At 43.2% G+C, this 65,700-nt stretch overlaps 1 protein-coding gene and 2 long non-coding RNA genes across 8 annotated transcripts in view; 2 read left to right on the top strand and 1 right to left on the bottom strand.

Annotated features, from left to right (window-relative positions):
• OLA1 (Obg like ATPase 1) overlaps positions 1-8,547 on the top strand; it is a 175,743-nt gene extending 167,196 nt beyond the window's left edge. For all 3 annotated transcript variants that reach the window (XM_040643769.1, XM_040643774.1, XM_040643778.1), the window contains 4 exons: positions 1,616-1,756; positions 2,443-2,539; positions 4,586-4,708; positions 8,043-8,547. In XM_040643769.1, coding sequence (XP_040499703.1) covers positions 1,616-1,756; positions 2,443-2,539; positions 4,586-4,708; positions 8,043-8,144 — 463 coding nt within the window. In that variant the 3' untranslated portion in view covers positions 8,145-8,547. The remainder of the gene's footprint in view (positions 1-1,615; positions 1,757-2,442; positions 2,540-4,585; positions 4,709-8,042) is intronic.
• Positions 8,548-41,042: 32,495 nt separating this feature from the next.
• Positions 41,043-49,058, top strand: LOC103659573. Of its 2 annotated transcripts, none has more exons than XR_567509.2 (4): positions 41,043-41,960; positions 43,788-43,888; positions 46,038-46,179; positions 48,822-49,058. It is a non-coding gene; the product is annotated as an uncharacterized LOC103659573 (long non-coding RNA). The 2 variants fall into 2 exon arrangements; XR_567510.2 differs by having other exon boundaries at positions 41,043-41,638.
• Positions 46,975-56,761, bottom strand: LOC103659574. 3 transcript variants are annotated; one of them, XR_005838449.1, is made up of 5 exons: positions 54,979-56,761; positions 52,104-52,251; positions 50,096-50,317; positions 48,722-48,856; positions 46,975-47,894 (listed from the first exon to the last, which is right to left on the bottom strand). It is a non-coding gene; the product is annotated as an uncharacterized LOC103659574 (long non-coding RNA). The 3 variants fall into 3 exon arrangements; XR_567512.1 differs by having other exon boundaries at positions 51,590-52,251; XR_005838450.1 differs by lacking the exon at positions 52,104-52,251.
• Between the last annotated feature and the right edge of the window lie 8,939 nt (positions 56,762-65,700).

Raw genomic sequence — 65,700 nt, forward strand, 5'->3', positions numbered from 1 at the left:
CAGTCATTAAGCGTCTGCCTTCGGCTCAGGGCGTGATCACAGGGTGCTGGGATCAAGCCCCGCATCAGGCTCCTCTGCTGGGAGCCTGCTTCTTCCTCTCCCACTCCCCCTGCTTATGTTCCCTCTCTCGCTGGCTGTCTCTATCTCTGTCGAATAAATAAATTAAATCTTTTTAAAAAAAAAAAAAAAGGAATACACCAGAGAGATTGATCTGTCAAATAAATAAATAAAATCTTTTTTAAAAGAGAAAAAAAAACCAAAACACTTTGGTATAAATGCGGGAGGCTCATAGAACTATGTAAGACTATGGTATGCAGTAATATTTTTAACATAAGTTTCTGTGAAATCTATATTCACTTCTATACTTCCAGAATCATAGGCATAGGGACGCCTGGGTGGCTCAGTGAAGTGTGTGCCTGGGTACTGGGATCAAGCCCCGCATCAGGGCTCCCTCTCCATCTGCCCCTACCCTCCCCACCTTGTTCTCGCACTCTCTCTCTTTCTCTCTCTCAAGTAGATAAATAAAATCTTAAAAAAAAAAAAAGACAAAAACAAAGAATCATAGGCATATAATCTGTGATTATCTGAGAATGAAAATTAGCTATAGTAACTACTGTTATTAGTAACACTAATAATCATAATAGTAATGCTGTTTACTGTATGCCAGGCATTACTTTTCCAGGTTCATTACAATATAATATGTACGACAATTGTCTCCATTTTTATAGGTGAGGAAACAGGTTTAGAAGGGTTTGATAACCTGCCCAGGAATAAAGAGCTAACAAAGTAGTAGTAGAATCAGAACCTGGTTAATGTATTCACTACACTTATTTCATTTATGTTCTAACTACTGCTTTGCCAAAACAACCCATAATCTGGAAGAAAAAAAAAAATCACTCAATAACATCTTTTCGGGTAACAACTTGGTGTCTATTCCCTAACTGATTGGGCTTTCCAAACCCTTTGTGATTGAAGGAATTTATTTCCTCTACAGTTCTCTTATTTGTGCTCCTGCAAAAGTAAGAACAGTGTGGAAATAATCAACTAGGTTTGTAAATGTGCATTTCTGGATGTGTTTGTTTTGATTAGCCAAAATCTCCCTCAAAGACAGGTAAGCTCTTGTTAGTCCAAAAGGGAACTGGCCTAGGCATATAAATATCTGGGTGGAACAAATGATTTATTTGGCAAAAACTCTTCAAAATTAGCTGGCACTTCTTAGGTGTGGTTCCTATACAAACAGAACATAATGTTTTTGCTTCTTAAAAATTTACTTTGTAAAGTAAGGAAAATAATAAATCATAAAATTGAGGTTTTCAAGGACATAGGTGTTAACGCTGAACAAATTTAGTGTAACTTTAAAAAGTTTTATAATATTTGTATAATGGTTCGTATAGATAATGTGCTAAAGTAAAACTAGGTTACAGTAAAATCTTATGGCGTATACCTGAAGCAATTGCTGCCTGTTAATGCCTTGACCTTGGAAAGCTATACACAAAAAGATGGCATCATAAAACCGTGCAATTCTTATGAATATGTATGTGCTACTTGATAATAATGAATGTGGTACAGTCATGCATGCACTACAAGATAATGTTGTGCCCTTTTTTGTCTACAGGTTGATAAAAATTAAAGAGTGGGTGGACAAGTATGACCCAGGTGCCTTGGTCATTCCTTTTAGTGGGGCCTTGGAACTCAAGTTGCAAGAATTGAGTGCTGAGGAGAGACAGAAGTATCTGGAAGCGAACATGACACAAAGGTTAATTAGCATTCATTTTCCCTACACTTTATTATCAACTATTTCCTTGCAGTAATTTAATTGCTTGCGCTGATAGAATAATAAATGACAGAGTAATTACCATTATAAAGAGGGAATCTTCTCCTTTCTTTACCATGAGACAGAGTGAAAAGATTTATTTTAAATTAAGTTTTTAACTGTCATCTGTCATCTCTGTACAGTGTTTTAATTATAACATAGGTATTAGTTATGTATATTTTTGAGAAGGAATGATCGCCAAAACTCTTTCGTCATGTTCAGTGGGGGAGGGGAAAGGGTGAATCAGTTGCCTTAATTTTTTCTGAGTAGCACTAATATATTGTTTAAACATTGGATTTCAATCAATTTTGCTTTCATGACCCACGTCCTGGAAATAATTAATATTGGAGGAAAATAGTCATAGAATGGGTAGATCAGATTTTTCTTTTTTTTTATAGTAAACAATTAAAAATGATATATTCAGACGAATACAATTAAAACCAATTTTAGAAGGGATTTTTTTAGAAACAGTTACATGGTTTCAGGCCTCTTCAAGTGTGTTATGAAAGATGAATGGTCATTTACTAATATCCTTAACATTTCGGCTCGAAATGAATAATTTTAGCTCTATACTGATCTCTGGCACAATCAACTTATATGTTGAGTGAATTTGTTTCATTTTATTTCAGCGCTTTGCCAAAGATCATTAAGGCTGGGTTTGCAGCACTCCAACTAGAATACTTTTTCACTGCAGGCCCAGATGAAGTACGTGCATGGACCATCAGGGTAAGATTCATACTTATTCATCAGCTATATCCAGTTCCACACTATTGAATTCAGATTGATATCACTGACTTTGAAGTTTGTCATGGTGGCGGTTAGCTAGTCATTACAGATGAGGTTTTTGTCCAGGATAACTTTAATTATTTGTGAGCTGCTGAACAGTGAAAGTGGAGCGGCATTGATTGAGGCAGGTAACAATTGATTCTGCCTATTACATAGTCTGAATTTCTTCATCCTGTAGAATCTGTCTACCCTCCTCCTGTGGTCCGAGATAAGACGCACCAGTATTGTGCTTGCTTAATCTGTGTGACTGGGTTTGTCTGCAGTGAAATTGATGTTGCTTTTCATTTTGTATTCGCTAAGTTTGTTTGGGTTGCGGGTGGTTCTTTCCTCCTTTGCTTTGCTCGGATTACATTTTCAGCAATAAAAGCAATATGACATCATTATGCTCTTCATAGATACACAGTTGGGCTCAAAGAGCTAAACTCAATGTGTAATAATTCATGCTTTTTTATTTGAATTCATAGAAGTGGTGTTTATTTTTGCAGTGTTATATATTCAATCTTTCTTCTTTAAAAATGTGATATATATTTTAAATATTGATGTATACTGATTACGACCAGAAAGAATGACTAATTTATTCCCAGAGGACAATGGAAACTGTGAACTGTAATGGCTTGCTTTTAAATGTAAATATATTGTAATATGGTAGTCACTATTGAAAAATATTTTGAAATATATGTAGTCCCAAATAACGTTACAGAATATAAAAATGTCAGAACTTTCAGAAATATTCAGTGTCTTATGGATTCTTTTATTATGCTTTTTTTAGTATATGCTCCCTGATAAATTTTAGTGCTGTTTTGATTTCTGTTTTCACTGACTATCATAATTTATCGTTACATTTATTTTGATTTAATATGGATAGAATCACGGAGGCAGTTCATCGTAACGTTAAATGTGTTGTGTGAATCTGAGATTCACTTTTATTCCTTCTACTCTTTGTAAAAAGTGTTTGATTGACTTCTAACCAAGGTCCTTTTATATAGACTTAGAAAATAATGTCAAAGCAAATCTAAGTTGGTAAACAAATTGCCACAGTTTATTTTCACTATATATTTTAGAGACTTAAAACTTCCAAACTTAAGTATATGCAGCAGGGAAGATAACATGTTCTGGGCTTGAAAGTGTGAAAGCTGGTTTATCTTAAGACTGATTGTAAGTATCCATGATTTAATGTGCTGAGATATTTAGTCAGGTAAGCATCAGTGAGTAGCCATATTAACCCAATACATCTTTTATTGTAAAAACTGTGCTTTATAGTGTCAGACTCCTTATCACTTTAACATGCTTTATTAAGCAGCCTTTAGGTCACCATTATTTCTCAAATTTCTTTCCATGGTTGTGTGTGTCTGGAATGTATGTCCTTGTAATTTAACATATGGAGTAATTATAAGACATTTTTCTTCCCATATCAACTTGAATTTTCCTTCTTGATGGTTAGAGGCAGCGTGTGTTATGTTAAATGTTTGAAAATTTTATTACTAAAATTTTATGAGAATTTCAAAATTATTTGCTGAACATAGATTATATGATTTGTTGGAAATGTCTTTAAAATGTCCCTTTATATATTGATTTTTATATGTTCTTTAGATGAGCTGAAATTTTAAGGCTTTTTATCTTTTTAAAACCTTTGATAATTCAGCTTGAAAGTTACTTGAAAATCCTTATTTTTTTTCCACTGTGAAGAATAGAAAATCGAAATGAAACCGACACCAGAACTAGCCCACTGCATCTAAATCAATACAACTGGATGACTGTTAGGAAAAACAAAGCTGTGCTTTAATATCTACTGATGTGTCTGTGCTCAAATCTGCTGCACAGACAGTGCCCCGTGTTAAAAATGTACTAATTGTATATCTGACATCTTAACCGTAGTATTAAACTAAGTTCAAGTTGAATCCAACTGCAGATCAGAGAAAAGAAACTCTACGCTTACAATCAATCATCTTAAATGCAATTAGTTTTCTCTGGTCTTTCTTCTCAAAGAAAGGGACGAAGGCTCCTCAAGCTGCAGGAAAGATTCACACAGATTTTGAAAAAGGATTCATTATGGCTGAAGTAATGAAATATGAAGATTTTAAAGAGGAAGGTTCTGAAAATGCGGTCAAGGTAAGAAATTTTTTTCTGATTTCGTGTTTATCATTTTTACTACTATGAAAATGTTCATGAGTAAAGTGAATGATAACTGTCTTTTAAAATGGGCATCAGGGTTTAGTGTTACTGTCAATGATTACAGAGCCGTAGGTGTTCACATGCTTTTAGGTGATTTTTAAAATGTGTGAATTGTCAGTATATTTGTGTTGTATGTTAATATATTTCTAAAACTGAAAATAAAAAATAGTTTTAAGTAATTACAATTTCAAAGAGTTTGTTCACTAACCGCCAATGAAAAACTATACTTATTACATTTGAATATCTGAAATAGAAGTAGTATGTATATGCTTATGATTAATTCAAGGAAAGGGATAGAAATTTAGTTAAATAAAACCTGTTCTTGCTAAAACTTCATGGTTGTACTTTTTTTTAAGATCTTTGGGAATTTGATTTGCTTTCTCAACACTAGAGGGCAGGTCCAAAATTGTGCTTTATTTTAGCTAATAAGTATAATTTGATTTGCAGCCACTAACAATGAAGCATTGCTGTACATGAGTAATAAAAGATTTTTTTAAATGTAAATGCTGCTGCAAGCTTAATTTTGTTTGGCTTTATTAGGTTTTACTTGGCAAAATCTAGTACTGTGTCATCTCTAATCGATAAATAGGTCAAGTGATTAAACTGACATTGTATGAAAGCTTCTTTGTCTTTAATTTAATTTGATATTTGAAGACTACCATAGAAAATATTGCAGACGTTAAAGAGGTCTCTCTTGTGTTTACTATTTCATAATTTGAAAGGAATGCAAAAAAGTTTATTTCAAGTTTAGTTTATTCTCATCGGTAATCATTGGAAAGATCATACTGAACAGCAGGACTTTAATAGAACTGTTGGAACCCCAGGAAGAGGAGGGAAAAATCTTGGTATAATTGGTTCAATGTAGAATGAGAGCCATTTTGTTTTCTTAAGTGGAGTGAAAGAAGTTACATTTTATAACTAAACAAAGTCATTAACTTTTTAATGGTGTCATTTGTATCGATAGGTACGCAAATATTGAGATCGAACTTTGTCAGGAATACTCATCAGACTTGAAAAATCTGATTATTTTTCAACATGCTGCATCATGTTGGCATATATATTTTTCATAGAGTAAAGATGATTAAAATAAGGATATTTTTCTATCACTAGAATTCAGGAGGGAATGCTTCTTTCCTATACTCTCATGTATAAACCTGTTTTATCAATCCTTAATCAATGTCTATGTTGTAATAAACTTGAAAGATACATAAATTGGGAATGCTTCCTTGTACTATACAGAGAAACCTTATAATATGTAATAAAATAATATTTCTTGCTTGTGAAAATGCTTTATGCTAACTGAAAGCTTCTATACTATAAATTAGAAAAAGATTGACCTCTGGCTTTTCAGCTTAGAATACCATTAAGTATTTTGTGTGTTTTTTAATCTCCAAAACTAACATTTCAGAATTTGAACTCCAAGTAAAGTAAAACATTTATGAATCGCTTTATGCTCTCTTTTTCAACAAATAGTTACTTGTATATTATCAAGTAGGTTTCAGGTTTAAGAGCAAGATTGCGTGTGTGTGTATTTCTAACACCAGTGCAGCATAACTAATTTAATGCCAGCGCTGTGAACTATATACTGAATAGCTCTGTGTGGGCTTTGTAGTCTACAGGGATATCACATTATTAGCAATCATATCTGCTTAGGCAAAGCTGGCTTCTACAGATGGCTGCTTTCAAGTGCAAATGAACTGGTTAGACGTGTCTTGTTTAATACATACTCAAGATTCACAAATGGGTATTGATTTTTTTTTTTCAACCAGTGTTTCTGATAGCAGTGGAAATGGATTAAATGGTCTCTAGAGAATTTAAAGGAACACTGTCACCTTTAATTAGTAGTAAACTTGAGTGGTAACAAAGTATATAAACTTACATTAATATGTCATGTCAATATGTATTTGATTTAAATTGTCTATATAGTTTTATAACAGTGGGCTTTAGAATCTCAAAATAAGTAGCATATGGCCTTCAATATATCACATGTCTTTACAGAAATCATGTGAATGTGGGTATGTGCTTGTATGTGTATATATGTATCTTTTAGAATGTTAAGGTATCCTGGTTTTTTTAAAAGTTAGCTCCAGTTTATTAGCATGTAATCGGTAGGTGATTTTTAATATGTAGTCTAGACATTTGAAAATGTGCTTACTAGGGCTCTGTGATCTGCTTTGTTGATTTTAACCTCAGATGTACAATCTTTGTTAGTGTTATTTCTGATTAGTGTAATTGCACTTGACTTTGAACATTCTTATCAATAGCCTCAAAGAGAAGTACTAATCTTATTGGGCAAAGGTTTCATGTTCTCAATAAATTCTAGCAGAAAGAAAATACTTTAGAGAATTTTTTCCAAAAGATCCTCGAGTTCTCATTGTTGAGCAGCTGATGGTGGGGTCATGTGGGACTGTGTCCGTTGTGTGCGGTATTAAGTGTAGACGCTAAAGAGCCTGTTGTGCTTTGGGTGAGTGTGTGTGCTGTGCCTGGCACGAACCTGGGTCTCTGGGCTGCTGCTTGTTTGTACAGAATTGCTGCGGATTGCGCTCTTGGATCTGCATACCAGCAGGTGGAATCAGTTGCTTTGCCGACTGATTTACAAGTGGGAAACGTATCTGTCTGATTTACAAGTGGGAAACGTATCTGTCTTTGCAGTTCCAACCTGTTAGAGCCTGCTTGTAGCTAGGGCTGGTAGTCAGTAGACTTCTTCGTGATGAATTCTAGCCTACACCACTGTGTGTGGTCATTGTCAAGACTAAATAAAAAACTACAAGGAAATCATTTAAAATCTGTACGTTAAGATTGATAATAGTTTTCCTTGTAGCAAACTCCTTTTGGCATCACCAGAATCACCAAATAATTTCCTTAAGAAAATAAAGTAGCTTCAAACTAGTTATATAGTCTTTTCTTCCTGCCTGGTTTGATCTGTTTTGTTACAGTGACTTGCCGGATGTTTGCAGACACATCAGAAATGTACCATAAACAGCATGTAATGAAACTTAATGATATTGGTATAATTACATTTATGTACCAACAGTTTAGTAGAGAATACATTATGATTATGTACGTATGGAAAATCTAGTTCTGCCCAAATCAGGAATATTGTGCTTCTCTCCAAGTCTAGTTTTGAACTTACATATTTTCCTATATTTCTTTTTTGTTTGTTTGTTTAATATGACCCAAGAAATAGAATGCTTTTTGCATCTGATGCTATCATTTACCTCATGCATTTCACTGTATAATAACCCATTTCCTCTCTATCTCTTCTTTACAGGCTGCTGGAAAGTACAGACAACAAGGCAGAAATTATATTGTTGAAGATGGAGATATTATCTTCTTCAAATTTAATACACCTCAGCAACCGAAGAAGAAATAAATGTTATTGTTCAGATAAATGTACAACTTCCAAAAATGGATATGATTTTTTTAAATTAACATTTCTGAAAACTGAGGGAAAAATAAAGTTGGGGGATGGGAATCTTCTAAAAACAGAATTATTTTTGTTTTAAAATTAAAATACTGTGTACCTCCAATGAAATGCAAGTTCACTGAATGTGAACAGCTTTGCTTTTCACGTGATTAAGACCCTACTCCAAATTGTAGAAGCTTTTCAGGAACCATATTACTCTCATGATACTTCATTAATCTCCATCATGTATGCCAAGCCTGACACATTTGACAGTGAGGACAATGTGGCTTGCTCCTTTTTGAATCTACAGATAATGCATGTTTTACAGTACTCCAGATGTCTACACTCAATAAAACATTTGACAAAACCAGCCTTGGTGTGTTTGGGGATGTCTGTATTGACTGACTGTGGTGTGCTGAATGCGATACGGCACCTGGTGGTTGCTGATTACAGAATTTTAAGGCGTGTGTATGACACAGTAACTGGCAGTGTGGGGCAGCTGCAATTGTATCTTAAAAGTGAGTCTTTCATGGGACTCAGAAGAATAGTATACCAGGGATTTGTCTCAAGAAAGTTAATTAATTTGTAGATGGACATTTTTTGAAAGATGATAGCAATGATGTTACAAAGAATATAACATAGATAAACTGTGACCAAAAGGAAAACAACGGTGGAAAAAAAAAATTCTGCTTCAAAAATTAAGGGATTTTTGGTGGTGGTTCTGACTATACTGAGAAGTGTATTCATTTTTAATATTTCCTTTGAAATTATGGAATTATTGTGAAAACTAACCCATTTGTGTTTGGTGGGTTATATCCTTGTTTCGATTCCATAGTGAGTGTAAAAGTCCACTACTAAAAAGATTAGACCTTGAAAACTAGAACTTTTCTTACATTTGCCATTAAAATATTTTAGACTAGTTGAAATTTTAGTATGCGTACGTTAAGCACTTTCAAAAAACATAGAAGAAAACCGAAAGAAAATAGTAACAACTTGGTTATTTGCAGACGTTTTGCCACTTCACCTTCTTCTCTTATGATGATAGTAGAGTCTCCTCATCCTCACGTTCACACTCCCGCGTGACCTCCCTTGTCCGCATCCATGGCCCTCCCGTGGTGGTCTGTGATCGCAGGACCGTTTCCGTCGAGGGCAGATTCAGTGGAATGCAGTTAGCCCCCTGTGTTACTGTGTCACGTTAAAGATAAGCAAGTGTCAAAACACACAAACACACAAACTGAACATTGAAAGTTACTTAGCGAAGCAGAAAAGGCAAGAAGTAATTTTAAAAGAGATATGGCTTTACATAGGAAAGATGTTTAAAGAGGATTGGTTAAGTAATGAATAAAATTTAGAAGCTCTCTAGTCTATGTTCCTTTTGAGAATCAAATGCTGGTCTTCTGCTAACATAAAAATTAGTACAGAAAAATAAGAATCAGTGGGAAGGTTTTTTTTTAAAGAACTAAATAAATAAAACTCAGGTACAGGTGCAGCTGACCCAAGTTTGCTGTGAAAATTCTTATTATTTTTCTGTATTGGAGGAATGTATAGATTAGTGGATTTGTTCAAGATTTCAGCAATATAGGAAGAAATCAAATGTCTTGCTTTTGAGTCTTCTCCGAAGTAAATTGCATAGACTTCTTAAAGAAGTTGAAATCTCCTTAGAAAGCCTTTAAGATTGTGCAATTTTACTTTCTGCCTAACTTCTAGTGTGATAATTGTGCATTGCACAACAGAGCCATTAATAAGAGAAAGCAGTTAGTTTTGAGGTAACTGTATTCATTAGGGGTTGAAATTAAATGCCAAAAATGTTTCATTTGATTAGAAGTTCTGCAACATTATACATGTACAAAATTATATTTTCTATAGAAGTTGAGAATTCCAAGAACTTTGACATATAGATAACTGGGCGTGTGCTTGTATCATTTCCCCTCTTTTAATATTGGTGTTAATGAGTGGATTTTTAGGATTACAAGTGAATGTTTTTTCACCTCTCTGTAGATCTTAGTCAAATTTGTGTTAGAAGAGGTTAGATTTGTGCCCAGAGCTTGAAAAAAGTGCGATAGCATGTAGTTTAGTTTTATTCTATTACCTTTATAACTTGCAGTGAGGGCATGGCTCAGATTAGGGCCAGAATCTCTCAAAAAGCACAAATACTTCTCATCATTTACATAGTTATGAGTGAAGCTTCTGTTCACTTGTAAATTGCCAACTCCATTTGGAGAGCAAGTCTTCTTCCTCATGATTAATCAACTTCCCACATCAAAATCCACATTGATGTTTATCTCCAGTTATCGCTTTGTATTATATCTCAAAAGATTCTTTGTAACAGTTATGTCCCTTCTCATTCAAAGAGTCCAAGACAGACCGGGGCCCTGACTAGCTCAGTTGGTAGAGCATGTGACTCTTGAGGTTGTGAGTTCAAGCCCCACATTGGGTGTAGAGATTACTTTAAAATAAAATCTTTCAAAAAATAAAACAAAAAAAAATGAAGAATCAGAGACAGAAAATACCTTCTTTTCCTGTCTCTTATATTTTTCTGATTCGTCTACTTACATATACTTAATGCTCTTTTTATTTTGCTGGAGACTTCAGAAAAGTTTTTTTCTTTTTCTTTTTTTTTTAATAGATTTTATTTATTGAGAGAGAGCATGAGAGCACAAGCAGGACGTAAGGGTAGAGGAAGAAGCGGTCTCCCCGCCAAGCAGGGAACCTGATGTGGGACTCGATCCCAGGACCTGGGATCCTGACCTGAGCCAAAGGCAGACACTTAACTGACTGAGCCACCCAGGTGCCAAGAAATGTTTCTAATGGCAAACTGCTTAGGCAAGAAAATTGATCTCATTTTAAACTTGTAAAAATACACTATGGTGATAGAAAAAAAGAGCTAGGTTAGACTTTTGAGTGACATTTTGGTCTCCTAATTGATTTGGGGCCCCTATAAAAACTGATAGTTTTTTGAATTGCCTTCCTCATCTATGAATATCCTGAACCACTTGTAAATCATTATCTCAATAAAAAGCCCCATGTTGCAACTAGGAAATATTAAAAATAAAAATAAATAAATAAAAAGGGAACTGACTTGACCACGCAGGCAGCACTGTACAGAGTTCTCAAACCAACTATCTCTTATGATCCTTGGCTTTGAAGGCCTCCAGACTTGATTTTCTCAGCTCAGCCTCTGCTGTGTGTAACATTTTCCAAACTTCTGAGAGTCTAATTTATAGACTAGAATGTCAAGTTCTTTCATGTACAGTAAAAGATGTTTCTGATATATAAGCAAGAAACGGTGGTAGGAGCCCATAGAAATCAGGAAGCCAGGGTTTGAATCCTGGCTGTACTGCTTCCTGGTTGTGTGACCTAGGTTAGGCAAGTTACCTTTCCTCAGCTATCAAATAGGGGTAATAGGACCTCCCTCATGGGGTGGTTGTGGGGATGAAATGAGTTTGTACAGTACGATGATGAAACTGCTTAGTGCCTAGTAAGTGCTTAGTAAATGATAGCAATTCTTTTAATTTACATTTGGAGTGCTTTCTTCCAGAGTCTGTATCCGCTCAAAGTGATACAACAAAGTTGCGTGGTAAGTGTAAAATTAGAAGAAAGAAATGTAAATGTCCTTTAAGAAATCACTTCCAGGGCTCTAATGGATGTCTCCAGTTGTGGACACTCGTGTCTGCTTGACTACTGAGTCACTTTATTAGTCCTGCCTCTGTATGGCCACACTGAAAAGATGCTCACAGATGATTGTGGTATTTCTTGTAAGGACACATAAGAATGGGAGGTAGTGGGGAGATTGGCCTGTTTAGCATCACAGATTTCCAGGCTGTAGGATGTGCAACAGCTCTTCAGAGACACAGGAGAAGATCTCAGTCACAGGAGTTGAGATTCTCAGATCCAACTCTTCCTTTTACTCTATATTTATGCTTCTCAAACCACAGCTCATTTTGATGCCATTCCAGGAAAACATTTCTGTATCTTCTTTCCTTATCACATATGATGGAGTTACTTTCACACTTGGCGAGCGGCTAAGGAGGGAAGAAACCTTCATACGGTGCCTGCGTCTGTGGCCTGCGTTTGAGGGTACAGAGCCCACGCAGCAAGGTAAGTGCCACGGGAGCGTGGGAAGGACTAATAAATAGTGACGTGTCTGAGAGTCTGACTCTCCTTCTGGTCTTTGTGGAAATTGCCTTTTTTTTTTTTTTCTGGTGAAATAAACCATCTTGGTTGCCTTTGAGCGCAAGGAATAGATCATATCTTCATTTTATCACATCTCAAGTCACGTTTTTCCTAGTACTCTGCATAAGGTTTTATAGAACACACTATGCTCCAGAGCATAACTGTGAACTCTGTTTGAAGGAGGCACTTCGCAGATTATTTTATCAACTCTGTTGATTTTACTCTGAGAAATGACATTATATGAGGGTTTGCTAGTTGACTACAAGAATGCATTCTTTTTTCTTCATAATTTTAACTGAGTATAGCTGGGCACCTGGCTGTCTTGCTACAAACTGTTTCTCAGCTTCTTGGCAGCTAGGTGTAGATGACATGACTAAAGTCCTGTCAGCAGAGGGACGCCTGGGTGGCTCAGTCGGTTCAGTGGCTGACCTTTGGTTTGGGCTCAAGTCATGATCTCGGGGTCCTGGGATGGAGCCCTACATCTGGCTCCATGCTCAGCGGAGCGTGCTTGAGGATTCCCTCTCTCTTTCCCTCTGCCCCTCTCTCCTCACAGTCTCTCTAAAATACATGAACCTTTAAAATATATACATAAAGTTAAAAACATAAAATCTTGTTAGTGGATTGTGAATGAAGGCTGATTCCAGATCTAGGACTTCCAGTGTTGGATGTGTGTTTCCCTCAGGTTCCAGAGAACCCGTCACTAATCATGCGTACAAGGACAGTAGAGCAACAGTGTGGCAGGAACTGCATCTCTGAAGGACTCTGGGGAGCAGAGCACTGAGTCACCTGGCTGCTAACCTCGGGGCAGGTAAACTGTGTTTTTTAAGCTACTGTATTCAAGCTACCATATTTCTCTTGCAGCAGCTTAGCTTTTTACCCTAGCAAATACAGACATGTTCTGTAACTTGACTCCATTATATCTTATTTGGAATGTATACGTTCTGTTCCGTATTAGGAGCACAGCTGTACTGGGTGGAAAGAGCGTCTCATCAGATCTAGGTTCAGATACCACATCCAGCACTTGGAGGTCACCCTGTGCAAGCTGATCCTTCTTCATATGTATAATGAGGATCACACTAACATATAGACTACATGGCTTGGTATGAAAGAGGCACTGATAAATGTAAATTTCTATGTAGTTCCCTTTAACATCACTTCACAGGTCCAGTCCTTAAGTATTATACACAACTATGCAGTCATGTTTTCCTGTGGTTATTTAAATGCTTATTCTGTGCAAGAAATAGTAATAGTTTAATGTTGCTAAAGAATGTTCTGAAAGAGGAAATTGTTGGATTGAGTGATAAATGTTGACATTTTGCTAATAACATGCCAGGACTTCATGTAAATCATTGAATTTTTAGACTGAAAAATGTCATTTGAGAATATCTTGCTTAACTCACCTATTCTGTAAATCAGAAGTTACTGAGGAGCAGAAAGGTTAAGTAATGCTAACAGAATGACAAGTCATAAAATAATAAACTGTTGCAAAGATTAAGTTGTAAATTAGTTATTTGGAAATTGGAATTAATCTTCTCACAGAAAATTGTTACTACATATACAGAGGAGCCACAGAATTCGATTTACCCCAGTATAACTGAAATAGCCTAGGGGATTTTGGACAGCCAAGAAAAAAGAGACAGAAAAAAGAATGGGTAAAAAGTCCAAACATATCAACTCAGCAACTGAGGCCATTGGTAATCTGACCATAACCTACTTCGGTCATTATTTTATGTATCTCCATTATTATTCTTATAACTCCAGGTTTCTTTCTCACTACTCCTTTTCTTGTAAAGACACAAATTAAATTTGCTTAACCAAAATGCACAGCTCATTACTTCCCCCTGTTTAAAACAAACAAACATTGTTCGTTATTTTGCAACCCGTATGGTATAGCATTATTTGCGTTGAATGACCCATATTGGCCTTAATGAATAGAAACCATTTTGGGGGAGTCTGGATCATATAACCTTGCAAGTTTTGGCAATCCATGATTTTCTCATTCATTCAGCCTAGGATATCCATGAGCAGGTTCTAAAAATAAACAAGTGATCGGAGATGAGTAGAGATTAGAAAACACCCGATAGATGCTTGTGATTCCCCTATTTCTTCACCCTACTCTCTCTTCTCCTAGTTATTATTACCATAAGAATCGTAAAGAAGTATTCATCCTAAAGAAATGAGGAATGTGGAAATTTGAAAGCAAACAGCTTAAAAAGTATCCTACTCATGAAAAGTGCTGTCCTTCAACCCGCTAAGGGGTCAGAAGTGCTCTATATTTTTATCTTGGGAGCAGCTTCTCAGATGTTTACACATGCAAAATCTTAAGCTGGACAGTCAAGATTTGTGTACTTTACTGTATATAACTTAGACCTCAATTCAGAAGAGAAAAATGTATCCTTCAATTATAAATGGTTGGTTGGTACAGCCCTCGGGCACAAAGCATTACTAGCAATGTTGAATTGTCACAAAGTGCTTATGTACTTTAAAGTTTTAAAGATGTTGGTTCGAGATATCAATATATAAACTGCATACAAAAAATTTGTTAATGCTTAAGATGGCCACATTTCACAATTGAACAGGCTGTATTATTTCAGAAGCTATGATAAAAGACTGGCTCCCATACATAGGAAGGTAAATTATTTTCTATGATCCGAAGAATTGAAATCCATATCAGCTGTAATAAGATTCAATTGTAATAGCAAAAACAATTGGAAACAATTTAAATATCCATCAATATAGGAAAACGGTGAAACAAATGATAATACATCCATACCAAAGAAGACCATCAGCCATTAAAAAGAAGAAAGTACATCTGTATGAACTGGCATAGAAAAATTTCTTACTCATATTGGTTTGTGGAAAAGTAAGTTGTGGAAGAGGATGCATAGCAAGGTTGCAGAGGTAACGTCGGTTAACTAGTGTGTATCCTCACAAATAGTTAATATGTTTACATATATGTACACATCTACGTAAGTTTTTACACAGACGGGATTATAATTGTTATGCAATTTTTCATTGAAATAACTGAATTAAAGATTTGAAGGCAATGTAAAAATGCATCTAGAATTACATCATATCCAAGAATTGCCATGTATTCACTTAAGCCAAGACTCAAGGAGTAAAAAGGATCCAGCTATCAAACAAGTAGGGTATGAGCATCCCAAGCAGAAGGAACAGCAAATGCAGAGGCTGTGAAGGAGGAAAGAGCCTGGTGTTTTGGAGGATCAGACAAGAAGCTGGGATGGCTAAAGTGGAATGAGTAAAAGTTCTCAGTTATGCAGGGCCTTATATGTACGATGTAGTGCTAGGATTTTATTCTAACTTAAATGGATAGCCATTAGAGGTGTTCAACAAAAAAAGGCATACGATCTGATGTTTTTATTTTTATTAAGTTTTTTTTGGTAATCTCTACACCCAACGTGCGGCTCGAATTCATGACCCCAAGATCAAGAGTTGCATACTCTTCTGACTGAGCCAGCCAGGCACCCATGATATATGCTTTTAAAGATCACGTGGCATCTCGACGCATCTGCCGTCTTACCCAATCCTCCCAGTTGTGAGAGCCACCTGTGAGGGGGTAGCAAATGTGTTGGCTGACGTGCCTAGGAGAGATGGAGCAGAGATCCTGGGAGCAGGGAAGGGAATGTCAGGCCAGAGAACAGCACCAAGCATGCGTTATGTACTTCCCAGAGCAGCACTGCCCAACCACAGAGGTATTTGAAATTTTTCCAGCAGCCACATTTTTAAAAAAGAAACAATTTGGGGCGCCTGGGTGGCTTAGTTGTTAAGCGTCTGCCTTCGGCTCAGGGCGTGATCCTGGAGTTCTGGGATCGAGCCCCACATCGGGCTCTTCTGCTGGGAGCCTGCTTCTTCCTCTCTCACTCCCCCTGCTGTGTTCCCTCTCACTCTGTCAAATAAATAAAATTAAAAAAAAAAAAAAAAGAAATTCATCTTAATAATGTACTTTATTTTTTTAATAATTTTTTATTATGTTATGTTAGTCACCATACAGTACATCCTTAGTTTTTTATGTTTTTGATGTAGTGTTCCAGGATTCATTGTTTGCGAATAATGTACTTTATTTAACCCAATATTCCAAATGTATATCACTTTAACATGTAATCAACCTAAAAATTAGTAAGACTATTTAGCTTTTTTTTATTTCATACTAAGTCTTCAAAATCTGGAGTGTATTTTATACTTATAACACATTTCAGTTCAAACTAGCCACATTTCCAGTGCTCAATAGCCACATGTGGTTTAGTGGCTACTAGCATGGACAGTACAGGTCTAGGGCTTTACCTTTTCTTTCTTTCTTTCTTTCTTTCTTTCTTTCTTTCTTTCTTTCTTTCTTTCTTTTTTAAGATTTTATTTGTGTATCTGAGAGAGTGAGAGAGAGAACACGAGCAGGAGGAGCGGCAGAAGGAGAGGGAGAAGCAGGCTCTCCCCTGAGCAGGGAGCCCGATGCCAGCATCCTGGATCATGACCTGAGCCGAAGGCAGACGCTTAACTGACTGAGCCACCCAGGTGCCCCGCTTTACCTTTTCTTCTAAGGAATTTAGCCTGAACTCATATCCCCATCTGATTTCAACAGATCTCATTTAAAAAAAACCACTTTGGGGGCGCCTGGGTGGCTCAGTCAGTTAAGTGTCTGCCTTCAGCTCAGGTCATGATCCCAGGGTCCTGGGATCAAGCCCCATGGGCTCCCAGTTCAGTGGGGAGTCTGCTTCTCCCTCTCCCTCTTCCCTTCCCTCTGCTCTTCTCTCTCTCTCTCTTGCTGTCTCTCCCTCTCACTCTATCTCAAATAAATAAATAAATAAAATCTTAAAAAAAAAACAATGTTAGCTCAGGCTGGTTGTGTTTTCATTTAAGGCTGAATATAAGATGTATATAATAAATCCTAATTTCTTTTCCTTTTTTTTGAAGAAGAAAAGGTGGGGGGCTCACTGACTAGAGGAGGATAAGGGGAAGACCAGTTATGGTAGAACCAATGAGACTCGCTCCTCACTTGGACTCAGTAGAAATGGAGAGATGCAACTTGATTTGATCTGCTTGCTGCAGGAAGAATTAAGACATAATGATGGACTGGATGGGGGAGAGAAGGGAGGATTGAAGAGTGACTCCTGGGTTTTTAGCCTGAGCAAGTGGATGTTGCCATTTACTGAAATAGAAAAGACTTGAGAGAGGAGCAGGTATAGAAAGTGTGTGGAGGTGGGAATTAAGAATCTATTTTGAATGTAGGTGACACAACTGACTTCAAGACTTACTATAAAGCTGTAGTAAAGACGACTGCGTGGTACTGGTGAAAGAATAGACAAATAGATCATGGAACAGAACAGAAAGCCCAGAAATAGACCCACATACATAGTCAACTGATCTTTGACAAAGGAACAAAGACAGTACAATGGAACAAAGGTAGTCTCTAACAAATGGTGCTGGAACAAGTGGACATCCACATACAGGGAAAAAAACAGAATCTACACACAGACCTTGCACCTTACAAAAAAATAACTCAGAATGGATTACAAACCTAAATGTAAAATACAAAACTAAATCTCCTAGAAAATAACATAGGAGAAAATCTAGATGACCTTGGGTATGGAAGTAACATTTTCAATACCAAAGACACAATCCATAAAAGAAAGGACTGATGAGCTGCACTGCATTAAAATTTAAAATGTCTGCTCTGCAGAAGACACTGTAAAGAGAAGGAGAAGACAAGCCACAGACTAGGAGAAAATATTTGCAAAAGACCTATCTGATGGGGGGCACCTGGGTGGCTCAGTCATTGAGCGTCTGCCTTTGGCTCAGGGCCTGATCCCAGGGTCCTGGGATCGAGCCCCGCATCGGGCTCCCTGCTCAATGCAGAGCCTGCTTCTTCCTCTCCCACTCCCCCTGCTTGTGTTCCCTCTCTCACTGTATCTCTGTCAAACGAATAAATAAAATCTAAAAAAAAAAAAAAAGACCTGTCTGATGAAGAATTTAACTGAAATATACAAAGAAGTCTTAGAACTCAATGAGAAAACAAAAAAGCCAATTTAAAAATGTTTTAAATGTAGGTTCAAGATGCTCTTTTTTTTTTTTAATTTTTTAAATTTATTTTTTATTTTTTAAGTAGGCTTTGTTCCCTGTGTGGAACCCAGTGTGGAGCCCAACATGGGGCCCAAACTCGCGACCCTGAGATCAAGAGTCAGACGCTCAACTGACTAAGCCACACAGGCGCTCTCAAGATGCTCTTTAAGCATATACGGGTAGATATCGAGTTGAGCACTAGCTACGTGCGTCCGAAGTTTGGGAGAAAGTTTGAGGGAGCAGGTATATAAATTTAGAATCATCACTCTGTGGGTGATTTTTAACACCTGAGAACTGAAGTAGTAGTGTGGGAAGAGAAGAGGGAAGGACCCACGAATGAGCCTGGAACAGAGGTCAAAGAAAGGAGGGGAGATCAGCAAAACAGACCCAGAGAAACAGCCAATGAGGCGGGAACAAACCAAGGAGAGTATGACAGAGCAGCCAGGCGAAGGCAGAGTTTCAAAAAGAAAGCAAATGCTGCTGAGCAGTTGAGAAAAAGAAGACAAAGATGTGCTGGTTGACGAGTTCTGTTTCACTTGAAAGCAAGTTTGGATTACTCTCTTGAGAAGTTTTGCCATAAAGGGGATAAAAGAAATGAGGTTAGAGGCTGGAGGGAGATGTTCAAGCAAAAGGGTTGGTTGGTTGGTTGGTTGGTTGGTTGGTCGGTTGGTTGGCTGGTCTTTTTAGCAATGAAGAGGAGGAGAGTTTGAGGCTAATGAAGGAAGAAGGAAAGGAAGGGACAGAAGTGCAGCCCTTGAGAGGTGGCAGGGTGAGGGGGTGCGATCTGGCACGTGGGTGGAGTGGCTGGCGTTTGGTAGATGCAGGAATCCTTCTTCCACTGGAATAGAAGAGAAGACAGGGAAGACACGGAGAGATGTGTAGCTTGTTCCACAGTGAAAAACCACAGCAGAGGGGCCGTGGAGAGGGTGGGTTTGAAGGGGAAGTAGAAGTTTTACACAGCCCTCTTCAACTTGCCCTTTTGCTTTTGTTTTTCTTTCTTTCTTTCTTTCTTTCTTTCTTTCTTTCTTTCTTTCTTTCTTTCTTTCTTTCTTTCTTTCTTTCTTTCTTTCTTTCTTTCTTTCTTTCTTTCAAGATTTTATTTATTTATTTGACAGAGAGAGAGACAGCCAATGAGAGAGGGAACACAAGCAGGGAAGTGGGAGCAGAAGAAGCAGGCTCCCGGTGGCTCCCAGTGGAGCAGGGAGCCTGATGTGGGGCTCGATCCCAGGACCCTGGGATCACACCCTGGGCCAAAGGCAGACGCTTAACAACTGAGCCACCCAGGCGCCCCCTTTCTTTCTTCTTTTTTTTAAACCAAGTTTCCATGGGGTAGCACAGAATCCTATAAGCTCCATTTATGAACCCTTTGGTTATTGGGTTGTGCACGTGGACTTCAAGCCAGCCACCAGGTACTTCAGAAGCACCCCAGTATGTTATCAGTGTGGATGGTGCACAGCGCCCGCCGAGGGTCAGTCCTGGGACAGTGGGCGCCTTCCCGCCTCACGTGCTCCTGCTCTTTATCTTGTTCCAAGGAGTAGGAAATACCAGCGCTTCAGGTCATCTCTTGCGAGGCTTGGCATTTTGTCTTTCTATTTCTGTGGTTAAGGTTCCTTGGTTCTTGTTCTCGTCAGGCCGGCCGAACCTTCTGTTTGGGGCAAGCACCCATCTTGAGGGAAGTCCCAGTCTCCGTGGAGCTCAGCAGGTGTGCTGCAGCTAGCAATGATAGAAGGGGAGAGGGGGTGGCGGGTACAGTTCATAGCCTTTCATTTCAATTCTTTGAAACGCCGTGAAAATGCCGATGAGAAAGCCATCTTGAACTTTTGAGGCTGTTGCCTGGGTGGATTAACGAACCCTGTTTACTAATATCTCGCTGCCCCCTTTGGAGGACCACGGTCTTTAGAATTCCATGCTCTTTTTGCTTTGAACAAAGCCTCCAGCTTGCTGCTCTTCTCATCACAGCATGAGAGCAAGCTTCTTTGCTTTGGTCAAATTTTGTGTGTAAGCCATTTCAGCTGTTTGGCTTATTGTATTTGTGTCATTTGGGGTGAATTCCAGGGACCTTGGGATACCATTTCTTTTTTACTGGCAAATAGATTTTATGAAGAACCATACTAGATTTGGCCAAGTTTTATTTCTAAGGAAGGAGCCCGTCCCATAGCTTGACTGAAACAAAGCCACACATAGGATATCTGATTTACTGAAGTCCTTATCCAATTTAAACAACATGACAAATGAAAGATATCTTTCCTTTTTTATGCACCCTTTGAACAGCAATGACCAGCTCAGGCATGGGGACCAATGCCCCACCTTTCACGTGCTGTGCCTCCAAATATCACAAACACTGCTGACGGTTTGCCCATACTCCTGTCACATACCCAGCTCACCCCTTTTTGCTTGCTAACAAAATCTCAATTTTGTTCCATAGAGAATGCGCCCAGCTCCAGGAAATGAATCAAATTAGCCTAAATTCGTCATGTACTCTCTCTTTTGCTGTGCCAGGGATGGGCGGGAGACCCAGCGCTGGCCTCTGAAATGTAAAGAGATCTGAGGAGGAGGCTTGACGGAGCTGGGGAAGGGGTGGGTTTTTCCTCCCCCAAAAGAGGGAGACCAGAAGAGACTGCCACTCTCTTTTCCCTCCTGCTATGAGGACTTGTAAATTCCAGGGCCCTCGGGATAGCCTTCCTTCGAGATTTGAAAACAGGTTTAGTCAAGGACTATATTTGGAGTTGTGGAAAGGAAGTCCAAAAAGATGGGCAAAGACAGACCACTAACTGGTGCTGATCCAATCCTGCATCAGCCTGCCCCAGACATCTTGTTTTGTGCAAGAATCAAATGCCCTCCCTGTTTAAGCCATTTGTGGTTGAGTATTCTGTTACTTGCAGCTCAAAGCCTCCAGATACCTGTGACTTCACAGAACTTGCTGTGTGCTCAAGAGCATTTGTAACTAGCACTCTTTACCCTGACTTACCAGCAGCAATTCCCCAACTTACACTTGGCTGTTAAGGCATGGTTCCTTTATAGCTTATTAAATTTAGCCGAAGATCCAAGAGTATTATAAAAGCAAAGTATTTTAATTTTTCAGGTTTTCTAGCACACTTTCGCTAAATGGAACAGCATAAATAAAATGATTTTTCATTAAGTGATCTCAAGAAAAAATGTCAGTATTCCCAAAGAGGCATTTTAGAGTTGTCTTCTTTAAAATGTTTTAAACCTTTCTGGTTCAGAATTGGAGTTCTTAATTGGGTTGGCCCTTCGGAATTATTGGAAACCAACTATAAACAGCCTCTACCATCGCCTGAGGCGGTCATGATGGTTTTTTTTTTTAATTGCTATAAAAGCTCACCTGCGTTATTAAAAGTCCAAATATTCTTCGTTCTTTATGGCTTGGCATTTCATACTCTTATTTGTCCATAACGTCAGCACTTTATCCATTTTTATTGCTAAAGGCTTAAAATTTTCTTTCTTTCATATTATTATAGTTTTTCTCCTTTTCAACCCACTCCTATGTTTACACCTTATGTCCCTAAAAATGCACAAATATGACCAAACCTCATTTTGGGGGGCTGCCAGGTCAAACACTGTCCTTTTTAGAAATAGCTACCAAATATACATCGTCAGTTTACCAGAATTTTGTTTTCATACCTTTGCTGACAGTACACTTAAGGTGTTTGGGTTAAAGCCAGCTCCAAGAAATCCCTGACATTTTGTAATAAAGCAAAACCACTCATGAACTAACATTTGCTCAGAGCCTAAAATAAGTCGTGCAACCAGCCTAAATGGAATAACTAGAACTTTCTCTCCCTTCCGAGTTCCAGTTTCTAAGTTGACCAAGGCAGGTTTAGTTATTGGCGGTAGATACAAGTATATTTGCTAACTAAACGAACTGGGGTTGGGTGCGTAAAAAGAGTGACAAAAGAACACAGACCAAGTTAGGACGTACGTATTTCGGTAAACTCAGCACAGCATTTGAAAACTGATGCGCATTTCCACAAGTGGTTTATTGAACTTCTTTCCAAATTGCACCTACGACACTGATTGCATCAAGCAAGATGAATGGTTTATGGGCCATCACTTGAGGAAAAACGGGTAGTGTGCACTTGTTCGTTGGATTCCACATGCATGTAGGAGCCCAGGCCTGCGCCAGGAGGAAGGGCTGTGGAGGAGGGGTTTCACAGTTGTCTTGACTGTACCCACAGGACTTTAATTTGGAGAGATGATACAATGAGGCTAACGCCATTGAAGGAAGATTGTTATTACTCATTTCCCAAGAGAAGGGAGCATATCATGCACAGGGCCACATCGGGCAGCACCAGTTTTGGTCGGGAGACAGAGGCAGTGGGGGGAAGCACGGGCCAGAACCTTTATTGTTTCCCATGGGAAAGGCAAGGCGAGGCAAGGCGGAGAAAACAGCTTAGGGTTGGCTAACTTGAGCTGGCAGGCTCCGGGCTATAGAGTGGTGTCTAGTTGTATGATACCTGGCCCTGGGTGATTAGGGCAGAGGAATATTGGCTTGGTGTGTGAGTTAAATAAAAGAGGTGGCTGGGACTCCTTAAATAAAAGGGTGTGAGGACTCATGATTGATTAGAGGATTTGTAATATGATTATCAGGTGCCACAAAGATTGGCTCACAGAGGAGAAGTCAACAGCTTTGGCTGTGAGTCTGACCCTGTGACCAACAGATGCCAAGTAGACAAATACAGAATCTAAGAAAACATGGAACAAAAATCCACATGATCAGGGAGTCTCCGTGCAAACCAGTCCTTGTACATAAAAACACAACTTAGATGGGATACCTGGGTGGCTCAGTCAGTTAAGCGCATGCCTTCAGCTCAGGTCATGATCCCAGGGTCCTGGGATCGAGCCCCACATCGGCCTCCTTGCTCAGCGGGAAGCCTCTTCTGCCTCTGCCTGCTGCTCCCCCTGCTTGTGCTCTCTCTCTCTCTGACAAATAAATAAAATCTTAAAAAACAAACAAACAAACCAAAATTCAACTTCGAAACTATACTATGTACCAACAAGCACATGGAAAACCAACCACACAGCTATTCCAGGTTTTAATTACAAAAATGTGTAATAAAGAATTTGGCCTTGCCCCAAAGGAAGTCTGGCCTTCACCCTCGGCTTCTGGAATTAATCTATGTCATACCTGATAGGATTGTCTTTGTTTAGGGCATGGGATGGCCACACTGGATCTTCGAGTAGGCACTGGCCCCTCCAGGAGGACATTCTAATTTAGGGTGTGGCTTTGGATCATGTAGTATCAGTTAACCTGTAGACTTCAACCATGTGGGCCATCAGTCAGTCGTGCATACATAATGAAACCCCATTAAACCTTCCAGACACTGATGCTCCCGTGAGCTTCCCCAGTTGGCAGAACTCCATGTGCATTGTCACACATAGATGCCAAGGGCGTAAAGCTTCCTTAATCCACAGGAGAGAACCATCGAAGCCTCACATCTGGAACCCTCCCAGGTTCTGCCCTATGGATCTCTTCCTTTGGCTGATTGTAATCTGCCTTGCTTCCCTGTAACAAACCACAACCACAAATAGAAAAGCTTCGATGAGTTCTGTGCGCCCTTCTAGTGAATGCTGGAAACTGACCGTTCCACAGGCCTTTGGTGTCAGAAGCGAAGGCAGACTCGAAAACTCTGTCCTCAACCTTTGCAGGTGTTCTAACTAGGTGAAACCTCAACACATGCATAATAGGCAAGTAAGTAAGTAAATAAAAACTAAGTAAATAGATAATATTTAAAAGTAAAGAAGGTATTAAATAAAAAAAGTTCCCCTGAGGGTTCCTCAGTTAACTCTTTCTGGTGTATCTTTCTAGACATTTTCTGCAGAAATGTTAATGTATATACGCATTTTAGTGTTTATCAGAAAGGAGACCGTGCTCTGTAGCCTATGCTACAGCGTACTTCATGCCTCCTATTGCGTAAGCAGCCCTGTGTCAGCACGCGCCCCAGTGACCTGGATGGCTGGATGCTGTTCGTGTGGCTGTGCCATTCTAAGAAGAGAATCAAGTCTCAGGGTTCTTATGAGATCACGTGACTTCACGTAGGAGAGCTCTTAGAACAGTGCTGATCACAAAATATGCAAGCATTTGTTATCATTGATTTGTTTGTGATTTAGCCACTCTCTCTTGTGTACATTGCTATTTCTGTTTTTTCGTTTTTATTTCCAACAAGGCTGCAGTGGATATCCTCCAGCTTGTACTTATACCCAGGAATGGAATTACTGCGTCAAAGGGTATGTGCATTTAACATTTTGCTAGATGTTGTCAAATTGCGCTCTAAAATTGTTGTGCCAATTTACATTCCTACCCTAGCCTGTGATATGCCTGATTCCCCTTCCTCCCAATTACAGAGCATTATCAAACTTTTTAGTCTTTGCCAATCTGATAGGGTTTTAGAAATTGCATCTCCTTGTAGCTTCCATTTCTTTAATTATTGTGAGGCTGGGTGTCTTTTTTATATATTTATTCATTTACTTTATATTTATAGTACTTTTTCTTCCAGCTGCTTAATTCATGTGCTTTAATTTTCTATTTGATTTAAGCAAACTTCCTATATCATTTGAAACTGGTATCTTGAATGAGAATTAGGCAAAAGGAAGATACCAGGATGCTTTTCCAGGCTGCATTTCCACAGCATCATGACTTCCACTATGGCTTTAAATTTCCTTTAAAAAAACAAACAAACAAACAAAAAAAAAAAACAAAAAGCAAAGCAAAATGAAAAACAATGGACTGGGAAGAGGTACTAATTTTCTCTGGTTGATTGAAGGGCTTTTGTTTGTTGATTCCTTTCAATTAAATAGAAATCATTCCCTTTATTTCAGCTTATACCCATTTTTCCTGGTTGGAAACCAACCCACCAAGAACTGAATCTTTTTATTCTGTAATTTAAACCCACCTAATAAATAAATATTCTGGTACGTCTCACACAATGTAAGCAGTGGTAGACAGCAAGCTGGTAACAACTTTGTGTCTTGATAAGTTTTCTGTACTTTTTCTAAGACTGAATTACTTTACTGAAAACAGGCTAACCCATAATGTCCTAAAGATACATTGATTTTCAAGTGAATTTCACATTTTGCAAAGAACGTTTGTATAAACGCCTCAGAAATTTGATTTCTTCAAAAAGGAGAGACACCCCTCCCCCCCAAATGTGGTCCAGCCTTTCTTCAAACCTCCTTTCCTTCCAAAATTGACCTCTTGAAAGCTTCCCTAACGGGGCTCCTTGTTTGTCCAATGCACAAACTCTTCCCTCTCTCTCCTCCCGTTTCCCCAAATGCGTAGCGGTGGGTGTCTGACGATACATATTCCGCTTAGTCTGCGTATTTGTGCGTCTACATCCATCTTTTCTCCCTGTTCACAGCTGTAGATCAGGTGCTCTTGATCAGGTGCTCTGATACTTACAAATACGTGCACAACAGAGTACGTGCACACTCAGCAGCTCAGAGCACCAGAAGCGCTCAGGACCTCGCACAGCTTCTGCAGGCCAGAGATGCAGGAGCCACTCAGCTGCGCTGCAGTCAGCCAAAGCAAGGCTTACTGGAGCTGCAGGGTCTGCTTCCGGCACGGAGCTCCCTCCGGCTGGCAAGCTGATGCCATGTAGTGTCTAACCATGTGGACTTCATAGAGCTACTCAAGAGTCTATGACATGGTATCTGGCTTCCCCAGAGTGAGTAATCCAAGAAAGGGCAAGGCAAAAACCACATGTCTTTTATGATCTAGCCTCAGAAGGAGTCACACACTCATTTTCCCAATTTCCCATTTGTTACCGTAGGGGTGGAAAATATTTCCCTTCTTCTCTTCTAGGTTCTTTGGCTGGTCTAATAATTAATGTAAGATTAACAGGAGAAAAACAAATTTCAAACAAACGGGAGCCCCGTAAAAATATGAGACCCAAAGAGCATCCAGGTGATTGAAGCTTATGTAACATCCAGAGCCAAGGAAAGGGGAGGGGGCCTGGAGATACAAAGGGGAGGAAGGCCATTCACAGGAAGGCAAAAGGGAAGTCTGGAAAACAAAGGTGCCCTGTTATGCAGGTAAGTTTCTTAGGTAAAAAGGCATCTCTGGTAATAGCTCTCTTCCTGGTACAGGCCCCTTTTCCAGTGTACATTTAGGCGGTTGAAGGGAAGGTAAAGAACTTTTCCCAAATCTGCCGAGTTTCGAATTGCAATTGCCTTTAGCTCAAAATAATCCTTATGCCAAAGACACATATTTTAGGGTGGCAAAATCTGCTCCCCTTCATTACGTAGATCAACCCTCTACAGGGGCGTGACTACCAGGAGGCAGGAATCATTTGTGGTCATCCTGGAAGCTGGCTACCATTGGGATCCAGTCTTTTATTCATTCCTTATGCTATGCCTCATAAATCTCAGATCTTGGCATAAATATAATCACTTAAAAGAACTCAACTTGGGGCACCTGGGTGGCTCAGTCAGTTAAATGTCTGTCTTTGGCTCTGGTCATGATCCCAGGGTCCTGGGATCGAGTCCCGCCTCAGGCTTCCTGCTCAGTGGGAGACAGCTGGAGGAGGGAGAGCAGGGAAGGGAGGAGGGAAGGAAAGGAGGACAGAGAGGAAGGGTGGGGAGGAGGAGGAGAAGGGAGGAGGTGGAATCAAGGGAAGGGGGAATCTGGAAGAGAAGGGGAGGGGAGGGAGGGAGACCTTGTCTGTGTGTGGTTCAGTAGAGTTCAGAGAGTTCAGTGTGCTCGCGCTCTCTCTCTCTCTCTCTCTCTCTCAAAAATAAATAAAATCTTTTGAAAAATTAAAACAACAACTCAACTCTGTAGAAATACCCTAGTGAACAGGAAACTGGTCCCTTTAATTAAAACCGCCGACACTTATAAAAGGACAAGTCTTAGACCAAGTAAAACCCTGGGGAAACATCTCCAAGGCAGAGATGTGCCTGTGGAAAGTTTACTGTGGAAAGTCCTCTGGACCATGCGGTGTGGAGAGCGAAGGCAGGAGGACGGGCTCAGGGAGTTGTAGGACTGTGGCAAGGGCCTCAAGGGCCTCAACTGTGACCCAGGGCAGCTCAGCCGCGGGCTTGGAGTATGTAGAGTATTTATGCCACAGAAATTGGCAAATGCTACAAGGCAGGGTTTTTAATCCCTGATTTGATTCCTGAGTTGGCCATCAATCATTTACCAGCACACAAGTGATCTGTTGAATCCGTTTCTCTGAGATCCCAGAATGTATTATTTTAGCATATTAAAATTTCTAAGAAGTCCTACAATAGGGGAATGTGTTTAATTTTGTGAATAAGCATTCCCCAAAGATAGGACATGGATATACATCTTAGTCCACAGACTCGAGCATATCAGAAACTATGTAATTTCAGATTCTGAGTCCCTTTCTTCCAGACTGATGGGGAAAAAACCCAAAACATAACATCTCTCCTTCCAGGAATTCCCTCACCAGCCTCCTCCCTCCCCCCACCCCCATTGTGCCCCAGTTCTAGGTGGTAGGAGGGTTGCCGTTCAGATTCTGGTTCTCACTCACTGATCCATCCAGGCACTTCTCAGATGCCCCACATCCCAGCCAACCTGGCCCTGCCAGGTCCGAGGTCTGGGGCTGGCCCTTCTGGGACAGGAGACTCAGGATAAAGGAAGCCTTGTCCTTGGGCAGGACACACTCTCTCTCCAGCTCCTCCGTCCACAGCACTTCCTATCGACTCTCAGGCCTGTTTTACCCGTTCTGCCCGGCTCTGGAAAGCTGCTAAGTGCAAACCCTGGTCTGGGTGACCTTGCTGATCACGTCCTTGGCCACCTGCCTGGGCTCCGCTGAACCAATTCCCTGAACTCTACGGAAACATACAGACAAGGTCTCCCGCTCTCCTCTCCCCTTCTCTTCCAGATCCCCCCTTCCCTTGATTACCCCTCTTTCTTTCCCCTCCTCCTCCCACCACTCCTCTCAATCCTCCTTTCCTTCCCTCCTCCCATCCCCTGCTCTCCTTCCTCCAGTCAAGAACTTTCCAGGCTCGGGTAAATCCCCCTCTATTCATTCAGACTTTGCTTGAGAATCAGCTGAATTCTCCAAAGGATTTAGGTTTTGAATAACAAAAGCCAGAAAGCCTGGTTGTTTTGTTTTCTATTCTAATAGAAGCCTCCCTGAGGGCTGTGAGCGCTGTACCCCCTTCCAGCTTTAAATGGGGAGGGAAAGCATGAAATTGGGAGAGAGAAAGCAGCTCATACCTAAAAATATCTTTCACTCCATCACACCTGTTTTAACTTTGGGGAGCACAGTTCAGAGAAACTCTGTAGGTGGCGTCCCACGTGGTCTACGGAGGAATATGCTGGGGTGCCACGGAGGTGCCACGGAATGGCCAGGGCTCACAACGTGGCACCGGGCAGTGGGGAAGCGCTCTGCACAGTCTGGCGGTGCTGGTGGAGTGGGTGCGAACGTGGAAGGAGGGAGGAAGGGAGGGAGGCCCGGTTGACCTGAAGTGACTGGGTCTCAGGAGCTGCTGAGGGCCAGTGGGGAGAGGCTGCTGTTCGGGAAAACCCTCTTGCAAGATTCCCTGTTGCACTTGTGTTTGCACGGGTAGGGCTTCCTGAGGGGCTGGTGGCACATTGGAAAGGATCCTGACTCCCACTGCGATAGTATAGGGCTCTGGAAGCATCCTTAAAATCCCTTGGAAAATTAACATATTGATCAAGAAGTGACAAAACGTGAAGCCTCCACCAGACTAAAACAAACCCGAACCCAGTTAAATAGGCATGATTTAATAACGGGCCATTTCTAAATTGTTTATTTCCCACAGCGTTTATATTGGTGGCAACTATGATAACAAATCCTAGGGCCTTGATAAGGTCAACAAATTACCAAGTGCTAATTGTTTCTGCCAGGTGTACGTGAGGAGATAAATAGCACATAAATTAAACTGCAGCGTGGGGCTGCTGTTCCCGGACCCAGGCTGCTCTGCGCTCTCCAGCAAAATAATTTCCTCTTATCCCATAATTAGACACTTGTACCTTTAAAAACTGTACTCCTGAAGGAATGTGTTATCCTTCCACTGCTGAAGTTAGACGAGAAGAAAAAAGATAAGGGACAGTAGTCTAATAAATTGAATGTCAGTGACATCATACCCCTTTGTCACCACCGACAGGCAGACCGTCTGCCTTGGATTCCATTTGGTCGTTACAGAGCTAGTGTGCGAGGAGCACCTCTGCTGGGCTGACAGGTGGCCGGCGTCAGAGCTGGGCCTGGTGGCCTGGCCCCTCCACCGCGGCCTGGCCCCTTCCAGCGCCGTTGAAGATCTCGCCTCAGACTCACGTCCAAGTGTTGGTATACCGTCGCATTTATCCAGTGACAGCTGAAATGTCCTAACTTTATCATAGATGCCAGTTGTTCCCTCCCCAGTTTCCTGTCTCAAGGGCTGAATATTACTAGCACCTATTTTACTAGAAATGCAGACATACAGTGCAATGCGGTGACGGTGCTTTCCTCTCCTTTTCAGCCTCTGTGCATCTGCTCCGGAGCGCTAACTGCATAATGTAATTTTTCATTAGTCATGGTATGTCAAGTGCATTTGAAATTCTAAGGACAAAAATGTGTCCATTCATTGTTATTTCAGCCATCCTTCCATCCTTCTATCCGTCCATCCATTTACCCATCCATACATTTACTTTATCATTTTTTTCTTTGCATTTCTTTACCAAACATTTTTGGTTCAGACCCTGTACAGGGTGCTAGATGCAAGACATGTGAGTCTGGCACATATTTTTTTCCTGCTGAGCTCCAAGAGAGATGCCCAAATTGTAAATACCTATTACAGCAGAAAGCCCTGGGCAAGCCCCACCTGGCTTGGGCTTAGGCAGGAAGATTCCGCTGAGGAGATGGGAGAGAGCACAGAGGAGCCGCCGGGAGCCGCAGCGTGCAGGCCCTGGGGTCGAGCTATACTCCGAAGCGAACCGGTGCCCCGTGCCCGGGGTGCCCAGACGCAGCCTGTGAGGATAAGCACGGCACCCACGGCCAACTTCATCTCAATGTTTTCTGCTGGCAGCCCCGTGATGCAAGCACTTTGCTAGCTGTTCTATGGTGGGGATGGGGAGGGCCCGAGGAAGAAATCCCTTCCGCCCCTGCTGACCGTGACCTTGGCAAAGGGACTTAACCTTTCTGGGTCTCAGTTCTTCATATGTTAAATGGAGATCAAAACAATTTTTAGGGATGCCTGGGTGGCTCAGTCAGTTAAGCATCTGCCTCCGACTCAGAATCCTGGAGTCCCACATCGACTCAGAATCCTGGAGTCCCGCATCGGGCTCCTTGCTCAGCGGGGAGCCTGCTTCTCCCTCTCCCTCTGCCTGCCGCTCCCTCTGCTCATGTGCTCTTTCTCTCTCTGACAAATAAATAAAATCTTAAAAAAAAAAAAAAACCCAAACCAAAGCAGTTTCTACTTCTCAGGCTTATGAGGATGAAGTGAATTTATGTATGTAAAGCACTTGGAAGAGTGCATTCAACGCATAGTAGCTATCATTACTAATCCCACTGATTAATCTTAGTGAGTGTAAGTGAGCAGATCACCCAGCTAAAAGACGCCGAGTCAAACTGGAGTCAAACTGAGAGTCAAGCTGCTTCCTTACCCACAATACTGTGTGCAGTGTGCCATGGGACCACACAGGCTGAGCACTTAAGCAAGACTGGGTACAACCAGGAAAGGCTTCCTGCAAGAGGTGGCATCTGAGCCAAGCTTGGAAGAAGGGCCAGGAGTTTGCCAGAGAAAGGCATTGCAAGGAGAGGGAGCAGACTATGTGAAGGCCTGGAGGCCTGAGCCAGTCTGGCGTGTTGAGAGAACGGAGGTATGGGTGTGGGTGGAGGAGTGAGTAGGGCCAGAGCACAGATGAAGGCCACTTGAGGTGTTTGGACAGGATCCTGGAGGCCTTGCAGATTCTTTGTTTTCCATTTGGTGCTAGTTATATGTTTGTATGAAGGGTGGGAAAAAGTGAAAGAGGAACTTAAAAGTCTAGGTCACCTGTACTTGCAATTTACTTACTGTTTCTCTTGAAATGACTTGCTCTTTTTACGTAAATTTATTTTTAAAAGAAACTTTGTATCGTAACTGTAAATTGTAGGCTTACAGCGCCAGATGTGTTTCGGAATTCACATTTTTTTCTGATTTTGAAAGGTGGTGTGGTGCATGTATGCAACGTTAGTTAACATCCCCAGAGGGCCAGAGAATGAATGAATATTTCTGCAGAGAAATGTATGAATATTTACACCAAGTAAGATAAAGACTATTTATAGCTTGCCTCAAATCAGCTTTGGCTCCAAACTTACAAAAACCTTTCATTTTTTCAGAGCTTTTTGGAATTTAGAATGTGGGTGAGTAGTATCACTTGCTGGAAATAAAAGGTAACAGAAAATATATTATTGCACATGAAGCAATGTGATTAGAGTCCCACTCACCCTCCCTGCAGTGGCTTCGGAAGGGCTCTGGTTGAAAGGGAGATTCGCCAGGGAGGTGTCACAGCCCCCATTGGCCATGTTAACCGTGAGGAACGTTGTGCAGGGAGCACAGAAACTCCACGTGATATTCTCGCAACTTTTCTGTAAATCTAAAACAATTCTAACATTAGAAGTTTATTTAAAAAAAAAAAAAGTTGACCAACACCAAACCAGACTTTCTCCTTGACGCTGAGAAATGAAAGAGAATAAAAAGCAAGCTCACTTTTCTCATGTGGTCATCCCATCTTCTAAGACCTCCTCCTCGAGCCACCTGAAGTCATCCCAGCGACTCCTCCACCCCCAGGGCAGCTCTGGGCCTTGGGAAACCTGGGCTGGATCTGGGCCAGGCCAGGCAGAGCTTTCTCTGAATGTAGGGACCAAAGGCTTGGGCTTTTTCTATGGACAGTGAGGTTTCATTAAAGGTGTTTAAGTGTTTTGGGGGGTGCCTTCATCCGGGTGTAGAGGTGAGCAGTTTGCCAGGAGCGGAAGAAGTTGGGCAGGGGAAGGAAATGTTGGTGGTCATGAAGGGACAGATGTGGGACGGATGTGGGTGGGTGAGGGTTCCAAGCGGCAGGAATCCGGGAGTATGTGGGAGAGTGTGTTGGGGGCTGGCTAGGGCAGGCCCAAAGTCACCTTACCAAAAATGTCCTTCGTGGGGCTGGAACCCAGAGCTCAGAGCCAGAGACACACATCACAGGGGCCCTGGAGCTAGAACTCTCCAGAAGACAGAAAAGAACCCTCTGTTTCCCCAGCCCCACATGCCCCCACCCCCAGTCCTGCTGTGGTTTAAATTTCGGAGGAGAGGGAGACCAGTCTTCCTACAAATTGGGAAATAGGCAGAGGGGCCCTCATTCTGGGTGGAAAAGGAAGCCTGGTTCCTGGTTGTTAACTGTGAAGCCAGTGGAATGGAAATCTAATTTGCGAAGGACGGGGACCCTCCCTACAGGACCCAATGCCCAGGGCTGCCTAAGAGGAAGCTGTTCTATCCAAGGCAAAGGAACCAGTATAATAATAATAATAATAATAATAATAATAATAATAATAATAAAAGATGCACAAAGAGACATCCCAGAGAAAGCAAAGAAATAAGACAGTCTTCTCTAGTCTCCAGGCCATTGCACGCAGAGGACGCTCATCCTGCCCATGTGCCGAATTTTGCCCCCCAGTCTCTCTCCTCCCCACCAGCCCCTTGCTGAAGCCACCAACACCGGAGACCTTGTGCCAAGCCACTGCCATTCTGGGGCTTAACCCAGTGGCTGGAAGCAGGAGAGAAACTGGTCTCCTTGGGCTGGTTTCTAAACCCGGATACCAGCTGGTAGAGGCCAGCTCGGCCCTGGCCTGCGCATAAGGCCCCAGCCGCCAGGTGCAGTCCCCTGCCCCCCAAGGCTGGGAGGAGTGGCAGCCGGCTGCGGGCCTGCCCGGGAAGCGGGTCAGCCTGACATCCCCAGCAGATGTCAGTCTGGGAACAGGAAGCAGCTTGTTTGGGGCTTCTAAAAATAAATAAATAAATAATAACTACAACCACAAGAACGGTCTTTTATTCCAAAGTAAAAAAATGCTTTAATGACTAGAGCATTTAGCACATCGGGGGTTTTCATTGTTTTCAATTATGTGCAATTCTGAAAGGAGCGCACAAATTCTGAGCCTGAATGGAGAATGGTGGGGCTGCGGATTTGTGCTGTTTTAAACATTTGCTTTACTACTTTAAGAAGAGAACTGTAAAATGGAAATAATGATATATTATTACAAGTAAATTACACTGTGGAGTAGCATTAATATTGCAGTTGAAACCTAGAATTTGAAATAAAGATGGAAATATTCATTTGTACATAGTTTTTGTTCTTAGAAAAATGATTTGGAATTAGGCAAGAAGCTTCCTTCTGCGTCTGCGTACCCAGCCAGGCTCAGCGCTCGGCCCCAGGTGCGGGGGCAGGGAACCCCCAGTTCTCGGGCGGGCGCTGGCACGGGGTGGGGGCCCCTGTGCCTCCCCAGCCAGGTGGACGGTTGGTGCATTACAGAAATGTGTGATTTAGAAAGCAGAAATGGGGTGGTGGGTAGATCTAACAGTTTTATGTGCGTGGGGACAGACCCTGGATGAGGAGGCAGTGGTAGCTAGTGACAAATGAGCCTCACTCTTTGGGGGTCACCATCTCCCTTCGCGGAAGCAAGCCCTATTGCCAGACCTGGCACCCCATCCGCGCCTCTTCCTCCTCCTCCCTTTGTGGGAGGGGCTCAACAGGGAAAAATTTAGGGTACATAACTTCCTTTTATTTGTCAACTCAAGTGTTTTGTTTTTATTAAAAAATAGGTTATTTTTCTCTGTATTGGGGAACTCTCTTCCCTCAAGCGTTTTTAAAACCAATTTAATAGAGCGGAGCACTGCTATGTTTTCCGAACCAAGCATCCCGGCCTACTGTGCCCCGTTATTGGAGACCAGGACCCACATTGCTCCCGTGGCTTCCCCAACCCATTTCCTGGTCCGGCCCTGTCCGTTCTGCCAAACTCTCTTCCAGTCTTCTCTGCCTTTGCCCCTGAGGCCCCTCGGGGCAGCTCACGTTCCTTCCTCATCCCCCATGGAGGCCGCTGGACCTCGCAGCCTTTGAGAATTCTTCTGGGGCAGCCCCTCACCCCACCCTGCACCCTGTGCTTCTGCAACGGCCTCAGCAGGTATCTTTCAGCATCGACCACAGTGCCTTCCCCCCATTTGATTACCAGTTCCCTAGAGTAACTAAATTCATATTTGTATCCCTTGCCCATTGCAGGGAGTAACACTTAACGGTTATTGAATACATGAATGAATGAATGAATGAATGAATGAATGAATGAATGAATGAACGAACGAACGAACAAACCATTTGGTGGTTTGGGAGGTGGGACTGTGAAGTATTATTTATTGAGCACATTACAACAACCCTGCAAGGTGGGCGTGATCTCTTTTTTTACAAATGAGGTCAGAGGCCGTTAGTAATTTGCCTCAAGACACACAGCCAAGAAGGGACAGAGCAAGGATTATAGTTCAGGCCTGTCTGACTCCCCAGATCTCCCTCTTACCCTACACGATGGGGTGACGACTGACTCAGAGAATCCGCAGCATGCACTGAGCACCGCAGAGAGAGCTTTATGGCCCTCGTGGGTTCCTTAGGGTCTCCAGGATGGCCTAGCAAACACCAGGGGTCCTGATAACCAACCCCTACCTCCCACCTTCATCACCTCTTATTTGGAAAACTTTAAACCTCAAGAGAAGTTGAAAGAGTAAGACAACGAACACAAGTGTATCTTTCGTATTTGTGAATACACATGGGCACTTATATTTGCATTTCTATGTTAGGGGGTTTGTCTCAGGAGCCATAGATGTCAGTCTGTCCCATTGTAGGTGATGTTATTATGTCTGATTACTTGGCGTGGTAGGCAGCCCCCAGGATGGCCCCAGTGGTCCCTCCCTCTGAATATTCATATCTGGTGTGTCCCCCTCCCCTTGAGTGTGGGCTAGACTTAGTGACTCACTTCTCAAGACTGGAACATGGACGGAGATAGAGAATGTCACTTCTGAAATTAGGTTATAAAAAGATGGTGGTTTTCATTTTGGGAGTTCTCTCTCTTTCTATTTGCATCACTTGTCCTGAGGGAAGCCAGCTGCTGTGCTGTGAGGCGGCTGCGTGGAGAGGCGCACAGGAGTGATCTTGGATGGGACACTTCTGAGCCGCCAACAGCCACCTGAGTGAAATAATCCGCTATAACAACTTCTGCGAGTCAAATTGTCCCCAATTCGGAACCCACAGATTCCCGTCAGTCTTCGAGCACGTGCTTACGTGCTGGCTCACTTTGTATTTTCCCTGTCCCAGCCCTGGAATCAGCCATCTCTCCAAGGTCTTTTAGTGGAGAATGGCATTCAGAAACCAAGGTTTGGCTGCTAGGTTTGCTCATTGCAACTGGAATATCATTGCTTATAGCCCCTTTTAGTGGACAGAGCTAAAAAATGTATTTAAAAAATTCTTTTTTAGGAAATTTCTTTCAGTTCAAATCCAGCTCCATAGGGTTCTTCCTCCCCTTCTCGTTCCATGTCTGTATCTCTCTTCTTCCCCAGTGAGAACCCTGATTCATGACCACATCAATGTATTTGATCATTTGCTCTGTCTTACGTTGCACTCAAAATAGTTTCAGAATTACTACTCTGATACCATTTCCAAGAAGCCTTCTAAGAAAAAATTCAAGACTTCTTTTTTTTTTTTAATTTTATTTATTTGACAGAGAAAGTGAGAGAACACAAGCAGGGGGAACAGCAGAGGGAGAGGGAGAAACAGACTCCCCGCTGAGCAAGGAGTCCGATGCGGGTCTCAATCCCAGGACCCTGGGATCATGACCTGAGCTGAAGGCAGACGCTTAACCATCTGAGCCACCCAGGTGCCCCCAAATTCAAGACTTCTTTGCAGTTCTATTTGTTCTTAGAATGACCCCACTAAATGTATACAGAGTACAGCATTCACAAACCACTGAACTGAACTGTGTGTGTGTGTGTGTGTGTGTGTGTGTGCGCGCGCGCGTGCGCGCGCGGCTCCATTACCAATTCGATACACAGTCAGGTGTCTTTGTTTCTATCTGCATTTAGTTTTAGTTTTAGGATTTGTTTTCTCGAAATCTTTTAAAATTGAATTTATTTTTTTAAAGATTTTATTTTTCAAGTAATAATCTCTACACCCAACATGGGGCTCAAACCCACCCCTGAGATCAAGAGTCGCACTGAGCCAGCCAGGCACCCCTGAATTTACTTTTTAATATACCAGACTTTCGCAAGGTTTAAAAGTCAAAACCGTATATAACAAAGTACACTCAGAAGTCTTACTCCCGTCCTTGTTCCTTCTACTCCATTCCCACCTGTCCACTGTAGGCAATGTTTTTATTAGTTTCTGGCTTATTCTTCCTGTGTTTCTTTTTCTTATACAAAAAGTAGCATGATAGGGGTGCCTGGCTGGCTCGGGCAGTAGAGCACGCCACTCTTGGTCTCAGGATCATGAGTTTGAGCCCCACATTGGGTGGAGAGATTATTAAAAAAAAAAAAGTAACATACTATATGCCACTATTGAGCACCTTGATTTTTTTCACTTGATATATCTTAGAAATCACCACATATTAATTCATAGAAATATTCCTCAACCTTTTTTGGCTTTATGTTACTCCATTGCACGAATTCATCATAGTTTATTCCGTTAGCGTCTTAATGGGTTGAGCATTTATGTTGTTTCTAATGTTTTGTTATCATAAATAATGCTTTAGGGAAGAACCTTATAAAAACACAGTTTTATGTTTGTGGCAGTGTACTTTCAGGGTGAATTCCTGGAATTAGAATTGCTGGATCAAAGGGTAGGGGCGCCTGGGTGGCACAGCGGTTAAGCGTCTGCCTTCGGCTCAGGGCGTGATCCCGGCGTTATGGGATCGAGCCCCACATCAGGCTCCTCTGCTGGGAGCCTGCTTCTTCCTCTCCCACTCCCCCTGCTTGTGTTCCCTCTCTCGCTGGCTGTCTCTATCTCTGTCGAATAAATAAATAAAATCTTAAAAAAAAAAATCTGTATACAAAGGGTAAATGCATACGTAGTCTTGCTAGATATTCCAAATTCCCTCCCTAGGGGTTGTACCAGTTTGCACCCCCGGCAATGATTATGAAAATTCCTTTTTCCTTACAGCCTAGCTAACAGAGTATATTACCAAACTTTTTGAATTTTTGACAATTTGATAAACACTAATATGTCGATGTAGCTCTAATATGTGTTATATCGTTATGAGTGAAGCTGAGTATCTTTTCATATTTTTATTAAGAAAAAATTTTTCAAGTACACATCCTTCTTTATTTATTTTTATTTATTTATTTTCTTAAGTAATCTCTACGTAGACCCAATGTGGTCCTCAAACTTATGACCCCAAGACTGAGAGTCCCATGCTCTTCTGATATAGCCAGCCAGGCGCCCCCCATCTTTCATATTTTTAAGACCCATCTACATATGTTGTGTGTGTGTGTGTGAACTGTCTGTGCATTTTGCCCAATTTTCTATCAAGTTTTGGCTTTTTTTTTTTCAATTCCAGTATAGTCAACATACAGTGTTATATTAGTTTCAGGTGTACAACGTAGTGATTCAACACTTCTGTACATTACTCAGGGCTCATCATGGTAAGTGTGTTCTTAATCCTATCACCTATTTCACCCATCACCCCCCCACCCCCGTAACCATCAGTTTGTTCTCTATAGTGAAGAGTATGTTTTTGGGTTTGTCTCTTTTTTTTCTTTGTTCCTTCATTTCTTCAATTCTGCATTTAAGTGAGATCATATGGTATTTGTCTTTCTCTGACTGACTTATTTCACGTACTGTTATACCCTCTAGATGCATCCATGTTGTTGCAAGTGGCAAGATTTTATTCTTTTTTGTGGCTGAGTAATACTCCATTGTGTATATATACCACATCTTCTTTATCCATTCCTCTGTTGATGGACACTTGGGCTGCTTCCATAATTTGGCCAGTGTAGATAATGCTGCTAGAAACATCTGGGTGTATGTATCCCTTCAAATTAGTGTTTTTGCATTCTTTGGGTAAATATCCAGTAGTAGAATTACTGGATCATAGGGTAGTTCTAGTTTTAATTTGTTGAGGAACCTCATACTATCTTCCACAGTGGCTTTTCCAGTTGGCATTCCCACCAGCCGTGCAAGAAGGTTCCTTTTTCTCTGCATCCTCACCAACATTTCTTGTTTCTTGTGTTTTTGATGTTAGCCATTTTGACAGGTGCGAGGTGGTATCTTACTGTGGTTTTGATTTGCATTTCCCTGATGATGGATGATGTCGAGCATCTTTTCATGTGTCTGTTGGCCATCTGGACATCTTCTTTGAGAAATGTCTGTTTATGCCTTCTGCCCATTTTTTAATTGGAGTATTTATTTTTTTGGCATTGTGTTGTATAAATTTTGTATATATTTTGCTATAACACTTTATCAGATATGTCATTTGCAAGTATCTTCTTGCATTCAGGTTTTCTTTTCTTTTACTTGAGAGAGAGTGAGAGCAAGATAGAGAGAGCACAGAGGGAGAGGGAGAAACAGACTCCCTGCTGAGCAGGGAGCCCGACTCAGGGCTCAATCCCAGGACCCTGAGATCATGACCTGAACTGAAAGCAGATGCTTAACCAATTGAGCCACCCAGGCACCCCAAGATTTTATTTTCAAGTAATCTCTACACCCAATGTGGGGCTCAAACTTACAACCCCAGGATTAAGAGTCACATGCTCCACTGACTGAGCCAGCCAGGCACCCCTGTCTTTTTGTTTTGTTGATTGTTTCCTTTGCTAGGCAGAAGCTTTTTATTTTCATATCGTTCCAATAATTTATTTTCTTATTATTCCCTTGGCTCAGGAGACATATCTAGAAAAATATTGCTATGGCCGAGTCAGAGAAATTACTGCCTGTGCTCTCTTCTGGGATTTTTATGGTTTCAGGCCTCATATTTAAGTCTTTAATCCATTTTGAGTTTTGTGCATGTGTGTGTGTGTGTGTGTGTGTGTGTTATGGTGTGAGAAAGTGGTCTCATTTCATTCTTTTGCATGTGGCTATCTGGTTTTCCCAACACCATTTGTTGAAGAGACTGTCTTTTTCCCATTGCATATTCTTGCCTCCTTTGTCAAAGATTAATTGACCATATAACTGTGGATTTATTTCTGGGCTCTCTATTCTGTTCCATTGATCTATGTGTCTATTTTGTGCCAGTACCATACTTTTTGATTACTACTGCTTCGTAGTATATCTTGATATCAGGGATGGTAATACCTCCAGTTTTGTTCTTTTCCAAGATGGCTTTGGCTCTTCAGGGTCTTTTGTGTTCCATACAAATTTTAGGATTTTTTGTTCTAGTTCTGTGAAAAATGCTATTGGTATTTTGATATGGATTGCATTAAATGCATAGATTGCTTTGGGTAGTATGGACATTTTAACAATATCTGTTCTTCCAATCCATGAACATGAAATACCTTTCCATTTGCTTGTGTCGTCTTCAATTTCTTTCATCAATATTTTATAGTTTTCAGGGTACAAGTCACTTCCTTCATTAAGTTTTTTACTAGGTATTTTATTATTTTTGGTACAATTATAAATGGGATTCTTTTCTTAATTTCTCTTTCTGCTACTTCATTATTAGTGTATGGAAATGCAACAGATTTCTGTATATTGATTTTGATTCTTGCAACCTTACTGAATTCATTTATCAGTTCTTGCAGTCTTTTGGCAGAGTCTTTAGGGTTTCCCATATATAATATCATGTCATCAGCAAATAGTGAAAGTTTTATTTCTTCCTTACCAACTTGGATGCATTTTATTTCTTTTTCTTGTCTGATTGCTGTGGCTAGGACTTCCAGAGCCATGTTGAATAAAAGTGCTAAGAATGGACATACTTGTCTTGTTCCTGATCTTAAGGGAAACAGCTCTCAGTTTTTCAGTATTGCGTATGATGTTAGCTGTGGGTTTTTCATATATGGCCTTTATTTTGGCCTCTTTTTCTTAATATTTAAATGTTCCTTATATTCCTCATATTACAGATTAGCCTGTATCTGTGATAAATGTTGCAAAGTTTTTCTCTCACGTGCTACCATTTTTTTTTCTTTCTTTCTTTTTTTCTTTTTTCTTTTATTTGCCGTAGAACAGGGTTTTTAAAAATGCTGCTGAATTTACCAATATTTTCTTTTATTGCCTTTGGATATTTTATTTTTCGTTAGAAAGCCTTTATTTGGGAGTTGGGCTGGGCTTGGACTGGGTTCCCATGCATCTTGATGTCCTAAGTCTCTCCCTTTTGTGAGACAAAGTAGTGAGACTTCTTTTCCCTTCTGCCAGGGAGGTAATGCGGGTTGTGAGTTGAGCCAGTCTGATTGGTTTTTTTCACCTGTTTCTCCTCCAAGAGGTCCCCATTGCCTCTCTTTGACCGAAGGAATCCTGGTTGGGGAGGGTTACAGACACTTAGATCTCATTGGGGAGGATGAATGTCACATGATAGAGAACGCTGCCCCATATCTTCTCTTTTCTTTTCTTTTTTCTTTCTTTCTTTCTTTTTTTTTTTTTAAGATTTATTTATTTATTTATTTATTTATTTATTTGACAGTCGTAGAGATGGCCAGCGAGAGAGGGAACACAAGCAGGGGGAGTGGGAGAGGAAGAAGCAGGCTCCCATTGGAGGAGCCTGATGTGGGGCTCGATCCCAGAATATCTTCTCTTTTCTATAGAAGCAGGTACCCACAGCTGCCCTTGGCTTGTATAGGGTTTGGGAAACTTTCCCCACACCTACAGTGTAAATAAATCCAACTATTTTTCCTTCTAATACTTGTGTGGTTTCATTTTTTTACATTTACATTTCTGATCCATTTGGCATTTATCCCGGTGGATAGTAAGAGGTATGGGTCCAATTTTCTCATAGGCAAGGTGGCCCCGTGGAGTGGGGGTGGGATGACGAGGGGAAAATAGTCGGTGATCCTTCTAGTCGGAGCCACTAGGTGGCACTCCTCTAGATTCATTTCTGTGGAACTGTAGGAGGAAATGCTTTAAGTCTTCAGAAGAAAAAGGAAATGACTCGCTAGGTTTAATTGGCCAAGAGGAAGCCCCAGTGGGAAGTTCCCCTCCATCCACACAATTTTGACTTCTATAGTCAGGCTCCGTGCTTCTTTGCCCTTGTTGGAAAATATCACTTCCTCCACATCACTGTTTCCTACCAGGAGGGCTTGTACTCGCAGAGACTGCCTTTGTGGTGAGTGACTCCAGGCTCTGGGGTAAGGCTGTGGGGAAAGGAGTCAAAGAGAAGTCAAGATGGTCACTGCCCCGACCTGTTCTTCTTGGGGAGCCTGGACCTGGGAGTGACAAGACCACGGTTCCTGTCCCAAAGCTAGAGCCAACTGACCCTGTTTCTATTCCTCAGTGTCTTCATCTGTAAAATGGTACAACAATGCCTTCCTTACCCATGTGCCAAGGATGTCAATGGGATCGAAGGATACAAGTAGAAATGTGCAGGGAGAGTAAAAAACACTGTGCAAGTGTGTTTTTATTATCATTACGGTCACATTTTATCGTATGTGAGTATATCTCTATGGAAGCTACAGTGGTCATAAGAACTTGTATTTCTAGGGTAATTTGCTGTTGATAAGGTGATTTTTTTGTGTATCCTCTCTCTTGTGCAAGCAACACAGCCTTAGTGAGAAATGGACTTGGTTAGCTTTAAAAGGACTGCCAAAGTAGAGATCGTAGCAGGCGGTCTAGGACAAGCTTTCCTCTCAGCCACCAAACCCCCAAAGTTGTGTGCAGAAGAATTATATATCTGTATGTTTTTCACAGCTTGTATCAGGTTACTAAAGGGGTTCGTAGTTCAAAAGTGGTTAAGAATGACACCCGAAAAAAGGAGCCCAGCCAGGCCCAGGGCCTCCTCCCCATTTGGCTTCTATAAAGACCGAACTGGTTCTAGTCCCTCCCCACAGAGGAGATTTATGGCTCCTGATCTCACTTCTTACCATAGCTGGTCTGGAGAGAGAGAGAAGAGAGATGGGGGAAGGATCTAGAAGGGGTGTGGAGTGTGTAGAAACCAAAGATGAAACTTCGAGGCGGTGGCCACTCAGCAAATAGGTCAGAAAACAATTTTGTGTTGTAAAACTCTTTGTCATGCCACAGTGGTCTTCTTTCTGTTCCTCAAATGTGCCAAAGCCGTTCCTACTTAGGGCCTTTTGCAGAGGCGATTTGGATTATCTAGAATGTCCTTGCCCTCGCTCTTCTCCTGACTGGCTCCTTCATATCAACTCCAGTGTCACTTCCTCAGAAAAGTCCTTCTGATCACACAATTCCCCCAGCCCCCCAGCACCAAGTATCTTTCAAGAGCACTTATGGCCACGGGAAATCATCTTTTTTATTTGCTTATGTGTTTGTCGTCCACACTGCCCACCCACCATCCCGCGGAGTGAAAGCACCTTTGGGCAGGAATAACATGTTATTGCCAGAGGCTACAACACTACCCGACACAAGGCAAGTACCCAACACATGCTCACTGAGTGGCTACGTGTCATAAAAAAGGAACCGTGTTCTTGTTAGAAAGTGCCGTGTCAGCATCTTGGGTTCTTCTTTTTTCCTCAGTGCCAATGTCAAAGTCCTCAGGTCCATGTGTGTGTTCTACTTCTGAGAAACGTCTCCTGTATCCCACCCCCGCTCCCCCACGGCTGCTGCTCGGTTGCCTGGGTACTATCAGCCCTGCACCTCTCGCCCTGCTGCCCAAGACTTTCCAGAAACACAGGTGTCCCTGCCCCAGCTCTGCACCCTCCTCCCTTGCTCCCATTCACCCCCACTCCTGGGACAACCAAGCCCTTAATGTGTCTTCCTGGCCTTTCTTGGGGCTGAATCAGTGCCCTCCCCATAGTAACTCCAAGCTTTGCTTTTGCAGTCCACAGATCTTGCCTCTCTCATGAGTGGAGCCCAAGCGAGGCAGAGCAGGCAGCTCCTTGGGAATCTCGGGAGAAGACGGAAGTGTCTGCCCCTGAGGGGCTTCCGAAGGCAACAGGGGGATGCGTGCCAGAGAGAGCTTACTGGGATGTCTCAGGAGATCAAACCCGCTCCCCCCACCAAGGGCAGACCTGGGCCCTTCGACAGCTCCTGGGGGGCCCGTGGGCCAAGATGCTGGGGCTGGCTGCCACAAACCAGTGCAGCCCTTGGAAGGGCTGGAACGGAGCTGCACCCGGGCGGCTGTCCCTGCCCCTGTCCCTGTCCCTGTTGTGCAGAATGGATAGTGGTACAAGGGTAGCAGGTGGTTGTCGAGTAACTTCAGAGGAGAGAATGCAAACCCAGTGAGACAGAAGCTCTTGGCTTTGGTGTGGGAACAAATACTGACCGCAGTTGATGCCGTGGCCCTTCTCTTTCCCCAGCTGTTGCCAGGTGCGGCGGGCAGGGGTTAGCAGGCTGCTGCGTGCTCCCCAGAAGAACCCCCGTTGGACTGAAGTGGGAAAACGTGACGCAGGCTGTTCAGGTAACGATGTTTAGAGACCTTTCTTATGAAAGACGTTCTATTTCCTGCGAGTTATTGCCATTGCAATATTTCTTAAGCCCGACGTCTCAATTCATCTAGCCTCTAGAGATCATTTCATCTCATACTGTATGCTAGCTCCGCAGAAAAAATGCTTTCCCCAAATGTGTCAGGTCTATTTTTAAAAAGGTTCAGTGACCTATTTCTGTAATTCTCACAGACACTGAAAGAACAGCAGAGTCTATTTAGGCTCAACTCTGTCACCAAAAAGTTACCCCCGCCAGGTGTTGCCTACAGAGGCGCCCCCTTGCTGGGCAGGAAAGGAGCGTGGAGTCCGAGGGAGATCCCGAGAGCGTAAACGCATGCGCACGCGCACTTCTCCAGTTTTGAACAGTGGCCAGATGACTACAGTCCAACGATAGCCAAACTTGACATCAGGAGATTGCTTAATAATCAACTACTTCCCAAAGAACTTGAAAAGACAATTTATAAAAGAGGAACTCAGTTCATCGACTAAAACATGGAAAACAGGTTAGCTCCTCCAGTCATCACAAAAATGAAAATTATAACAGTGCCACTGTCCAAAACTAACCTAGTGCAAGAAGTCAGGATAGTGATTACCCTTCAGTGGGGGGAGAAGGGTCAAGGGGGCATGCCAGTTGCTTCTGGGGTTGGTAACGTTCAGTTTCTTGATCTGGGTGCTGGTTACTTCGAAGTCTACTTTGTGAAAATTCGCTTATGATTTGTGTACTTCTCTGAGTGTATGATAAGTCTCAATAAAAAGTTTACATAAGAAAACCAGCTCACTTTCTACCTATTAAGTTAGATCTATATCTATATCTATATCTGTATCTATCTATCTATCTAGCCAGTGCAGCTGAAGTCATCATGAAGCTGGAATTTTCACATATTGGTGGTGGAAGCGTACATTAATACAGCCCTCTTTGGGGAGCAATTTGGCAAAATGAATTTTAAAATCTCAGAAGTGTTTGTGTTTGCGAACTGCATACTTCCACTGCTGAGACTCAATCTTTAGAAATAATCCTAAATGTCAAAAAAGGTTTACGTGCATATATGCATTGCAATGTCATTTATAATAACAAAAAAATTATAAATAGTAAAACATTGAAAGCAATCTAAATGTCCAACTACAGGGCAACAGTTAGGTGAGCTTTGATCCATGTGATGACATTTTATCACTGATTAGAGTACACCAAAGTGAGCGATGACAGAAGGAAACAGAATGTAGTAAGTAGGGAGAGCAGAATATGAAATTGTAGGCACAATTACAACTATGTTTAGGGAAAAAAAGGAACACCTTTTTGCAGAGAAAATCACAAGAAGATAAAAGAAGTGATCAATATTTATGTTTGGGTAACAGGACTGTAGGCAATAGATGTTAATTTACTTTCCCATGTTTTCCAAATTTTGTTTAATGAGTCTGTATTACTTCTGTCAAGGAAGTAATGTTGAAAGAGTAAGCCATGGGCCTTCTACTCCGTCTCAGGGGTGCTGCCCCCTGCTCCCCCCAGGCCCCCTACCCTCCTGCCTAATGTCACCATCCCAGGCAGAATGAAGCATTGAAAATGGTCACCTCTGGGTGGGGAACATATTGAAGTCAACTGTGCCCTTCATTCTAGCTGATGCACGCTTGGTTCTGATGGCCCAGGAAAATTCCTTAAGCTCATTACCAGGGCTACAAATGTGCCAAGGTCCTACCAAACCACGTGAAATCTGGGGGTGTTGGTGGGGGAACTATTGGCTCAAAAATTAGAAGTGTAAAATGAAAATTCACACATTTTTGTTGTAATAACTATAAAATGTAAATTACATCAGCTCCTTTAATTGTTAACATTTGATTCCATAAAAATTTCATTAAATCTGAGAGCAATCTGTAGGTTAAATTTTTGTTATATTCAAGATTTCTGACTCCTCATGACCTTTGAGAGAAATAATAGTTAATATATGTTAAATTGCTTTTTGGTAGCAATTTACTTTAAAAAGAATACAAGATTATGAGAGATCTCTCAGAAACAGCAATATAATTGTGTCTCTTGTGGGATAGGCTGGGTTTCAGGCCTGTTTCCAGGTAGGGCAGGGTTTCCACAAGTGAGCGTGCCTGCGGCCAAGCCTTCTTGATTTCTTCCCTCAGGTAATAGCGACTACTAAGAGGCCTCCCATTCCACCCAAGCCCTGCTTCAAAATGAAAATGTATTCACGTCTGTTCCTGGTAAACATCTCACATGGGTGCCCCAAGCCCTCCTAAAAGAAGTCTGGGCTGACCGCCAGGCCAGGTAAGCCCCTCCCCTGCCCTCTCCCCTAAGTCCCCTGCTTCCTTTCGTCAAACCACTTTCCTCTTCAGAGGGTCCTTATGTGCCTCCACCCATTGCCCTGGGAGACATCTGAGAGCCGGGACTACTCTATAAAGATCTTTCTTAACCTCCTGACTACTCCTGGAGATGAGGATTAAATGCATGAATGACACGAAGGGGGATGGGTGGGAAGACAGATAGGGCTCAGGAGGAGGAGAGGTGGGGGTAGAACTCCAGGACAGGTGAGGCGGCTTTGGACCTCTGGGTAGGCAGAGGCACCCAGTACACATGGAGCTACCAGTCTGGAGTGCAGGGGAGGGGCTGGGATAGAGAAACCAAGTGGTGGTCACCAATATAAATGGGGTGGGGTAGGGCGGAAGCCAGTGCTATGGCTGTGAGGAGCCCACTTCAGAAGGGTGGGTAGAGAGGGGCGTGTGGGTGGCTCAGTGGGTTAAGCGGCTGCCTTCGGCTCAGGTTATGATCCCAGCGTCCTGGAATCGAGTTCCTTGTCATGGGATCCAGTCCTGCATTGGGCTCCCTGCTCAGTGGGGAGTCTGCTTCTCCCTCTGCCTGCCGTTCCCCCTGCTCTACTCTCTCTCTCTCTGTCAAATTAATAAATAAGGTCTTTTTTTTTTTTTAAGACAGCAAGAGAGGGAACACAAGCATGGGGGATGGGAGAGGGAGAAGCAGGCTTCCCACTGAGTAGGGAGGCGGTTGCGGGACTCTATCCCAGGACCCTGAGATCATAAACTGAGCCGAAGGCAGACGCTTAACGACTGAGCCACCCAGGTGCCCCAATAAATAAAATTAAAGAAATAAAGTGTGGGCAGAGAGAGCGTGCTGGGGGGAACCCCACCCTTGTGGGCCTGGCAGAAGAGCTAAAGACAGCAGGGGCTGTGAAGTTCTCGGGGTTCCAGCAGAAAGAGGAAGAAAGCTCTACCAAGAGGCATGAGACCCCCGGAGGCCCACTGTGCAACAGTGAGCGCTTGCCGCCGTCGACTACGGCCAGGCCAAGAATTAGCCCGAAGTGAGTGGCAGAACAATGTTAAGACAAGCCCCATTTTACAGATGAGCACAGGCTGGCTGAGGAACTTGCCCAAGAACCCACAGGAAGGAAGTGCAGGCGTGGAGACGTGGCTCAGATTCCACCCCAGTGCTGGGTGGCCTCCAAGCATGACTGAGGCTGGAGAGCGTCCCTAGGAGCTGGTTACTAGAAAGCCTCGGGGCTGTGAGTGTGAGGAGGGCCGCCTCCGAGCAGCTGGAGAATTGCAGAGTCCTGGAAAGGGGAAGAAAGGAGACAGGGAGGGACTGTTTCATGAAGCAAAGCGGTGTCTGCAATTTCACAAGTGTATTTGTTATTTTTCTCATATCAAGAAGCAATTGCCAGTTAATATTTTTATCATTTTAATGTCTAAACAATTACCCTAGCTGCTTCCAGGGGGTGCACGGGGCTTGAGGCTGAGAGCTGTTCCTGCTGCCACCAACATGGACAGTTTGTACCAAGTCTTGTCTTGGCCTCGATTGTCCCGACCTGAGGCTGAGAAGTCGCCCCGGGTGCCGGGCGATGATGGTGTAGGCGCTGGAGGTGGGGTCTGGTTTCCTCACCAGGGGAGGGACACTGATGACGTGGTTGCCCCCTCCAAGTGTCGGCTCCGTGTCTGATGAACGTGGCTGTCAGGGCCTGCAGCTTTCGTGGCCTACGGAGTAAATGGACAAGATATTGTGGAAGGGTTTGCATCCAGCTTCCTGTTTACAGTGGGAAGCTGGGAGCTTCTGTTTCATAAGCCTGGACCAAGCAATGCACCCAACGTTCCAAAATGCAGTAGATTTCTTCTGTTCATCGGACTCATCTGTTGTCCGGTTGGTTTCTTTCGTGGCCAGGCCGTTCGTGACTATGAACCTGCCAGGCTGTCTGTCTGAGGGGTTCGCGTGCCTTTTGGGAAGATATCAGCGGCTGTGGATTTGCTGCTGATCGTGAAGTTTTAAAGGCTGTACCCATCCTCGCATATGAAATGTGGAAAAAGATGGAAAGGCGCAGAAAATGAAGCATCTCTGAAAAGAAAGCAAGCATATCATAGCTTGGCCTAGACGTCTTGGGAAGGAAGAGACAAGCTTGTCACTGTTTTTTCCTGCCGACCCGTACTGACAAACCAACAACTTAACAGGCATTTACTTCTTAGTTTCTCATTTCCTAAAATAGATTCCATTTCTACAACTGGAATAATGAAAAAAGTTTTTATTTTCTTTACGATGCCCTTTTTTCTCCTTTTTGGAGAACACATTTATGATTTTCGGGAATTAATGTAAAATCAGGAAGCAAGATTTCGTAAGCTGAGATGGTGTTTACCTATGTGCTGTTTTGCCTTTAAACAGAGTGGGGACAGTACATTATTGCAGACATGTATGTAAGATGGTTTCCTGAACAATAAGGTGTAGGAAAGTGTAGAAGTAAATAATTTTTCTCATTAAAAAATATTACCAATGAACATAGCAATAAAAACCTAAGCGCTTCTCCATTACTCACTTAACTTCTTCCTTAATGCGGACAGCTGCTACCAAACACTGGAGGCCTTTCTGTTCCTTATTCAACATTGTGGATGTTCTTGTATTTTCTTCGTTCACAGATGCTCTTCCGGTGCTATGCTGTGTGTAGAGCCCTCTGGAAAAATGAGGAGAAAGGAGACTAGGACAGTTCTGCCTGGAGGCCTTTGCTGGAGATATTCCCTTTGTTTTGAACCCTCTAGGGGCGCCTGGGTGGCTCAGTCAGTTCAGCGTCTGACTCTTGATTTCAGCCCAGGTCATGATCTCAGGGTGATGGGATTGAGCCCCCCTTCGGGCTCTGCGTTCAGTGCAGAGTCTGCTTGGGATCCTCTCCCTCTGCCCCCTCCCCCGCTGGCTGTCTCAAATAAAATAAAATAAAATAAAATAAAATAAAATAAAATAAAGTAAATCTTAAAAAAAAAAAGAACTCTCTTCCCTCTGGTATCTTGGCTAACTTCCTTGCTTCCCTCAAGTCTCTCACCATCTCAGTGACACATGCCCTGACCATCCTGTAATACTGCAGCCAGCCCCCTACCCCAAACTGCAGGAGCCCCTCATCTCCCCTACCCTGCTCTATTTTGTTCTTTTCTTTTTCCGTAGCAACTGTCACCACTAAGTAATACTTTGATGCATTGTCTTTTAAGTTTCCCGCACATTCCCCCTGACTACAACAGTGCAAGCTCCTTGGAGGCAGGCGCCTTTATGTCTTGTTCTCTGACCTAATCCAGGCATCGGGAGCCAGCCATTCTGGGAGAGGGAGCAGCAGAAGCTCCAGTAATATTTTTGGAATAAAAACAGGCGCTATCTCAGTGGGCTGTGACTCCTTCATAAAACAGGAAGGGCTATAGCCAACGTTTGGAAGATGGGCAGCTTTTCCATAGGAGAGAGAAACAGGAAAGACATCCCACATAGGGGAGTGACAAGCAAATGCTAGAAGGTAGGAGAAAGTTGTCATTTGGGAGGCCCTGACTAGACAATTCGGCAGTGCCAGGATGTATGCCATTGAATGCTGGAATAAGGGGTGTGGATTTTCTTTCATAAGCAATGGGAGGGAAGAGAAGAGGTATTTATGGAAGGGTTTTGAGCAGGGAAAGGACTTGATGCAAGTGATTTTTTTCTGAATTTATTTATTTATTTTTAGTAATCTCTACACCCAAAATGTGGCTTGAACTCGTGGCTTCGAAATCAGGAGTCATAGGCTTCTCCGACTGAGCCAGCCTGGTGCCCCAAAAGTGATAGTTCAGAAAGATTAATCTGGAGCTGGGGTGACTTTTGGGTGGGAGTGGTCCCCTTTGGGATGTTTTCCTCAATCCCCTCCCCTTGCCTTTCCCTCCTCATGAACATTCTGGGGATTTACCTTTTGCACGGTACCTCTCACCACTCCAGGTTAAACAAGAATCTGACTCTGAAGGTGTGTAGCACTTCTTAGATTTGGAGGGAGGAGCCTTTGGCTCTGCCCACTCTCCTTTCTCCAGGTGAAGTCAGGGGAGGCAGTCTCCGTGGCCTCTGGTTAGAAATGGCATGTGGCACTTAGAATGCTTCCTTCTGCTTCTCCATCTTCGAATTTGTGTCATGGTACCTAAAAGGGATGAATGAATGCTTGAGATTTCCCTAAGCAACACTGAAACCCCAAAGGAGTGAAGGTGGGGAGGCCTTTGCCCAGTACGTCAAGAACATGGACACATTTAGAACTGGGGCCTTACTGCAAGTCAAACTCCAAGTGGGGTAACCAGCCCATTAGCGCAGGCCCGTGAAAACTGGCTTTTCTGCCGTCTCTACACACACACACACACACACACACACACACACGTGTGTGCACACGCTCACATACACACATTCATTGGGCCCTGGAAAGATCAAGGCCAACTGCAAAGTACCCATTCCCCAAGACTCCTAATTTATATTGGGAACTAGCTATAAAGCTCCCCCTGGTCCCCAATCTTCCCTTGCAATGATAAAGAGCATGTCACATCACACTAAATGTGACACTTAATCAAAACCCATCTTCTTTAACAAACCCTTAACCTCCAGCACATGAGAGTCACCAAGGCCAAGGGACGAGACAGGGAGCCGACTCAGGTGGCACATGCTTTGATTAAGAGGATACAGATTTCCTTTTATTTCACTTTCATCAGAGTTGTAAAATTCGAATCTATCCCCTTTTTGATTTGACAACAGCACATTTCAGTAGAGGTTGACACCAAAAAAAGATCAGGACTTGTTCTCTCTTCAACCAGGAGTAGACGATAATTTCTCTGAACTCCCTTCAGTAATGACCGTCAGAGCTTCTGATCTTCCCATAAGCAAGTTTTGCAGGGGACATGGTTAAACTGAAGCACAAACCCTCCTGGCATCTGGTTCCTTTCTTAAGTGGTATCTAAATAGCCTTAATCTCTAGGCCCTGGAAAAGACCTCCCCATTTCTGCCTCCTTTCTTGGGTCTTTTTTTCTCAGACTTAAATCCTCCAGTGAATTCTTTCGCCAGATTTCTGGGGCAGGAGATCGACTTCGCTGCCACACAGTACTTGAAAAACTTCTGGGGCTCCAGCAATTGTCCCTTTCTATAGCATGAGCCATGGCTTTTTCTCATGACCTGGGAGGGATTTTGTTTTAAACTGATTTATTCACTAGCTAGAGCCCAAAAGGACAAACGTATTTCTACCTGTTCAATCTACATTTATTGAATCTCAATTATGGATCATGGAGGCGTGATAAGAGAAAAAGATTTACTTCTGCTTTGAAGAAACTTGGAGTAAGATGTGACAATGGCATACACAGCAGAATGGGACAAGTGGCTACAAGGCTTCCAAAGCACAGGCAGTGCATGAAGCCAGAAAGCATTAGGCACCTACTGTGTGCTGGACCCTGTCCTCGGCGCTGAGATACAGCTTTGTACATCATGGGCAACGTTCCTGCCTGCAAGGCACTTCCGTTCTAGTAGGCGCTGGGCAACATTGTCAACTTTTGTATATTCGGCTTTTGAACAACCCATACTTCGCACTTTGTATGTTGACCTTCTCCAATCATCTTTTGTAGGCTGAGTTTGAACTTGGATGCGCCTGCTGACAAGTGAAATGTAGCTGTTGCATGACGTCACAACCGGGGGCTCCGGCTCAGTTTGTGCGGTGGTAGTGCCCTTATTATTTACCAAAAAGGAGTAGAAATGTAGACAAATGAAAGTGTGTGCTATTGGTAAGACTTGTAGTTCTCATTGAATTATAACAGAGACAAAGATGGAAACCATTAGGAAAGAAAAATGCAAAATTAGAGAACCTATTTAAATGTAGAAATATCAAATATTGAGTCTAACGAAGTATAAATAGGAATTTTAAAATTTATGTTTGGTTTCCATGAGAGCAGTCTTACTTATAAAATGTTGGCAATAGCTTGGGCAGGTCTTCAGCCATAGCACTACCTCTACACATGAGGCCTTTCTTTCTACTCCAACGGACCGGGTGCTGTGGTCAGTACTGAGAAAAGACAGGCACGACCACCAACAAGACTAAAAGACAACCTACGGAATGAGAGAAGATATTTGCAAATGTTATATGCAATACAGGGTTAGTATCCAAAATATATAAAGAACTTATACAACTCAACACCCAAAAAAACCACATAATCGAAATTGAAGATGGGCAAAAGATGTGAACAGACATTTCTCCAACGAAGACATCCAGATGGCCAACAGACACATGAAAAGATGCTCAACATCACCCATCATCAGGGAAATGCAAATCAAAACCACACTGAGATACCACCCCACACCTTCAACACCAACAGGGCAAGAGGGTTCCTTTTTCTCCACATCCTCACCAACATTTCTTGTTTCTTATGTTTTTGATTTTAGCACTGTTGGTGGAAATGCAAACCGGTGCAGCCACTGTGGAAAACCATATGGAGGTTCCTCAACAAATTAAAAATAGAACTACCCTATGATTCAGTAATCACATCCTGGGTATTTACCCAAAGAATACAAAAACACTAGTTTGAAGGGATGCACGAACCTGGATGTTTCTCAGTATTATTTACAATAGCCAAATTATGGAAGCAGCCCAAGTGTCCATCAACAGATGAGTGGATAAAGAAGATATGGCATATATACACAATGGACTATTACTCAGCCATAAAAAAGAATGAAATCTGCCATTTGCAATAACATGGATGGATTTAGAGAGTAAAATGCTAAGCAAAATATGCCAGTTAGAGAAAGACAAATACCATATGATTTTACTCATATGTGGAATTAAAGAAACAAAAATGAACAAAGGGGAAAAAAGTAGACAAACCAAAAAACAGAATCTTAAGTATGGAGAACAAACTGGTGGTTGCCAGAGGAGAGGCGGGTGGGGGGATGAGTGAAACAGGTGATGGGGATTAAGAGTATACTTACTGTGATGAGCACTGAGTGATACGTGGAATTGCTGAATCACTAGACTGTACACCAGAACACCGCACAGTAAGTACGCAGGAAGAAAAAGAAAAAGAAAAAGAAAAAGAAAAAGAAAAAGAAAAAGAAAGGAGAGGAGAGGAAAGGTAAGGTAAGGTAAAGAAAAGAAAAAAAAGAAAAGAAAAGAAAAGAAAAGAAAAAAGAAAAAAGAAAAGAGAAGAGAAGAGAAGAGAAGAGAAGAGAAGAGAAGAGAAGAGAAGAGAAGAGAAAAGAAATCAAAGAGAAAAAAAGAAAAGAAAGGACAGGCATGGCCTGGCACCAGGAAAGGGCCCTTACCTTTTACTCGAGGACAGAAAGAAAAGAAGAATATCCAGAATATTTCAAAGTAGAAGGGGAAAAAATGGTCTTCTAGCAAAAGCCTATATTTCAGCCAGAAAGAGGAGATAAGTAACACATCAAAGAATCTTCTCCTTCCCAAGACCAGGTTAAGGCTAAAGATTATGGACGGTCCTAGACTGAGAACACAGAAGTTGGTGCCAAGGGTCAGAGCAGGGAAAGAGTAAGTGTTGGGTCTGCTTTGACTTTTCTTAGGCGCCTTTTCCACGGCCCCTCAAAGGCAGTCTTCATCTTCGCAAGGGGCCTGGCAAAGCATCACCCCGATCCGTGTCTGTGCGTGAGTGGGTGCAGGATGACCCCAGCGCACAGACTGGACGGGGTGGAGTGCTGGTGGGTGAGGGCAGCGAGAACGATGGGGCGCTGTAGCAGCAAGCGCTCGACCCGGTAGTTACTCAGTGGCCTGCGGCCTGTGTCCTACACTCCCCCCGTAGGCCCTGGAACTGCTTGTGAAACACGGCAGCACACACAGGATGCAACCACGGGCCCCAAAGCCAGCGAGAGCTGGGGCGTAGAAGGCTGCCTTTGTCCTGGGAGAGGAGCTCCTTCCCCCTTCTGGCCAGGGCGGTGCTACAGCACGTGGTCAGAGCTCCTCTGGATTAGCTTCGACTGTCCCTCTCACCTCCCTGTTGCACCCAAGAGCTAACCCCTCCCGACCATCAGGACGATTGCGAACCTCATGACAGAATTCAGTCACCATTGAGGTGAGTCAACAGGTGTGTTTGGTTCTCCTCCGAGCTTTGGTGATAAAATTGTCTGCACTTTAAGCTTTCTATTATAAATTTTTTTCAACGTATATACATAACAGTAGAGCGAATAGTACAGAGTCCCATGCACCCATCATCTAGATTTAAGCATCAACATCTTACCATATGCTATAGTCTGAATGCTATGCCCTCCCCCACCCCGCCAGTTCAGAGTTGAAACCTAACCCTGAACGTGATATTAGGAGGTGGGACCTTTGGGAGGTGATTAAGTCATAAGGGTGGGGCCCTCGTAAATGGATTAGTGCCCTTATAAAAGAGATCAGAGAGAGCTCCCTCGAGCCTTCTGCCACCAGAGGTCACAGTGAGAAGACACCACCTATGAACCGGAGGCAGGCTCCCATTAGACACCGATAGACCCACACCTTGATCTTGTACTTCCAGCCTCCAGAACTGCAAGAAATAAATTTTGTTGTTTACACCCAGACTACAGCATTCTGTCTTAGGAGCCCAAGTGGACTAAGACACCCTATTTGCTTCATCAGGTTATTTTTCTTCAGTATTTTAAAATAAATCACAGACATCGTATTTCACCCCCAAATATTTCAGTATATACTTTTTGAAAGATGAGGGTGTTGCCTCATATAACCACAACACCACTATCACACATATCAAAATTAACAATAAACTCTTAAATATTTTCTGATACCCGGTCCAAATTCAAATTTCCGTGATCTATCCCAAGATGTCTCCTTACAGTTGGTTCGTTTGAATCGGGATCCAATCAAGGTCCACACATGGCATCTGGCTGTTATGTCTTTAGTTGCTTTAATCGAGAAGATCACCTTGAAGGATTCACCAATGGGTTGTTCTCACGCACCCCTCTGTCCTGGGCTTCAGCGATCTCTCCAAGTGTACCCTGAGGGCCCTCGCTAGCAGTCCAGGCGACCAGACCAGAGCTACCAGGGTGTGGAGAAAGCAGCCTTGGCATGCAACCAGAAACATGGAGTTTCAAAATTTCAGCTATTATGCATGACACTTGGAAAAACGTACAATGAAATTTCTGTCCCCTGGCTCCAGACAAGATACGGCTTCTTCCTGGAGGAGAGAGAAGAGGGACCGCAGGATAGAAGCAGAACTGAGAGGGAGAGCACTCCATGCATCACCGGCCCAGGCAAAGGGGTTCTATAGTCAGCTTGTGCCGAGGAGCTGGGCAGCCGGCCTCCTCCGGGTCCTCTGCTGAGCACCACCCCCGATAGTCTCCTTTTGTTTGTTCGGTGGGAGGGACGCCCATCTCTTCCAGGGGAATCTTGCAGCCAAAGGTCCACAGCGCAGGGATGCTCCCTGCATGGGGAGTGGGGCCCTGGCTACCCTAGAGGGTGGGTGGTGCTGGGAAGGGAGCCCCTCCCACGCCCACCGTCACCCCAGCAGGCCAGCACTGTGTTGAGGTCATCCACGCAGCGGAGTCCGGTAACACACACCCTCTCCTGGGTCTTTGTAGGGCTTCCTGGCCCATGGCATACTTGCGTGCTCCCTCTGAGAGTTCAGCCGTGTGCTACGTTGATTTCTTCCAAATCTGAAACTTTGATCAAAGAATAGCATTTCTTATGTGGGAGGAGAATGCCTGAAGCCTGAGCTTCGTCCCCCTGCACTATATTGCAGCTTCACCTGTGCCCTGAACCCCCGGGACCAGAACTAACCGTGTCAGTGAACCCCTAGAGAAGCGGCCCCCCGAGACCCTGGAGCCAGAGTGGAGAGGGTGTAAGCCAACACCCAGATGACAGCTGTGCTCTTGGCCTTCCGGAGGACTGGCTGCCTTCTGTCTGTGCCTGTGTGAAAACTCGTTCCTGAGGGAATATTCATCTTCTTTGATGCCCTAGTCAGCGCTCTTCGGGCTCTGGTCCTGCATGGGCTCCGGCGGCAGGGGTGCTGGGAAGGCCGAGCCCTCTGAGAGACTTCCGGCGGGACCCCAGAAATGCTGCCGGTACCGGGATGGTGGGAGCGTGGGGAAGACGCTGCTCTGCTGGCCTCCACATGCACCTCCAAGGGCTGAGCGGCGGGCAATCTGGTCTCCATCTGATCGATTTTATCTGCAAAGTATTCAGAAAATTTCTCCCCCAAAGAACATGTTGACCCCCTGAAGGAGGGAATGCAGTGTGGGTCGCTTGTTTGAAGACATTCTCAGTTTTGATGAGGCTTGTGCAGAGACCCAAGATAAGCCTCAGAACATGAGCCAAGCGGGTGGGGGAAAGGCTCCTCTGGTGACACTCCGCGTCTTCCCTGCCTTCCATTTTACGTGTTTACCAATTGTGAAAGCAAATCCAGCTGTTGGGAGGAATTGCTTCCAGATGACATTATGGGAAAGGAAAACACACTTTATAAAAAAGCTGCAGAAAAAAGCAGAGCATGTATGCTCTGTGGGCCAGGATTCCATATGGACTATTTCCTGATATTGTGCAATAAGCCAGCTCCTGGGGTAATAATAAGAACAGCGCAAATGTTCCCCGCACTGGAGTCAGGAGACCAGAGCTGGGACTGGACTTGGCAGAACTTGGGGAAAATCACTTGACCTCCCTAGGCCACCATATTTTTCTTCCTCTCAGGAACCGCTTCCACCTTCATTGGGGGATCCCTTGTGCAAGTTTCAGAAAATATCTTCTGAGCATCGAGTGATGTGCAAGAACCATAAGGAAGCAAGGGCATTTTGCTTTTGAAAATGGGATGCATTTCTCAGCCCCCCAGCACAGAAATTTGCTGTGTTGGCTTTCTCAAAGATTTTAGAAGCTCTCTAATGAGCTGGAATTAAAGTGTCCCTTTACTAATTTGGTTTTACAGGTCACTGGATAAAACCTACTTAGAGTGGTTTGGAAGAGGATTAGGACATTTGCGTCTCTTCCAAGTTGACTTTCCAGGCAGGGTCAGTCGGCAGCTGGAGACTCCCTTGGCTAGGGGCCAGAGCCCTTTTGTAAGCTGCAAGTTTGTAAGGGCCTGGTGAGCACACTAACTCTATTACCCAAGAAACGGAAAGTTTGCAGGGAAATGAACATGTAAATGTCTGAAAGCAAGGCACACATTCCCGAGTTGGCCTGCCTAGAAGCATGCCAGAAAGTTCCCCGGGGCAAAGCAAGCAGCAGAGGCCCCCGGGCCACTCTCCAAACTCCTCCTGAGGCGGCGTGGACGACAGGAGCCCCAGAACCGCCTTATGCTCAGGAAATTCCCAAAGACTGATACTGTGGCTAATACAGTCAATATTAAATAAAATTTAAAATGGTTTTTCAGTCCTACCAGCCGCATTGCGAGTGCTCCTGCGGCCGGTGACTACCGAATGAGACAGAAGAGATCCGATGAACCCCCACTCATTCATTCACCGAGCGCCATGGCCCTGAAGGAAGCACTTAACATCTCTGCCCTCATGGAGTTTATGCTCTAAAGGGGAAGATGAATGCCAGACAATAAATATAGTGAGTAACTTTTTCCATCAGTTGTGGTCCCGGCAGGAAACAGATGACATATTCAATTGCGTAATCGAGACGAGTTTAATGAGAGGATTTACCAAGATGTGGGCAGACTTCAGGGAAACCAAAAAGACACGGTGTCGTACCCGAGAACCACCCACGGTGGGGAACCCACGCGTGGGCCTCCCGGGGCAAGAGAAGGGGCAGTCACCAGAACCCAGGCAGCGAGCTCTGGGAGGGGGCTGTGGCCTCTGCTAGAGGGACCCGGCCAGGCGAGGTGCCCCAAGTGGGGCGGGACCTTCAGGATGGGACCCTGTTCCCCTCCATGCTCAGAGCTCCTGCCTGTGCCCACCCCCTCCCCCCAGGGTCAGGAACCAGGGAAGGCAGGCAGGGAGTCCCCTGGGGCACAGAGCAAAGTGGAAAAGAGTGCAGAGGGAATCTGGAGGGACAAACAGTATTAGCCTAATCGTGCCGTACATGAGAAGGTGACAGGCACAGGAGGAAGAGGGGCAGGTCAGAGGGACAAGGACCGAGGGGTCAGGGCAGCCAAGTAAAACAAACCGCCTGAAGCTCACACTCTCCTTCCTTTGCTCTCCCACCACCCCTTGCTCTCCTGTTATGACTAATTGTGTCCCCTCTGAGTCCTGCTGTCAGCTCTGTGCTGCTTCTGCCACTTGTCACATCCTCTCTCTCTGGACACCTTCACAAGGTCCCTAGGGCAGCTCTGGCGAATTTTCAATAAGTCCCTATGCTCTGTTTACCTGGGGAACTCCGGTGGAGCAATTTTTTTATTTTTGTTTTTATTTATTTTATTTAAAAAAAGATGTTATTTATTTGAGAGAAAGAGCACGAGCCAGAGCAGAGGGAGAGGGAGAAGCAGACTCCCCACCTAGCAGGGAGCCTGATGCGGGGCTCCATCCCAGGACTCCAGGATCATGACCTGAGCCGAAGGCAGACGCTTAACCGACTGAGCCACCCAGGTGCCCCTTTATTTTTATTGTTAAATAGACTTTATTTTTCAGAATAGTTTGAATTTTACGGAACAATCGAGAAAATAGCCCAGAGAATTCCCATATAACCCCACACCTAGCTTCCCTATTATGAACATCTTATCTTAGCATGGTGCATTTGTTGCAATTGATGAGCCAATAATGATATGCTATGAACTAAAGTCCATATTGTTTTCTGATGTTCTTAGAAGTTTCTGTCAATTGGAGACGTCTCTAAGCCTACTGTGCCACTCCCTAATACAAGGGTACCTGTTTTCTTGAATTCCCTTCCAGGCTTTTGAAAGTTAATAGAGAAAATCATAAAGCTGGGGTGAGCGGGTCCAGTGTGACGAGAGAAGACAAGGAAGCTCTAAACAGTTAAAAAACAATCTCCAGACACAAGGTATTATCTGTAGCCTCCTACCCAGTCCCACGCCTCCTGGGCACTGCCCTCCCCGCAGCCACCGCGGGGTGCCCTAACACTAATGCCTCACGTACCCTGGCTCAGTTACCCAAACTGAGGAATTCACGTTGATAGGAGTCTATTAACTAAACTACAGACTGTAATGAGATGTCACCAGTTTTCTCACTAATACCCTTTTACTGTTCTGGAATTCAATCCAGGATACCACATCGTGATTATCTGTCATGTCTCCTTAGCCTCCTCTAATCTGTGACCACTTCTCAGGCTTCCCTTGTCTTTCATGACCTTGACACTTTTGAAGAGTATTGGTCAGGTATTTTGTAAATGTCTCTCAATTTGGGTTTGTCTGCTGTTTGCTCATGGCTGGCCTGGGGTTATGAATTGTTGGGAAGGAGACCACACAGGGCAAGTGCCTTTCTCAAGACATTGTACCGGGGGGGGGGGGGTCATGGCAGGAGCAGACCCATACTACAGACCACTTAACCCTGCTCCCTTGGTTAGGGTGGTACCCGCCAGTTCCTATTTTTCTTTTTCCACACTCTATTTGTTACCAGTCAGTCACTAAACCCAGCCCACATTCAGGAGAAAAGTTACTAATCTCGTACTCTGGAGGAAGGAGTATCAAAGCATTTGTGGACCATATGTGAAAACCACCGCAGTAATTAATTCATATTTTGGGGTAGCTGATCTGAGGCTATACAAAGATCCTGTTTCTCCTTGAAGCCTTACCCACTAACCTTCACATTCCTCCAGGGATCCTGTGTGCCACCCACATTGCTTGGGGCTTCAGGCGATTTTTTCCTTTCCTCATTCCTTCTACGTTTATAATTTGGAATCCTTCCTTCGGGACAGTTTTTGTCTTCTACTCATTTATTTATTTATTCAACCATTTATTTTTATCAGTATGGACTTGTGGGTGGTTATTTTTTGCTTTGAGTTATCATCTGATACTATTGTTATCCATTTGGTGCTCAAATTGTTCTAGTGTTGGACGTTGGGAACGTCTTCAGTTTGGTTCCTGTGTCCTTCTGACACGCCACCATCCTTTCTGTGTTTTGCTTTGTTTTGAGCCCGACTTGCTATCAGTGTGAAATGCCCCAAGCCCACCGGGTGTTTTCAGCCCCAGCTGCCCGAGCCCTAGAATCGGCCATTTCTGCAGAGGGCCTCCCAGGGCATTTTTAATTTCCTAGTGGATATGCTCATACTTTATTTAGGACCTGCCGCCCTGCCAGGATCAGAGTCCCGTCCTTACAGGCAACTCTCACGGTGGTGAAAAGTCGGACAGATCCATCGTGCCTGACCTGGTGCTTGGCCGTTACGGGACTTTGGGCACGTAACTCTGCAGGCCTCGGTGTCCTCGTCTGTAAAATGAGGAGGAGCGCGTGCTGCCTTCCGGGGTGTGAGAGCTAAGTGAGCGAATGCACGTGAAACAGTTCACATGCCTGTCCTAAGTGTCCGGTACATGTTCTTGCTGGTAACAAAGAAGCTGCCGCTCTGGTGCAGGTGATTGGTTGAGGGCAGACTGCCTGCTTTGAAACCGCAATAAACCTCCCTGTGTCGCAGCTTCTCATCATTAAAGTGAGGATAATAACAAAAACCAGCTCATCGAGTTTTTGTTGGATGGAGTCCATATGCACGAAGCACTCAGAGCAAGCCTAGCCCTTGTCACCTGTTAGCTGTTACTGTTTTTGTAATTATTACTATTGTAGACTAACTCTTAGTTCCTTTGCTGTTAATTCTCCCCGTGGTTGGTAGGCCAAAAACTCTGGCATAAAAATTAAACTATCTAGTTAAAAAAAGAGAGACTGTAAAATGGAAAGGTAATAGGTGGCTAACACCACGCGGTTATCATTCTTCAAAGAACAGCCAAATTCAAATTCATAACTAGTTTGATCACCGTCATGTGTCGCTGACATTTCCTGTCCTGACAAATGGCCGAGACAGAATTACTCGATTCACATTTGCTTCGCACCGGTGCACGAGGCCTCAATGGCCCGCAGCTTTGGGGAAACTCTTTGTAAATCCATCAGATCTGGCCATTAAAAAATGGTAACTGTGATCGGCCAATGCTGAGGGACCCATTTTGTGGAAAAAAGAAATGAAACCAACACAGTTAGTGACACAATAATTAGGACGCAGGGGAGACTGCTGACAATTTGGGGATGTTTTCTTGGAGAAAATATCAAATGACTTTCAGTTTGCGGGACATTAATAGATAATTAAATTGACAATTTATTGCCGCAGAGTGACAGTTGTTCCCTTCTCCTCTGTGCACACGAGTCAAGCATCTAAAGGCAATTCCTGTCCTGTCTTAATTGCAGGATAGAATGCCATGAAAATACCCTCCCTCCCGCTGAAAACCCCAATACATTCTTTTGTTAAGAACGTTAGCGTTTTCGGGGCGCCTGGGTGGCACAGCGGTTAAGCGTCTGCCTTCGGCTCAGGGCGTGATCCCGGCGTTCTGGGATCAAGCCCCACATCAGGCTCCTCCGCTAGGAGCCTGCTTCTTCCTCTCCCACTCCCCCTGCTTGTGTTCCCTCTCTCGCTGGCTGTCTCTATCTGTCGAATAAATAAATAAAATCTTAAAAAAAAAAAAAAAGAACGTTAGCGTTTTCTTACTATTCGCCTTAAAGTGCGGCCGAAGCTACAGGAGGAAGGGTTATTATTAATTTAAAATGTTTTGTTTTAATAAACTTAGTTTTGAAAACCACGAATGCCCGTTAGCCTCATCCTAACCAACAATACCCACGAAGCTATGGACTCTGATGAAGATGAGATATGTCAGTTGACCTGGGCCAATGGCTCACTGGGGTCCTTCCTCCCTATGAAGAAAAATCCACCTATGATCCAGCTGGGAGCAGAAGCAGAACGGACAAGGGCCTGTAGGAGAAAACCGGACTCTCTTCGTTGGGGCAGTTTTTTTCCAAGATAAGACAACGACCCTGGCAGCAACGTTGGGGGATACCTGTGCGCTCATGATTGGCAAACATCATAGCGTTCCTAAGGCCCAAGGGGACGAAAGGCCAGGTGGCTGAGGAAAGTGAGGGTGAAGTTGTTCAATGAGTCTAGGCAGAGGCAGGCAGGGGGACCTGTAAAGGCATCCCAAGGACACTGCGGTGGGGGCTCACTATTTTAGGAGGGGTCCCCTAGAGCCTGTTCCGGCGATTTGGCAGTCCGCACTTCTCTCCGCTTTGCATACTGCCCACTGTAAGGAAACCGGGGTCTGAGTCAAGGGTTGAGGCTGACAAAAACGCGAGTTGCAAACATTTGGATCCCATCAACACTAGCCCAACACTAATAGTTCTCACTGGAGCATAACATGCAAGGGGTGAGGCAGTGACAAGTGAGGCTAGAGAGGGGTCAGTTGGACAGGGTCCCGCTGGCAGGGCAAGGTATTTTCAACCTTATCCCAATAAAGTCCAGATAAGAGGTAAACTAAACCAAGGTAATTGGTGAAGATGAGGAGGAGATAACAAAGTGCTAAGATCCAACTTGATGGCAGGCCTGATTTGAGGGGCTGGGGGGGGGGTTATAGGAACAGGAGGAGCTTATGATAAGCCCTGGGTTTCTAGCATGGGTAACAGGCATCATAACCAAGAATAGGAATAGAGGAAGAAGAGTGGGTTTTGGGGTAAAGGTGATGTATTCTCTTATTTATTTTTTTAAAGATTTTATTTTTAAGTAATCCTTACACCCAATGTGGGGCTTGAACTCACACCCCCAAGATCGAGAGTCGCATGCTGTACGACTGAGCCAGCCAGCTGCCCTGTCTTCTGTTATTCACATGATGAGTTTGAGGGATCTGTGGGATCCTTTCGGACATGTCTGGTCTTTGGACACATTGACCTAGATTCAGGACAGAGGGACAGGCCTGAGCAACGGGCTTGGGAGTCTCAGTGTCCATATGATACCAGAAGCTGTGAGCATGAATAACCTCTCCAGGAAGAAGAGAAGGAAGAGGAGGGTTACCTTTTAATAACCCAAGAAAGGAGAGAGGGGATCCCACAAAGAGTGAGAAATAGCAATCAGAGAAATAGGGGAGACCAAATTCATCAACTGCCTATTCGTTGAGGTAATCTTAGCCAAACTGGGTAACCCTTCAGCATCTTTGTTTTGAACTCCAGCCCTCAAAAAACAAACAAGAAAACCACAGTTGGGTGACATGTTTGGCAAAACAAATGCAAAATGTACTGGGTAGCTGCTTTGAAACAATTGGTAATTATATAAATATAGTATGTGTGTACCAGAATTCCTCCCCAAACTCAAGTATTTTGAGAATCTAGAGGGATGGGATTATAAAACAATATTTTGGATTTAGCAAACATGCAGATTCCCCTCAGCATTTCTATTCTATTTGCATGGTTTTGGAAAATGTAGGTTTTTGCTACCAAGGTAAAGCCAAGTTTTTGTTGTTGTTTTTTAATGGATAAACTGAGGTACAGTATCCTGATGACTTATTCACATAGGTTATTACAATCCAAACAGTAATAAGCCCATCACCTATTATGCCCATTATAAATATTTCTCCATGTCATGAAGATCGAATATTACCTGGCTCTTATGCTTCCTTTATTGATAGTAGCTACAGAGCAGTGTTTCTCAAACTTCTTGTGCTCTTGGCACACTTTTGAATAATTTTTGGTGACGTGGGTCATTGCAGGCCAGAAGTTACAAACTGGCAGTGCATAAAATGAGTTTTGACGGTCCTGCAAGTGTTTTTTAAAAGTCTGAACGAGCCGACACCATTTAGAAACCAGGCGATTTCACATAACAATTCAGATTTCTGGCTTGTGGAGGATTGGGGGATGTAGTCACACGGTCCGTGTCAACAGAGCACGCTTCATGGTGGTTCCGCCTGCGGAGCAGGCCTACCTTCTCCCGTTCTGCAGCCCCAGCCTCTCGCCTTTATATTCCCTGTCTCTTCTCGGTAGGCATTTGTGTTTGACACCAGACCCCCGCTCTAGGCCAACTGACAGCTGTTCAAAGTGAATGGCCAATTGCATTGTCACTTCATTATTTGCGTTTGTCTCCTTCTGTAATTGAACTCCTTAGGGGCTGAAGTTTTTGCTTGCTTGAAGTGCTTGTGTACCCACAGCCCTGTGCTAGGCGTGGCACACAGGCACTCAATAAAAGCTTAGTTAATGAATCTATGAGGTTTAATTCTTTGCAAGCATTTGGCTACAGATGAAGAAGGGGAAATTGCAATGATTTGCCTCAGATCCTAAAGCTTAGAAATCCCGAGTATGAGATTAGTTCAATCTGCCTGTGATGAAGATGTGAATAAAGGACAGGCTTGGTGTTCAAGTGCATTTCTCGACAGATCCATCAGCCTGACCGTGCTGATTCCTGGGAATCTCTTTTGAGTCACAATATGCATACCTAAGGCTCTGAGGAATTCTGCAGTAAAACAACACATGGCATGTTTTATTTGGTTTAACTGAATATTTCCTAGTCTATCTACTTTTTCACTATTTTGACACTCCATCTTTGTTTGATTCATAACATTCCCTCTTCTCAGATGTATTAAATGACAACCTATTTTTTTTTTAATGATGGTAAAATACAAGTATCCTGATTAAGACAATTTTGCAACAATTTTGTGACAGTCTCACAGCTCCCTGGGGTCTCCTTCAAAGCATGGCTAAAACAGTGTTGGGAAATGTGGCTTTCATTGTGGTGGTGTTGGACGTCAAGGTTAAGCTATCTTGTTTCTTTTTCTCCTTGGATTAGGCCATAAATCTCTGAAGATATAATGGCTTACATTTGTATAGCATTTTATAGTTTACATTGTCACATGCATTATCTGTTTTTCCTTACAACACTAAGGGTAGGGATTATTATTACATTTTATAGAAGAAATGGTCTCAAAGAGCTTCACTGACTTATTCAAGACCTAAAACTAGCTAGAGGTAATGCCAAGATTTAAGCCAATCTTTTTACTCTAGATCCGTCTTTCTGTAGTTCCCTCTGACTTTTTGTTTTTGTTTCGTTGTTTTGTTGTTGTTGTTGTTTTTTTTTTTTTTTGAGCACATCGTTTTGCTTTTTGGTCAAACCAGAACGTTTACTCTAAATTTCTAACATTTGGTGTTGTAATTCCCTCCCCTTCACCTAAAATACTGACTCTAGTCTTCCCCAGTGAAGCCTTGGGACCACCAGGGAAAGGCATTAAAGGTGGTTCTAGCAAGCCAGGGGCCTGGAAGGCACACGAAGGGAAGTCAAGGGGGCTTAGATCCCCTTGTAGAGGGCCAACACCTGGCGAGCTGGATCTGACTTTTGCTCTTTTACCTAAAATCTTGCCCACTCTCGACCGTGCCTCAGGGCCACAAGCCCCTCCCGCGTCCAAACACTTCCTCTAAGGAGCGGCACGCAATCTTGCCTTACTTCCCCCGGTCCTAAGGAAGGAAGCCACCCGGGTGAAAAGCTTAATTTGCCAAAAGAGCCTTCTGGAAACCCATCTGTGCCGCCTTTAACCTTGCTGGGCGGGTGTCACTGGGTCCGTGTTTACAGATTCTGGGTCCCAAGTTCCACAGCTTCCAGCAACCTGGGGAGGAAGGGGTCTGCTCCTCGGCCTGGGGCCCCTTCCCTGCCGAGCGCGGGGGGCGGGGGGGGGG

This window comes from Ursus maritimus, unplaced genomic scaffold (assembly GCF_017311325.1).
Source record: "Ursus maritimus isolate PB19 unplaced genomic scaffold, ASM1731132v1 scaffold_1, whole genome shotgun sequence".
Taxonomy (NCBI): domain Eukaryota; kingdom Metazoa; phylum Chordata; class Mammalia; order Carnivora; family Ursidae; genus Ursus; species Ursus maritimus.